Genomic DNA, 72,089 nt, shown 5'->3' with positions numbered 1-72,089 from the left:
CTTGAGAATAATCCTAGCTCTGCCCCTGGAAGTGCTTAGTTAAATGTTATTCAGAAAACTGCAGATATAAGAAAATGAAGATATGTGCAGAAGCAAATGACAAACTCCTCGAGGGCAAAAAAAAAGATTGCATGGATAAAAAAATATTTTTGGCCAAAAATTTTGCGACCACTTTTTTTTTTTGCTCACCAATGCAGCAGTCAAAAGAGAATTAAATCATTTAATTGTTCAAGAGGCCACAATATCAATGCTCTTTTTTATTGTTCTATGTAAGCCTTGAAATTTTTGATGCAACTATTTAGTAAGTAACAAGAAAATCCATATCCAGCAGGGCAAAATCCACCCGCTATGTAGGTGAGGGATCATTGCATTTAACTTTATTTCAACTACCAGATATGCTTACTATACCTGTAGATTGCAAAACTATAGTAAGATAATTTACATATGATGGCTATGGTGCATATTTGCAATTTGCATAATGGTGAGGGTGATATGATGCTTACCTTTTGAACCACGCCAACTGCTGCTTGCAGTGGTGTTAGGTATTCATATGGAATCTGAGACAGCAATAAATAAGCATGCATCATCAACTTGATTGAAAAGGCTTTTCTAAAATTTATTTTAAAAAAACTTAATTGAAATGGTACTCTTGTTATAAGGACTATGAAATAATGCCATAAGCTGATATTACCTTTCCTGTGAGCAGCTCCCAAAGCACAATTCCGAAGCTAAAAACATCAGCCTTGTGATCATAGGGCTTATGTTCTATGACCTACAATGCAAAAACTATCCTTCTTAGAAACTTTCTTGGAAGGAGAGCCTAGTATTAAAGGATATTGGGTGGAGGATATCCAATAGCAAATTGCTAAAGAAATTCCAAAACACAAATAAGTCAAATTACATGAGCACCTATGAGGCTATGGCGTTTAATCATACCCATCTCAGCACAAGTTTATTATGATCTTCTATACTTCCAGAAGTAGGAATTAAGTAGCATTTATAGTAGAAGCATAATTCCTAGAAAAAGTCTGTCAGGAGCTTGAATCGTGAAATGTTCTTCAGGGTCTCCATTCAAAGAGAACATCTTGATTGTTTCGTATGTGCTTAATCAATAGAGCAAAATTTTGTTATAAGATACCAACAAAGCTCCTAGTCCTTGGTCCTAGCTTAGACTCCAGTTAACATTGCCACCATCTTAATTTATAGCCAGAGTACGCACAGTTGCTGACAGCCACTATTGCCTTCCCCATGCTTATCCTCCAAAACATTGCAAACTCTCAAACTAGTGGCAATTGCAGTCACAAAATCAACAGAGGAATTGTTTTTAATTTCCAAACATACTGTCCATCTCACCACCAACAATCTCATTATATGTAGTCAATTTTGACATTACTCTCATAGTCACCGCCTCAAAATCTACCGCCAGACCTATTCAACCCATAGGATTGTGATTTGGAAACCCTCATACCAAACTGAAACCCTAACCCTAATATATCGTTCATTTCTTTAATTAGCAAACAACTGAAATGTTATGGTGCTGGGCCGCTCCCTCTTCTCTTGACCCAGGTCATTGAGGTTAGCCAAATTGTAAATCAAGCCCTTGACCACTTAAGGCAGTCCCATGTGGGCTCCAAGTGGTCCATCACATGGACCTTTCTATAACAGGCCAACGGACTTGAATAATATGCAGCCGCAGTTGATAGCTCAATATCAGGTGATCTTCCAAGTGAAATCATCCTTCCAGTTGGGTATTTAGGACAATTGATCTGTATCACGAGAACTTCAGTTGCCTCAACAATTCCCTAAAGCAATGGCATCTGGCAAGTGCCTTCCACTGGACATCATCCAAATTCCTCTCATCCAATGGGCTTCCACACAACCTGGCAAAGTAAAGGTAAATTTCAACAGGGCAGTCAAGGCACATAGTGCTGATGCTGGGTTTTGTCATTTGGAACATGAAAGGCACACTGCTTGGTGCAGGGTCTATTCACCACCAGACCACCTTTACCTCTCTGCCATAACCTGGGAAGGTGCGAACTTTGCAATGAACCAACTGAGAACAACCAATATACGGGTACATAGAGACTTGCGGTGGTAACTTGGACATAGTGAGGTCTCCCCAATCAACGATACTTGTCCGATCTCAGCAGAGTGAGGTCATGCCCAAACTTCAGAGCCTCTAAAGTATTTAGAGGAAGGAAATCAGGTAGCCAATGTCATGGCCGACATCGCCAGTAAATCCAAGCAACCAGGAATCCAGATGGCCAACTATCCTGCTGGTGTATGGTCCCCCAGCTGATACGAATTATAAAAAATAAAAAAAAAACACACACACACAAGGGTCCAATGAGGCCTTTTCCTGAACCAATTTTGTTAACAAAGCCTAGGTTGATCTTTGTTGAGGCTGCACAAGCACCAAGTGGTTACAAACATTCAAACTAATGACGACATAACTTGCACTAACAAATCATAAATCAAATGACTCAGAGTGATGGCGGCATCAGATTGGCAGTTCCTATGATAACCATGACTAATGTGCCAAAAGAAATCAAAAATTGAAGACAGGAAGCACTATTTCTTCAAATCAGAGTGAAAGTGAATAGTATCAAACAACTAGCAAAGAAGATAATCATCTTCCTGGACAGCAAAGAGCCAATTAACATTGTCTATGTATTGATAACACTATCAAGTATCAAGTGAGTCACAGAGCAGGATCATGATAATGACCATGGACCAATGACTGGCATCAGTACTCCAAAGATAACATTAAGTGTCCAAAAGTTTATTGTGAAGCCCAGTGCAGATCTTTTCCAATTAAATAATAAATGCAGGAAAACATGAGAGGAACAATATTGTTTAAAAACCACATGAATTAAGTCAAGGCTGTCATGAATAATGCAGTAGCAAATCATGAAGAAAATTCATGGTTTCATGTTACTATCATTGGTGGAGATGCCCTACAAGTCCTCTCCTATATGCTAGTTTAATAATTGTGTATGCTAATTTTCATTTTTTTTTATGTCCAAGGACTGCCAAACCGATACCGAGACCCATACCAGTCGCGGTCGGTGCGGTTCGGTACCAAACCGGAACCGGTACGGCTAGTGCGGCACTGTGGCATTATTAGTGTGGCACTGTTGCAATAATGTCACAGTGCCCACGGTCAACTCGGTTCGAAAGCAGGTTGACTTGGTGCGAACTGGGTTTGCACCAAGCTGGCATCAAACCGGCCAGTTCCGGCGGGCCAGAGCCGAATTGAAACGGCGAACCACTACGGGCTGGAACCGAATTGAAATGGCGAACCGACCCAGTTTCGCACTGGGTCGGCTCGGTACTACTTGAACCGGGTAGTTCAACCCAGCTCAGCATACCTTGCTTATGTCGTTAGCCAACATCAGCCCTTCCAATCAATTCCTTAGGTCAGACCATGGTATAAATTACTGCTATAACTACTTGTGATCCAATTAATGCTAGACTTCAGACATATGAAGCATGTAGATACAGTAGAATTCAGATCTCAAAATCTAGCTGAACTCCTAGTTTTGGCATGAGCTGATTTCCTTGAAAACATTACAGCTACTAGGTTCTCTAGCCTCTTTCTACCCCAATTTCAGTGCTTTTTCTCGACTTATGCAAGCCTCCTGTTGGTCATCAGCCATTAAAGTCTAAGTGTATGACATTATGCGCTCTACCTTGTCCACGTATGCAATTGACATACTGCAATGGATAACCAGCTACTTAAAAGACTAACTCAAATGTTTTGCATGTACTTCATAGCCATAATTTTCAGCATAAGGCTTGGTTTTCAGGATAACATAAAGATAGAGCAAACATGCATGTGTGAGGCATCTGGGCATACACATTAATAAATCATTCTTTTGCAAAATATATTATAAAATACCAGAATTAATATATGTGTCCCAAATTTTGGAGACCACCAAGTTGCATTTTTGGATTTTGTGTCATATTGGTATGTTTGTTGTTTTGCCACTTCATTCAAAATTACTTCAATAACTTCAGATATACCATGAGTATATTTTTTTTATCAACTAGGTATCTGAAAGATGTTACAACTGAACATTACAAAGTAAAGACTAATGTCTAGTGAAAAAACATACCTCAGGTGCCATCCAACGATATGTTCCTGTTTCAGCAGTCATAACTCCAGATTGAGATTTAACACGAGCAACGCCAAAATCTGCAACCTTGACAACCTGCGCAATGATGACTTAAAGTGTAAAAAACAAATGAATCAACATAAGTCAAATGGACACAAGAAAAAGAACAGCTAGAATCTGAAGGGAAAAAAAATAATAGTGCAACAGTGAGGTTTCAAAATAGAATTATCTGAAGAACAAGGTAAACAAAGTAAAGTTGGTTTGTCCCCATTAATAAAGTCAATTATATGTCTATTTCAAAATCTTATTACGCCTTTTTCACATCCTATTATTGCATAAAAGTCTTAAGGCATCTCCATTAGTAGGCATCTTCATTCAACCACCCTAACATAATACTATTCGAGACATTCTTTTTTTCATTATATTGCATTAAAAGAACTGAGGTATTGAAAACTGTTCGCCTGGGATCAGAACATATTCTGCCTACAGTTGCGCTTGATGTTGTCATTTTTAATCCTCAACTCTAGCCATAACCTGTCGATCAATCTTATAGCACTTCTGTAACTAGCACTACCTTGAACTCCTTGCTGCATATCCATTCTTAATGGCATCAGCAGTAAACCTACAAAGGGCAATCTCAGGATCCTTCTATCTCATTTGAATCAAGGGCTAAGTTCTAGTTCGAAGAAAACATCATCAAAATGCATCAGCTCCAACATCTTAGACCTTAATGCTCCCCTTTTCTGCCCTTTCTACCCATACGTGTTGTTCAGCTTTGTTTTATATGGACCCCTTCTTAGACCTTCATCAAAATAATCCCCAGATTTTATCTGTATAGACACAGTCACCCACAAAATCTACTTTAAAGAACTTCCTCTACTATAGGTTCAACTCCTGGCCTTCCTTTAACTTCTTATTTACTCCATATGTGCATCTAGAATATTGTTTTGAACATTTGAAAACAAAAATGTCTTCTTGATATAAATGAAAAAGGTATCCATCCTGTTATATTTTCACCTTATAGCAAGGGTATTTTATCTTTTATGGACTGAAATTGCTATAGTTCTGGGTCATCATCGGGATCAACGATTGCCGAACTGTGCCAAATTGTGTACCAAGTGCCAAGTGTGGAAGTCCACTTAAGACTAGATACAACAATACCAAATTGTGTGGTATCAAGTTTGGTCATCAACCTGCATGAGCCAAGTTTGGACGCACTTGGTATATATTTTTTTTATGGTGGCAACAAGAAAACAATAAATAGTACCCGAAACACCCTTAAAGACCAATGGAAAACAATAAATAAATCAATACAACAAGAATCTTATTACCCATTAAATAAAATCATTGAAAAATTTAATTTCCTAGTAAAACTATCTAAAAAAAAATCAAACATCCACAAACAGACAAGTAACATTTCATCAAGCATCCACAAAATGACCTAATTAAGAAAATATTTTTCTATAGGTTTCCAAGAAAAACCGAATATCATGTGATGAGTTGACATACTACGAAGTACAAACAAATAACAGGTTTCACAAATGACAAATAGAGTCCAACCAAAATACCCTACAAGCACTTAGAGTGAAAAAATGGTCAATCCAAGATAAGTAATACTTAACACAGCTGAAAGAAGAAAAACCTGGAAGATTGGTCCTCAAATCATCTCAAAATTTTCTACTAAACAACCAATTGAATTTTAACTTAAACAGTCAACAAGTGCTTCCAAAAGATGAGCAGAAGTTACGAGCAAAATTTCCAGGTTATTTGAAGACTATGCACCTGTATTTAACAATATTGAACCTAGTCCGGTCAAATTTTCTTTTTTTAATTAGTCAGCGAGGACAAGCTTCTGTATTATGGAAAATTAATTGTTCAAAATATCAGATTTGATTAAAGAGCATATTAGGAATTAGAATACAAAAGTCAGATAAAGAGTATAACAAATTCAAAGTTAGTTCTTGAATTATAAACTAAAACAGGTTTTCATTTTCCATCAATATGATCCATTATAATCAAGGGAAAAAGAAAGGATAACTAAAATCCTATGAACAACTTAAAATTCTTAAAGAACTATATTATTTTGCATGGTGTCCTCTTGGCTACTGCAATTTTAAGCAAAAGAATTACATTCTTAAACAACAATGCCCTACTCTTTTAAAGATAGACTGCATTTCCAACAACTGGTCCAATGATGGGTGCAAAGGCCCAGTAACTTTTGACGGTGGAAAAAAAAGAATAAATTTGAGACTGTTTCAGCAACACCACACGGGATGCAAAAAACATATTTAATGTGTAAGTAATACAACACAGTCGAACATGAACCATGTAAACGAGAGAGTTACTAGTAGGAGTCGGGGTCCATAAGCACTTATGAGTAATAGAAGTATGAATTAGGTTTAAAGGTGTAATAAGTTGCACAAACAGGTAAGACAAGAATTAAAAGACATGCTTCGCACAAAAATGAGCTAGCAGCAACAAGGCATTCCTCTGTGCACTAAAGACTAGGCATTGCCCTAATGAATAGGTTTCAAATAACAAATTAAAGCAATTTATGAACCCCTCTCAGAGTCTGCATAATCAGTTCTAAGCCCCAAGACCACAGTTAAATAACTAAATTAAGAGAGAGAGAGATGGACAAGAAGAAAGGATAACTAACATGATCACAAAGTAGTAATGCTAAACAGGTTGTGACTTATTTACTGTATTCCATAAATAGCACTTGAAACAACACTCTCAAGAAGGGATCTCTTATAAATAGCATCAAGTCTGTCACTTTAATTTCCTAGCCAGAACTCCTACTGGAGCAGTTAAACAGGAAAATGATACACAAGATATCCAGATCAAGATGTAAAAAAAACTACTAAAGCCATGTAGCACAGGGATCTACTAAGAGCAAAGTTGATGAATACAATGGATAATAACAACTGTTACAATAGACATCTGACATATACACACACACACACATACATGCATACAGAATGTATTGTCAAATATTCAATATGATTCCACAAGATTTATTTTCGTTCAAATAAGGGATTCTAGCCAATTGAAAGGATCATCTGAACTTGAAACAACACTCTCAAGAAGTGATCTCTTATAAATAGCATCAAGTCTGTCGCTTTAATTTCCTACCCAGAACTCCTATTAGAGCACTTAAACAGGAAAATGATACACCAGATATCTAGATCAAGATGTAAAAGAAAAATACTAAAGCTATGTAGCACAGGGATCTACTAAGAGCAAAGTTGGGGAATACAACAGATAATAATAACTGTTACAATAGACATCTGACATACACACACACACACACATACATACATATGGAATTTATTGTCGAATATTCAATATGATTCCACAAGATCTATTTTCATTCAAATAAGGGATTCTAGCCAATGGAAAGGATCTTCTTATATATATATATATATATATATATATATATATAAAGAATAACCTTATGATGTTCTCCTGAATCTTGGTATGTAGAGGATATCTATAAATATCATGGTAACCCTGAATGAGGAACCAACTCAAAATGACAGCAGGATTGATATCACTAGACAACACATTATCTAAGAAATATATATGCAAAAGGAGCTAATTTAAATAAAAACATTAAAACATTTTAATCAAGTGGAATATGCATTTATAAACATGTGACAATGAAAATAATAGCTGCAGATAACTACTGACCACATTTGATGATATATTGATTTGCTCAAAGTAACTACAAAGTTTTTCAATATAAAATATTCAAAAGCACAGGTCTTTCTGACAAATTCAAACATAGCTAGCAGTTATTTATTAAATTAGGAAGATAGCTGAAAAATGCTTTAAAGAAGAACTTATAATACATTCAACCTCAATTAACCACAGTGCAACAATGATTAACTAGGAAGTGGACTCTATATGTGAGGATCTATGCAGGTGTGTCTTTAGTCCCACAATGGCTAGGCATCAACTAGATCTTATGTATTTATACAGAACTAAAGGAATCCAAATAATACCTTCTAGCTAGCCTTTTTGAGTGAGATCTTGAGTTATTACAAATGGTATTAGAGCGGACCTAATCAATGTCCCATGTGGACTAAAGGATACTGCAGCATGGGCCCATTTAGGCTAACCACGAGCCGATCTTGATATTTATAATTGGATTTGTAATATTTGTGAATGAATTTGAATGAATTTGGACCCTTAGCCTAGCGAGGATACCAAGGCTTAAACGGGAGGAGCATCTAAGAATCCGTTTGGGTATGTGTTTTGTTCTACATCGGCTATGCATAGGGTAGATCTTGAGTACTTATATTAGGTTAAAGAGTCCAAATAATACCTTCCGGCTCGCGTTTTGGGGTAAGGTCCTAGTTTGTTACAATATATAAGTGCATCTTGGTACTAAGTTCACAAATAGCATATATCTACTAACAACAGTAGGTATCAGAATAACTTGCCTCATTTTCATCCATCAGAAGATTGGCAGCCTTTAGGTCCCTGTGGATAATATTATTTTGATGCAAGTAGTTCATTCCCTTGGATATATCAATTGCTACTCTGAGCAATGCCGGAAGCTTAAAAACACCTTTCTGTTTATGAAGAAAGTCATACACACTTCCACCTGACATAAACTCTGAGAACAGTACACAAACCGAGGCAAATATCCTCAGCACCAGCAACCCACATTGTATTTCATGCATGGCAAACTATAGAGAACCAATTTTACCATCCATACCCAAAGTTCCTAAGATATTTGTACCTGTAACAATACATACGCTAGGAGGTCTGGTACATGCACCAATAAACTGCACGACATTCTTGTGGCGAACTTTTCTGCAAAAACGAGAGCAGAATGGAGGAAAAAATCAAAGAAGATCAAGAAGAAATTAGAATAATGGAAAGCATTTTTCAGAAAAGGAAAAAAAAAAAAGAAGACTGCAATGACCTAAATCCCCCAGCTAAATGCTACAAAGCAGATGCAACTTATATGCTAGCACATGACACGATATCCTATTCCCTCATGGTTCCGTGGCATCTGTTCTTTCATTATGTCCACTTATGGACATTTACTTAAACATATATTTTTTTTAAAATCATTCCATACTTATAGCATCCAGATTTTTTAAGATTTATTGAAAAACAAGAGTTTACTCGGTAAGAAGTCAGCAATAAGAGCCTTGTTTTTGACTAAATAACAAAATGTACAAGCAGGCACAAGGACAAATTCATAAGGAATTGGCAATAATAGTGTGTAAACTAATGCATAATCTCTGTGAGCTTCTTGTTTCCCAATACTTTAGAAGTCTCATTGATGCTCTTGAACATAAAGTGGCATCAAATATTGGCGCATACTTCCACATGATCTGCATGAGAGCTGCTTTAAGAGTAGAGGAGACATCACTACATAATGGAAAGAACAAATATACAAGTGAAGATATCAAGTACCTTACATGTCATGGTAGTTGTCATTGATGATGATCAGGAGTTAAAATCTCATACTGTGGTAGCTGTAATTACCAAGGAATTTGCTACCAAAACATGACCAATTATGGAAGGTAAATTTAAATTATAGCAGCGCAAAGCACAAGATATGTGAATAATTTGTTTATTTCGTATGCAGAACATGACGAAAGCACCATAATATAAATCAAGATCGAGCCAATAGCAACAGCTACTCATTCTATTATCCAAAAAAGTGGTGAGGTGGCAAATGATCCAAACTACAGCTGAACGAAAGTAGTTTTCTTCGGACAAACCTCATTATATAGACTTCCTGTGCAAATTCTCTCAGCATATCTGCATTTGTGCGCTCAGGCTTAAGTACTTTAATAGCAACATCCTGACTACAGTATGTTCCCCGGTAACTGGAAGAAGACAAGGAATTAGGAGAGGAACCATATAGAAGAGTCTACTATGTTAGTCCATTGGTATACTTACAGATCACCATATGATCCAGATGCCACTTTATTTCCAAACTTCAGCAGCCTGAAATCAATTTCCCATACATCAGTCCCATCCGTAGGTATTTGGACATGGTCAGGTAGAGACACCTCCAAAGTTTGTGCATTTTCCAGTATAGGAGACCATGACTGAGTCTTTGACCATGCTTGCTTCTGTATAAAATTTCATACATTATACTGATATTCAAGCATACCTAATGTCCCAAGAAATGAAAACCAAAGGATCAAACAAACAAAATTTCAAGGACTTGGAGTACATCAAGTGACACAAATAAGAATAAAACGAGTTCTCATTTTATTGCACAATGTTGATACGTAGAAAAGCAACTTTACTTCTTAAGCTTCCTTTTCTAGAACTTGAGATGACCATCTCAAGATTTAATAGCTCATCACTACAAAAGTTGAAAGCTACAGCATGCTGTCAAACCAAATAAAGTCAATGAAGCCATTTCCATACTATTATGACTTATGCAAACAAAAAACAATGTATATGTTACTATATAGCAGAAGATAGAGTCTTATGAACACCTCCTTTTCAATCATTGGTCTATTTACTTCCATTATAACCATTTGGCATAAAAAATCCAATCCTAGGATTTACAATCACCTATCCATTTTTAATTAACTTGATGAACTAATATCAGCTGGGAACACAGAATAAACACAAAAGCGCAGCTTCTCATCATTATAGAGAGACCAAAATAGCATAACACTAGGGCTACTTCTTGTGCCAAAAACTTGTTAGCTATAACTCAGAGCAAAATCATAAATTTGCCATCCACTCCTCAAATCACACCAAGTTGTTTTAACACATCCTCATTCCAGATGCTGATCAATTTCTACACAGGATTGCCACTAAGTGTAGACATCAACACCTTTCTTTCAGCTGGAAGGACAATATTATTAATTTCTTATAATTTATTTTTTTTCTGCTTTCTTTATTCAAAATTACATACGTAGATATGCAGGCATAGTAAAGACAAGATGAATAACTGCTTAATAAAAGACATAAAAATCAAGACCTCTAGATGAGTTTAAGTTACTATTTTTGATGATAATAAAGAAAAATAAACAAAACTACATTTTTAAATGCATTGTGTAGGATTCCCTGAAAAAAAATTATGAAAATAATTTCAAAGTATCATGACCTCATGTGCATGTATAAGTTAATTTAATGGGAACTTTCTTCAATACAGTAAAGATAATAGTTCCCAAAAGAAACATGCAATTAATATTGTGACTTGTGAGAATATCATTAGAGAATTCTGGATAAACATGGCTCAAAATTTCAGCTCATACTTTTTCACTGAAAAATAATCAGTTGATCTAATACATGACAAGAAGTTCGAGAAGTATCAGAAAAATCTTGGTTCAAAACTTAAGCTGAAATCAATGCAAATTCTGCTCACAAAGAGTTGCTCATAGATTTAAAATAAGTTGGAACTTTCCATTTGAGCCGTTTCAACTTGTTAACATTCTTCCTTCATATATGTATAAGGGCCATATTCAATCATTCACTATCACAGTGTTGCTGCAATGCACTCTACCTCATTGTTTTGATTTATCTTAGATTTCTCTCATCTTTGCTGAGCTTTCATAAATCTGAGCCTCTTCCCTTATTTATGAAACTCTTCGAGTTTCCAGTGCACGTGGCCTTGTCTTCATCAATTTTCTACCACTTCACCTTCTAATGATGCAACTCGTATGCTCCCTTCGACATACTCATTACACATCAAATCCACCATTTTTCTCTAAACTATATAGTATATCAACTCAATAATAATAATAATAATAATAATAATAATAATAATACAATACAAGACTAAAAATGTGAGAATTATTTTTCAAATCATGATCACCATTGAACTAATTCAGCAATAACGTCCCTTAGGTAGGTTCAAAGTTTACATATTGATGTGACTTACTATACTTAATTTTCATGAATTTAATTACCTAAAAATATTAAGGCCAAAAAAATGACATTTTAAGATCAAATGTACATGTTTATGCAATCCTTACAGGTGTTATAATTTTTACCTCATTCAATATGTTATATATGATGACCAATATTTTTCTCACTAACAACAGCAGTTTTTTAAAACAAAAGCTGCAGCAAAAGTAAGGAGATGAATATTAAAATGTATAATTTTTTATCTGACTCCATTACTTTGATAAATTGATGGGTACAAAAAGAAACAACAGTTGATCAGCAAGGCATTCGGTTGGCCGAAAAGGTAAAAAGGAGAAAATTACCTCAATCTTATGAATTTCCTTCTGCAATGCATCCCTAAGCTGCTCTATTTCCTAAATATTTCCAATGAACAAGTAAGAATTCTTTCAGGCTGGAATTTGATAAAATATAAGAACTGTCCCATGATGACGAATATATGAAAATATTAGCATAACAGGTCATAATGATAAACAGATCATCCACTTGCAGCCATTCTAGTACACACTCTCAAAGAAATACTCAAAAAAAATAAATAAAACCTTCAACAGCTTGCATAGCTAAAATACCGTAAAAAAGAACTTCAACACTTAGCCTATAAAAAGATGACATTACAATGGATTAATTACTAAAGACTGTGTCATTATAAAGTTTGAACTTGGAAGAGATTAAAGAATAAAGGCTGAGACGGTGTATATGTGCATGCACATGTTATTTTCATCAAGGGAATATTGGGGATGATTCCTAAAATGAGGCAATCTCAGAATGTCTTATATGGATAGCCTTCACAGGCACACCTTAGCACCATCTACACATAACTCTCAATATACAAATATTTTATATATATATATAGATATAGATATATAGTTATAATGCATGTGCAGATGCACATGGCTGCTAGATAATTTAATTAAAAAATTGATTTTAAAAAGACCTAAAAAAATAATTTCTAATATTTTTATTTTTTATTAAATTGGAATTTTCTCTTAAAGTCTATCAATGTTAGTAAACCATTTTCCATAGAAATCTATTACATCTCAAATACTTTAAGAAATCTAATTAGAGTTCTTGCAAGAAAATTTTAAAATTTTAAGAGTAATTTGATTAGGGTCAGTTTTGGAATTGAAGAATTCGGAGATTAAGCCATTTTTATACAAATTAAGGATATATAAATAAAAAATATTTTTATTTTAAAAATGTGTTGCCTTGGCTGGCCAGGTGCCCCCTTAGATAGTGCCACTAAACTGCCACCTAGATGCCTGCCTATTTTGCATCAAGTTTGCATATGGGGGCAAATCAATTTATGAATTAGTATTGCATGTTGATATGTTGATACTTTCAATTGACTTTCAACATCTTTTTTAAAATGTGGTCATATTTCGCATTCATACTATTTTTTCTTTAACATGTATCCATATATTATTAATTTTTAAATTTGTTTCTTCTGGGCCACCTTGACCTATTGGTGACCACCAACACACCTGCCAAGTGCTTAGGCACTATGCAGCCCCATGGCCTCCCATTTGCTGCCACGGTCTTTAAAACAACGATATGGGAGAAGAGAAGAATACGTTGCTTCAGCACATGAGTTAACAGGTAATGCCTAAAATTTACTGCAACCAGTATAAACACATACTCAGAGTCTTGACTCTTGGCCTGGTTGGATATGTTAGTCCCTTGCCCCAACAGTCAACATCATTAACAGTACTACAAGCCTTCCGTAATTTCAAAGAAAAAAACACAAATTTCAGGTAGCAAGACCAATAATTTGGACGAAAGTACGCGTTAATAACCACTGAACCTTATGTTCCATCTTACACAAGTGGACCCACACATGTTCCCATGGACAATGAACAGTCCTTCTGAACCAGCATATATATGCAAGTTTCATAGTATAACATTCATGCAGTCATGTGCAAAAACATCAAACATTTAAGCATGATGCACCTAGACCCAGGAAAGGGAATAACAATGTTCGCACCCAATAATTGACAGAATCTAGTAAATGCTGGAAAATTCATGGACTCCAGATTTGGTTGATGATAAAAGCTATGTCTGAAATCGTGGATAACAATTTTCTTACATTTGTCAATCTAGAACAATGGTTTAGAAATTTCAACAATTGCAAATTCCTACATACTTCTAACTTTACAAACAAAATAGTAGATTTGTCGTAAATTGAGTTGTTTTTGGATTAGAAACATGCTTAGCTTGCATGAAAAATCTTACGCAAAAATGAAGTACACCATAATAGCCTCACCATTGACTCTTAAAAACAATTATTTTGTTTCTTCTTTCACCAATTTCACTACTCAACTCTGATATTCTTCCTTAGGGTTATAGAATGACGATCAGGAAAGGCGTTATTTGATCAAATAAATGTCAAGTTCTCATTGTATTGAATTTATTTATCTGGGGGAAAACATGCAATGCCTAAATATTCATTCAAGAAAGTTCAAATAAGTTCCAGCAACCTAAGTGCAAGGAGCTGATATACATTACCTCCAACAAGTACAACTTCTTCCCACTGTATCCAAGTTACGCAACTGTCTTTACACGCAGAAACAGTTAACAGAATTATAGACTCTGATTCATCCATGAAAATGAATGAGGTTAAGGCAATTTTCATATCCTATACTTAGCATTAACAAAATTAATGACTAGGCCATTTTATTTATCTCCAAAGAGCATTTTTATCATCATCATCCGACAGAAAATAGTTGCTCCTTCTTGATCTTCTTCTTCAAACATAAAGCAACTTTTAACACTTGATGTTCTTGCCACTTTTGATAATCAAGTGAATCACAAGCATCAGATTCAATGCATAGCTAGCTGAGAGTCTGAGACAGCTTATGCTATTCTCTAATGCAGAAATTGAATAGGTCAAAATTATATACCACAAAATTATGGAATATTGGATTGTTAACAAAGTGCATTCATATAATGGATTTTAAGCAACAATAATAGTGCATGTTAGTTTTATCATTGACACAAGTATGAGAATATATTAGCAGCTTACACAATACAGATTGCCACGTCAAGATCTGAAATTTAGCATTAGGGTTTTAAGTAATACCTCATAATGCCAGCCATCAACAACAAAGACATCTAACGAGTAGCCATCATTTGTTGAAAATGCATGTGCTTCTTGGATGTTAAGGCCAACCTCAGCAAGCAATGCAGTCAACTGGAAACATAAGAATACTGGAACTTTCATTAACCAAGTTTATAAAGTAAACCAATATTAACAAAAGCTGCAACTCTTCCTTCTAGAACTCACTAATATTATTTCTTGCATAAGCACCTACTAGCCAATGGAAAATTCTGTTTCCACCAAAAAAAGAAACTTCCAGTGACATGCATTCAGAGTTTTATACAATTTTATGACAAAAACAGACAATAATTTGTACAAAATTGTATCTCATAATTTCAAAATATAAGAAATGAGAATCTAAAATGATTTTAATCGGTATACAAAAATGCATCACTAAAAACTAAAACTTTTGTATTCAAGTCAGTTGTTCATCGTTTTTGTAACAACACTTTTATAAAATCTTATAAAAGCAAAGTTTTATCCATTTTCTAGATACTGAATAATTATTTAATGCAGATTGTTCTTCAGTAGGCAATTTTAGTTCACAGATTGGAACATGTTGATGGAATTCATACAAATGGTCAAAAAATCTGTTCTCATGTCCTGCATAACTTTCACACTTCATGTTGTCAAATTACCCATGCTTGATCAATATTTGCTAATCTTATAGATTAAAATTGATGAATAGAAACTATAATCTGCTTAACAAAAAATTAGCACAAGTATGACTTTGAACAACAACAACCCACAATAATATATATCTCACACAAGCAAGCATGACCCCACATTATTCTCTTTAAAACAAATCAAAAAAATCCAAGAATTCAATTAATGTCAGCTTATCATAAACTTAGTACAGCCACCCTCCTGACATAACTAAATTCCCAGTGGACCGAGCAAATTTTTAATTTCCAAATGTATTTAGAAAAAATGATGGGGAATGGACCCTAATATGGTAAGAAATTGGTCTACCTGACTGAGAAGCTTTGGCTTGTCATCAGTTGAAAAGGTAACTTCATGCATGGGCCTGTTAAATTATCAGAAAGTGAACAAACAAAATCAGTATTTCACAGGACAAATAGATAAGATGCTCCAGGGTAAAAAACAGCTGCTTTGAAGGGGGGGAATTACTTACCCAAATGAATAGATTTGATAATCATATACAAACATACTAAAGCAGACAAAATCACACAGCCATGTAGAGCATAAATTGTAACTCTCACGTTTTTTTTTTTTGTGGGTGGAGGGGGGCGGACTGATAATATAACAAATATGCATAGTAACAACAATTTTTGAAGGATTAAAATCAGTAAACACCAGAACCATGTATATAACTCATACATGATGAAGGAACAAGCAATAAATCCATCTAATAATGACAAGGAAGACTAATATAAAATTTTTAATGGAGACAAAAGAATCATAAACAGGGTTTAGCAGAAGTGCGAGCTGCAAAACACTAACACCTCCAGAAGTTCATGGAACAAACTGCAAAGAAAAGCAAAGCTGATAAAGGATGACAAGAAGTTCATTGATATGCATGAAAGCTCAATGGAGTTGTGGTAAAACAACTAAAATAGCAAAGACAAGGAACATTATTAGTGGTATAAGAATCAAAATGATCAACATATTTATCCTATCAAGTTGGAACTGGCAATATATTCTTGTATCCTTTTCATATTAAGGGAATAATTAATTATTTGTGCAATACTATTTGAAACATGGTTCGCCGAACCAGCCGGTTTATAGCATGCCGAAATGGACCGGTCAGGGACAGGCACGATTCAACCGATTAAATCGAGACGATGTCGGATCCATTATTAAACCCCGCTCGCAATGGTTCTTCGCTCGAAACTCTCTCAAAATCCACTCCCCCTACTCAAGATGCTCGCAAACACTACTCCCTCCCAGCCGCTCGCGATGTCCCCCTCCCCCCGGTAAGTCCCTCTCTCCGGCACCACCCCGCCCCCCTTCCTCCCTCCCTCTCTCTCTCTCCCCCTCTCTCGCTCCACCCCCCCATGATGACCAAAGAGGGCTTTCGAGCCTTCTCTCGCCCGGCGTCTATCCCCCCCCCCTCTCTCTCTTTTCCTCTCTCTGGTTCTCTCTCTTTCCTTCCCTCTCTGACTCTCCCTGTGTCAATACATCCTGGAATGGTACATCCCGAAATGGCATGGTACAAACACGTACCATACCGAACCAGTCATTGTCTAGTACCCCCTCCAGTACTCGTTTGGCGAACCTTGATTACTTTCCTACAAAATCTAGCCAAGTTATTTTGGTTCTTAATGCCTCTATCCTGATCCATCAACAAAATGTAAGCAGTCCCTTGATCAGATTTCTTGAAGTTTAGTTGCATGTTGACACCATCTCAATTGGTTCTGGCCACTTTATTCTCAAATTCTGCAGGATTTCAGTTCCTCTTCAGCACACATTTCTACCGTACTCTATTAGCTTTTACAATTCAACAGTTCAACAGCTATCACCATTAATTTCTGGCAAACATTTATGTACTATGCTTCAAATAAACTTCCAGAGGATACATATACTCCACTACTTATTTCAATCAGCCAGAAATGATCTTGGTTAACCCTGGCCAGCCATCAACAGATCACCTTACAGAGTACAGCAGTAAAAATTTTAATTAGATCAACGATTCCTAGTGCACAATTAGCTGCCTGGTCAAAGACATTATGGCAATATGGCATTATGGATCAAGTCAAAGATCAAATACTTTCAAGAAAAGTGGAAAACTGAAAATTAACTTATTTTATGTTCATACTATTATCTCTTCCCTAGCACAGCAAGGTCAGCTGTGGAGCCACATAAAATGAAGCCACTGACATAGGAGGCAGCCTACGAATAACCTATAGTCCTCTGAAGTAAAAAGTTATATAACCTTTATAACATATATTGGATAGATGAAAGATACAACAGAGAATTTGATAGCAGGTTCATTTTATCCTGTTGCATACAAAAGGGCAATCTAGATCTAACAGTTGCATCATTACTTCTACAGGAAGATTCGCATTTTTGTCATACATGCAGAGGTGAAAATGAAGCACAATTTGAAAAGTGCAGTGAATATCAGAATTAAAAAACCACTGCTTTAATTAAAGCAATGGTTCTAATTACAGTCCTATGCTGATACTCTTCCATCTGCAAAACCAAGTTGACCAACCAAAAGAGTGAAGGTTCAAACAATTATCTTTCTTTAATGAGAGAAATGTGATCAAGCAATAGAAAAGAAACTTCGATGGAACTAGGCCAACCCCTGAAAACCGCTGGAGCTCTGAGCACCATATAACTAGACTGCTCCTAAATAAAGGGAGGTCTTAATCATATAAAATAAGCTAAATATTTACTAGCTGCTTGTTCAAATTGTGAATTCGAAAAAAGAAAGCTAAAAAATTTGAGCAAAGATGACAAGATATTAAGACAAGATGATTAATAGTATTTTTACCATAGTTTATGCAGGAACTGGCTAGCCTTACGAAGAATTTAAGATGATACATCGGCATCCACATGAAAGATGATTTTAGCATTATAACAAATAATAATGCAAGTTTTAAAAGTTACAGTTATTCCCAAACTACTGCTGAGTTTTCCGACATCAAAAGGATTCAAGATGTGGAAATCAAGGAAAATATGTATAAGTCACTAGCATGAAGAGGACTAGCGGGCAAGATTTACCTGGTAAAGCATGCAAAGGTGTTTGTAGCACTATCTGCATCTTGAACATATTGCTTGCTGGCTTCAAGGGCAAGTGCCTCTAGATTCGGTGATGAGCCGAAGGCTGGAGGGGGGTGGCTGCTGGGGATTGTATAATATATATGTACAAGAAATTCATTGCCGATAAATGCATCCATTAGAAGGCAAAAAAAGATGCACATAAAGGTATCTTTTTGAGAACAGAAAAATATGGAATGGTAAAACAAGTGGTAACTATACCTTTGCCTACTTAAGTAATTTGAAGTAGGTTGAGCATCTTCCTCCCCTGGTTTGTTGGAATCAAAAGAATCAGCTTGCTTACCATCAAGGACTGGAGACACCTAAATAGGAAAAAAATATGCCATCATGCAACCAACCACACATGCAAGTTAAGGAGCTCCAACATATCATGGTAACCCAAACATGATAACTAGAGCAGCAAAAACCAAATGCCAAACAAAAGCAAGGCAGTCATATCGCTATAATCATCAAATAGAAGAAATAATACTTATCTCGAAATGCTTCAAGACAATATCATCAAACAACAGTTCAAGACATTTCAAAATTGGAAGACTTTGAAGTGATCGATATAAGAACAGAGACCGCAGTTTGGAACCTGGTATTCTATTCTTGGTACAGGAGATTAAATATTTTCTATTATTCAAACAAAAAAATATTGTATTGTTATGTTCTTTTATCACTTGAGGCAATACCAGTAACAATTCCATTACTGGATCCATCAAATTGTATAGCCAGGATGCCGAGATAATAGCTTTGCAACATTTAATGATAGAAACAGAAGTTAAATTTTTGAAAAGAAAAACTTTTCACCCAATACCATAGCATAAATACAAGAAAACAAGTGGTGATAAAGCCCAAGAAATGACCATCAAGAATTGGATTAACCCATATTGACCAATTGGAGAAAGAAGCAGATTTTGACGGTCAACAAAGGGCGAGCTGGCTGGGCCTTTACCTGAACTAATCGGACCTCAAAGGCGGGCCTATTGGCAGGATCATGTGCCAGCTCCAACAATTTCTTATGCGTGAGAACATCTTCTGCCCTCTCCACATTCACATCCATCGCATAGCTGGAGGGGACAAAAACCAACACAGTAAAAATCACAAACAATTGGTGTTCAAAAACAAAAAAAAAAAAAAAAGTCCGATTCCAAGAAAAACAAAAAAAAACAAAAAAAAAGTCCGATTCCAAGAAAAACAAAAGAAACATAAAAACCGACCACTCCAATCTAACTGAATCACTACACTGACAACAGGATGGAAATAGTTCCAGCATAGGAATTCCGAAGACCATAGACCGAAACGGTTAAATTAATGGCGGCGCTTCGATAAACAATAACACTGCATGGTTTATTTGAACAAAAAGAATTAAAAAATCAAACTCTCTGACGCCAAGTCAAGGACGAGCAAGATCTCCCGGTAATCACGCGGAAGGCGAAAACTTCCAATCCTGAGTCCCAAAGAAAACAATCAAATCGACAAAAATATAGACAAAAGACAAATCTACCGTGCGGGGAGGCGATTGAAGTGGGCCCACAGATCGTCCTCAAAGGATGGCGACAGCGCCTCCGGCAGCCCGGCCTCCCTGAGGCGGCGGAGCACCTCGTTGTAGACCTCCAGCTTGTGCCGCTGCTGCTGCTGTCGCGGCTGCGCCGCCGGGGACGCGTCGGCCGCCCGACTGCCGCAGCTCTCCGTGCTTTCCCCCATCGCCACCATCCACGAAACCAGCCAGAAAAAAAAGCAAGAAAAGGAGAAGAGAAACCCAGAGAAGAAGCAATGAAAGCGATCCCTCGGTCCCTTTTGCCCCAAAGATCCCACGTGAGCCAAAGACGAGGCTTTTTATCTCTTCAAAAGAAAAAGGAAAGAAGGAGAGGGAGGGGAAGGGAGAGAGGAAGAGGAGAACCGCAGATGTATAGAGACACGAAAGGCGGCGAGGTGGAGGTGGGATTATGGGCAAGGACGAAGCAAGGGAAGCGAGAAGTTGTTAAAGAATTCAACTCTTGGATGTAGGAACTCAGCTCTTAGGAAACCCAAAACCAGTACCAAATTTGTCCGCTGTAACGATTCCTTCCGCGTTGTAATAAAGAATTGCCAAATCCATGCAATTATGCTACAAAGTAACAGGATGGAGCCTGTAGCGTTTTACCTTGATTTATTATTAGTGGATAATATTAGAAACGGGTTTATTTGAGGAGATGGTTACGTTGGAGTCTAGATGGGCTCCACTTATGAAACCCCCGCCTTGGCGCCGCGAGGTTTTGTGATCTAGCTTTGGCAAGGAAATATTAGTGACCCAAAATAAGTAATCAAGAGCAAATCTTTATTGTTTTCAAGTTTTTGATATATTAAATAAGGCAGGTCATGCGGCAGAAGAAAATTTTGATAATGGAATCACAATTTATAGTATTTTTTTGTCAATAAAAAATTGCCAATATTAGAAGAATTAGATGTTGTTTATTGTGGATGCTGCTCAAAACATGTTTTATTGCTTGCAAGCAATCCCGGTATTTATGTTAGTCCAGTCATTAAAAATCATAGAAATTATAAAACATGTACATCTTGTTTGTAATATTTTTGAATTGATGGTATGAAAGCACTTGAGCAATTCTATATTGTATTTTGGATTGTAAATATTATAGTCTCGAGCCTGCATTTGTGATTTTTGTGGAAAATTAGTAGCAATATAATTATTGGTACTCAACATTTTTAAGAGAAATTTCAAAGTATTGAATGATGTATTTAGATGTAATGATATTATTAGGTTATTCTTATTTTGATCAGGTAATATATTTGTTAATTAAAGTTATTTATTGTCTTCAAGCCATGTTGGTTTTTCTCTGTGAAGTGATGTGGTGGTTTTTTCCTTTTTCATTTCCCCCTAATGTCATGTGAAGCATTGGCCCTACATATGCAGATGATCATCTACGTGTTAGGCTAAAATCATTGGGCCCTATAATACATGGCTTGTTTTAATCACATAAAGAGGGGTGATAAAATTGATAAATTTACATTGTCATTCCTTGAAATTATGCATCATGATTGACTTGAATAGTTAAACCAACAAAAAACCATCCTCATCTTATCGTACAAAATTATAAGAGCTTCTATGGCATGTTTGTAGAGCATATGAACTCACTATAGTCGGGTTCGCATATCATCGATCATTAAAAAAAAAAAAAAAAGAAAAGAAAGAAAAGCCATCAAATTATTACATAACACCAAAAGTTTATTTTATATATACAACACCATCCTATGTCCATGGATCTTGTTTTGTATTTGGCATACAAAGAGCTAATATTATGAGGGTAACATACAAATTATAATCCCTTACCTAGTCTATTCAATCTATATCTGTTGGTTTTATCTACATAGGATAAATTAATTATAGAAACTGAATTTAAAAGTTTTTTCTTTACAACATACAAAATTTAAAGTCATATTCTTCTTCATTCACCAATCCAATTCTTTTGGTGAATTTTCCACGTAACAACTTCCACACGTACAAATATTTTTTTGTATAAAAGATCTCAAATTCAACCAATTTTCATCCTTACCAAACCCAAGTCCTTAGAAGACATTTTCATAAAAAAAAATGATAAATCCATGATCTCAATATGGTCGGTCAAGTGTCATTAACCTCGGCATCATGCTACTTTTTTTATGAAGATAAAGATTATTCTTTTAAACCATTGATTGATCATCCTATGTCACATGCTTTATTGCTTTACGGCTAATTAGAGCCACCGATCCAATTTTATCTCAAGATTGCCGACATATACTATTTGGTTGCATAATGCCCTAGCTTCAAAATTTTGCCAGGGTAATTAGTCTTTTTTTTCAAAAAAAGAAAAAAAAAACTTCTCGACGCACCAACGAACATATAGCAATGAATCTTATCTGATGCCAATTTAGATGGAAAAGAGTCATCCTAATTAAGCAGGTTTGATGCAAGGGATCTGCGAGAACACACACACACACACACACACAAAAAAAGATGTGACATGGACATTGTCTTGATGGCATTCATACTTGGTGGCACCTAACATGTGGGGATGTATAGGAATCGAAAGGTGGAGAGCCTATCATTAAAATTTCCCATAAGATAATTTAAAAAACGGAAAAGAAATCAAAAGGTGGTAAAATAATCAGTTTGTCCTCCCACTGACCTCCATGTCCAACCATGCACATCATGCAAAGAAGGTGAAGCCCGAACCACGTATTCCCCCAAAGACTGCAGCGGGCGAAAGTACTTGTCACAATCTTCTAGGTTTTTCTACCTCGACCTTATCCAATCTTCTGTAAAAGTTAAGATTCTTCTCTCTGTCACAAGAAAAAAAAAAAGCTGAAAACATTGTACTTTACACACGCCAGCGTGCACTCTCTCTCTCTCGCTCTCTCTAAATGTACTAAAGTGTACTTTTTCTCTCCTCTTTTTTTTTTTTTCTCTCTCGACCTTACTTTCTCTTCATGATTAATTATGTATATATAATAAGACTTAAAGCAGGATTAAAATATTAATTAACTTGAGTTTATTTGTTACTGGCTGAGCTCACGGCAAATCAAAATGCCACTCATCATCTAGTCATTGAACAGTGGAGGAGACCTCTTGCGTCAAATGTTTTTGTATCATGCTATGGCACGCCACCCTTCTCTCTCCATGTATGGTGTGTTAATTTGTGTTTGCTGCGTTACTTACAAAACCAGCCATGAATTGCACCAGCATTTGATTTATGCCAATCAAAATTTTGTTTAATAGATTATAGTCAAATTAGATCACAATCATATTTGCTTAGGGGTATGATGAAGATGCCAATTTATTGAACCAGTAAAATTTTTGACAATTAGATTAAGAGACTTAAGATCTAGAACCATACGGAACTTTAGAATGTTAGAGATATTTAGGAGAGAACTACCTCCCATGGTGTAGGCGTGTAACTCTTTGCTTATGTATGCTTCTATCAAGAAAATTCGAAATAATTAATATCCAGTTATTTGTTTGACCATGATTTGATGTATAAAATCTGCTGACCCAAACTTTGATTCCTTAGCTATTTAATTTTTGGCCTCTGGAAGTGCATTGCAACTTTGGATGCAGTTATGAATAATCGTGTATAATCAAATATAAATATGCATGTGCAAGAATAATATTATTGTGTGTGGGGACAACTAGCTATTAAAGACCAAAAGATCAGATCTAAAATGGCAACCAATAAATAGATTGGGTGTTAGGTTCTCCAAAAAAAAAAATTATGAGTTGCAACTAAAATTGGTGCTTGGATCACCGTCCTATAGTGAATTGCACGAGCTCTATAGATCATGCCAATCTTTTTATAGGTTCTCCAAGTCTATTATTTGTGCTAACATGTGACATGGCTGCATATTTCATAAAATATAATTCTAGAAACATGCAACGTGTATCATATGTCGATCCAGATGATAGATTATGAGGAAAATTTATTTTGAGTAGGTGCCAAATCATCCTACCGTGAGTTGTACTAGCTCTATAGATCATGCCAATCTTTTTGTGGGTTCTCCAAGTCCATTATTTGTGCTGACATGTGACATGGCTGCATATTTCATAAAATATAACTTTAGGAACATGCAAGGTGAATCACATGTTGTTCCAGATGATAGATTATGAGGAAAATTTATTTTGAGTAGGTGCCAAATCAGGTGATGGATTTGGGCGATGACATAAGTGGAGGTAAACGGGCTAAAGAAAACTGTACGATATCCATGCGGTGAAGCGAAGTACGTGGGATGTGGAGCTAGTCAATGGGCGGACCGCATCGTCCGCGAGTTTGGCACGACGCCATGAGACGAATATGCCGAGGAGCAAGCGAAGAACAATGGACGCAGACACGAGGCATCATTGCATTATTGCTCGTTGCTCTCGTGGTGGTCCTCCCAGTGCTGATGGAGATATGCTTGGATTTGGTCTTGCTTCCCCATATAAACTAATCCTAAGCTGACATAAAATGGAACCAACTAGTCTTTTTCAAGAGATATATGATGAGCAAAATTATGTGGAAGGTGGTCAATTTCATGTCACTTATTGCCTAAGATGGCATTCCATGCCCACTGGGGCGCAAGCAATTGGTATCCTTGCATGTTCCAAATTATTCAAGATCAATTCTTGAAACTTTGGATAGTTAAAATGCGCAATAAAGAACAGGATATGATTGAAGTCAAGGAAGAATTCTTTTTTAACAAAGGATTTGAACCCAGATCTCTTCTTCAAACTATCAAAGACTATCAACGTGGTTGACTAGAACCTCCAACTCAAGGAGCAAGTTGCTAATGTCTCCTAACTTATATGGAATTTTCTTAGCAATTAGCGTCGGTACAAGGATAGTTCATGATTGGATACACGTGGAACATATCGTTTAACAATATGAATTATAAAAGATGGTTAAATTGATTGATCAATTCCATCCCTTCAAAGATGTTATGGAAACTCATACCAAGACTTGCACCTCCAAAGTTCACATTGATACAATGACAGAATGTCATGCTTTCATTTCTTTCTTGAAGGATTCGGTAGGAAAGCACTAAGGAACTAAAAGTTGACACCAAAGAGATGAACCCATCAGTGATGATCCGTGCCGACATTGTAAAACAATGCTTGAGCCGAAAATGCATGCATATATGCGTCAAAAAATAACTTCAATGGGAAACATATGCACTAAAAATGCATAAAATATGATGATGTGCCCCATTTAAGTCAATTTATAAGACAGAGCCTTCTCAGCTACCCCCTGCCAATCGGTAGTGGTGATCTAGAAATAACCTTGCACTAATTTTTTTATGCCAAATTAACATATTCAGATTGCATCCCTATTTTTAATTTTATATTATGAGTTATGTGATATAAATATTACAACATGAAAATCAGTATCAAATATATATTATATAGTATTACAATCAAAAGAATTATTATTCTTTCATTACTTTAATAAAATATTATAGTATCACTATACTATATTATGAATATATAATGACTTAATTTATTGATATACCATAATAATAATAATATAAAATATAATAATTTTATTATAATATTACAATATAATAAATATTGCTATATCATTATACTTATTAGAACAAATAAGAGAAAATAAATTATTATGATAATGTCTACATTTATAATCTACAGATATAGTATTCTGTTTTGACAATACTTTATTTAGAATAATAGCATTTTATTTATTATTAAATATATACTATACCACTCATGAAGATATTTCTAATATGTCGGTCATTTTCTCTATAAATTAAAGACAATATATGGACATATAAGATCACATAATGGGATATATTACTACAATTTATCACTATGTAAGGTATTTTTCAAGAAAAAATTGATGGTTTATTTTTAAAAAAATACTGAATATATTTTTTTTAGTATAAATATCTGGGGTAGCTATGTCATTGGGGTATAATTTTCCTTATTTCTGTTTTTCTTGTTCTCCCATCATGCAAAGCACCATCCAGCGGATTGCTCTCACCAAATTGACTATTTGAAGCCGCCACTTGGTTCAAATGGCGGTGGATCTCAGGCTGACGTGGAAAGAATGGCCCTTGGAGACCCGCAAGGGTCGCCGAACTACCAACTAAATAATATCTCTTTTTTTTTTTTTATTCCTCAAATCTTATCTCCAAAATTCAAACCACAAAGATACTTGTGTAAGTATGTCCTCACATCCTAGAAGCCCCCACTCTATGGTCATCTAAAGATGAATTTTAATGATAGTTTGCCGCTGGTGAAGATTATACTGGTGTTGCCTTTATAATTAGAGACCATGAGTCCAGGTTGGTAACGGCGGAAGGGCGGGGCACATTATCTTGGAGGATAACTCAGTAGAGCTGATTGATCGGAGGTGTCCGGTCACCCGCTTCTAGATGACCTCCGGAAGTTGCTGAGGGAGTACGATGCCTAGCAGATTGTGCATGTATTTCGAATGACGAATCGAGATTAAGTCGCCTCCTTTGCTGCTCACCATTTTGGAGAAATTTTGTGGATCTGTTTTGTATCTGTTCTTCCATATTTGTAGAATATTTTATTTCTTAACTCTGATGGCAGTGCTCATGCTAGACTAGTGCGAGCTGTCGATGTACCAAAAAAAAAAAACTGAGTTCTAGTCCGGTGGAATAAAGAACATGATGAAGAAAGGGTTGAAGGGAAATTCTAGTGGACATGAGGTGGATGGTATGCTAGATCCATCTTCAAATGGCATGACATTGTCTCTAGTGGGAGCTGTGTCTGAGACGACAATAACCAAGAGGAAAAGCTGAAACCGCCTCCTACCACCACCAGCCCAAACACGGCAAGATCTGAGCCAGAAAGCTATTTGGATCCAAGAGTTTATCCACAAATCTTTTTCGGAGTGGTTCTTGTGGATTAGCTTCCCAAGTGGGGTGCCTGGTTGCTTGTCAATGTGCACCAATTGTGGATCCTCGATTGACAATTATTATAATTTAACATCTTAGCCACTTTATGTTGTTCAAATATATTTGGTTGTTTGGTTATTAGAGGAGTTGTTAATCCCACATGCGGGCTCCCTTTGTATATGGATAAATGTATTAATTTCTTTTGTTTTTTCAAAAAATTGATTAGCCAGAACCTAATCACTTTTATTCAGTAAAAAAAGCTACTTTCTTTTGGTCGTTAAATTTCACATTTTCATTTTGAGGAATATTACCATAGTTCTGGCAATGAAAACGAGACCCGTTGCTAGAGCCGGAGAAAGAGAAGGGAAAGGAAGAGAGAACGAGCGGAGGAGGAAGGAAGAGTGAGAGGTGACTGACGTCAGCAGAGGGCCGGAGGGGGGCGGTAACCACGGCAGACGAGGCGGTAGCTGGTTCTCTTGTTTTGAATGAAACAAGGGTCCAACTTCGGTTAAAAAGTTTTGAAATTTTTAAGTGAAGTCGTCGCCAAACCCTGGCCTCCGTCGCCCCTCCCCCCGCGACCCACCACCAACATCCGCCAGCCTCATTCCCTCTCTCCTTCTTCTCTCTCCTACGGTACCGATAATTTCTTTCGATACAGGCTCGATACGGCCCGTCGGAAAACTGATACAGTGGCTGGTACTAATTCCTCCAACCTAATTTGTACTAATACAAAAGTTCATAATATATTCCACAGTTTCTTATAGCACAATAAAAAAAAGTTCTTCTTGTTATTTTTTCCAGAAGCTTTGTACTAATTGTAGCCCTACTAACGAATTAATATCTTATGGTATGATCACGACTGACAGCAAAACTGTAGTAAGTCCAAGAAATTAATTTTTGGGGAATCAACTGGGCTAGGTTACGACCCGGCTAGCGACAGCCCAACCAACCAAATGACAACTACCCTAGACCCCGGAGAGCCCAAATTAGGCCTACTCGTGCCAAGGGTACATATTTTGGAGTGCAAAGGCTCTATTTAGTGACAAACATCCAATATATTGCTATTATTAGTAGAAAACACATCACATATATTATAGACCACCAGTTGTTCAAATCTTTTCCCTAGATCCTAGAGAGCAAGTTTGGGAAATCAGAACCCATGCATCTCGGGTTGGTAACAACTTGTCAAGGGGATAGTAGAATCTAGGGCAACACATGATTTTGGTGCATCAAGTTACATTTCACACCTTTTCTTTGAATTGCACTGAAAATTCATCGCATCAAAATGACTCCAATGTTGACCCAAAAATAATGCAGCTCTAATGCATGTGGTGGTGCTCACAGGAAGTAGAATGATGTTGATACCATGATTGTATGAGAAAAACATATTCTTGTGTATGATTTGTTATATGTTGTATTTCAACATGGGATTAGTTTCTTTGTGGTTAAAGTGATTAGCCATTGATTAATATTGCTATCTTAATTAGATTAATCATCTTTAATAGTGCAAAGTACCAAAAATTATGATATCTATACTTCTAAGACTTTGCGTAGTTGCATAAGGTTGTCAAGGAGATTAACCATACCATTATTAATCAATGGGACAGGCTGAGGACTTGAGCACGACAGCTATTTTGGTGCATCAACTTATCTAGAACTCTTTTTGTTATAAATTTTCATGTTTCACAATCAAACATGCAACTGTTGTCATGTTTGAACCAGAGTACCAGTTATGAAACTAGAATTATCAATTATCAAATTATACTTCATTATTGATTATTATTTATTGACTAGAATTGAGCATTAGGCCAACCACACTCAAATGTATGTGAGATGCGAGAGAAATTCTATCATGTCTTTCAAATATAAATTTTGTATAAAAAACCTAATTTATATCTCATATGTCATATCTTCAATTATGACTTTGTTTCTTATTCTATTTTATAGTTTAAGTTCCATTATATTTTGTCTTATTTCTTAAAGATTCATATCTCTAATTTCTCCACAACATTACTTGAATTAATGTTGTGATGGCCTTGCGTAGTCACTAATCTACATGTCGTCCAATGCTCTGTTTCTCTTCCTCAGATTTTACAATAAGAGCAAGTGTTGAATACTGCCACATAGGAACCATAGAGCTTAATTACTCTAGGTCCATTCATCATCAACTCAAGCTTTTGGATGACAAAATATGAAATAAAAAAAAGTAATTCAAAAAAATACAAAAGTATAAGAAAAATGAAATAAAAAAGAAGAAATTTAAGAAAAAAAACTGGCATTAAAAGAGAGAAAATTTAGAAGAAAGAAATTGGCATTGACGTTGCTTCTATATGGTGTTCTGTTGATATACAAGCTAAATGATGTAATTGTTTTTTGACTCTATTTTTGCTTAAAGTTGATTAAATAATGTTTATAAAGAAATTTAATATACAAAATTAAACATTTTAGAATCTCTCTTACAATTTATTGGTATTTTTGGATTATATATTAAATTAACGCATCTTGCTTTTAATTTGTTTCCTCCAAAATCTCAAAAAACCAGCAATGATGATAGCTAATTATGATAATTTACATAAAAAAAGGCTAGCGGTCAATAAATAAATAAAATGATAGTGCTCAATTTGCTAGGACTAAATAAATACTAGTTATCTGTTATTTTTTATGATTTTGTATTGAAGAGGATAAATTAATTTAAATAGAGTCTTACTTGAGCAATAGGATTTTAATGTCATTCACACAATGTAATGTCACAGAGCATGAAGTTGGCACCCAAAAGACATGGGTGAGCTTGATGATTGTAAACATGCACATTTTACCTCTCACAAATATATATATATATATATATATATATATATATATATATATATATATATATATATATATATATATATATATATATATATCACTCTAACACGGCATTCATAGCATTTTACATTTTCCTTTAAAGTTAATTTATAATGTCATTTCTTCTCAGTTTTCTTTTGAGGAGAGAGTTTTGAGACATTAAGTATAGCTCCTTATATAAAAGCATCATAACTTCAAAACTCTGATATGATTTAAGAAATTAAGTGTTGATGAGAAGCCATTGGATGCAAATGATCTCAGTTAGGGCAAGGGCTATACTCAGCCCCTAGGCCCCAACCCAATGGAACAACCTTGCTGGGCTCTAGCCCAAGCCATCGGCCCAACTCTGGCACTTGGGAAAATGGGATGAGCGGCACGTGGGACGAGCAGCCAAACATGTGACAAGAACCCTCGATAGCATGTTGCGAGGGTTCTGCATGCATGAATGCCTTTCCAAGCTAGAAGGCAACCATTGCATCAACACTTGAGAGGCGACGATGACAACATTGGACACCAACCTTTATGAGTTCTTTGCCTGGTTTTGGCACGGATCCAACGTTGCGATAATCTATTAGTTGTCACTTGGCATGGCATGCATTTCGTGCAGTGATATTGTTGCGGTTACCACCTTGCATGATATGCATTCTATGTAAAACCAATGATGATGATATTTTCATCGTCCAAACCTTCACCATTTAGCTAAGCAGCTCTTAGTTAATCATTTAACTAAAATTTGTTCCGCACAAGCCATAGATAAAATTACAAGTACAACTCCTCTGAAAACATTTTAACCTGCAATTTTCTTAAAGCAAGAATATTGTCTTATTGTCTCAGTAATTTTTTAAAGAAAAAACGGAGGATAAATGCCCCAAGGATTAATGAAAGACATAAATAGATATAGAGCGACTTATGCAATAAAAAAAAAAAAGGAAACCTCCCAGAGCAGAGAAATAAATCAGATGAGTGAAAAATACAGAGAAAGCTTAGCAAGAGTCAGAAGAATGGCAAAGTAAACGTAGCCATGTACTAACTATGATAACAATCTTAGAGACAGGAAATAAGAGTACGTATCACACACACATAAGCTTTCAAACTAAAGCTCAGTACTTTCCATACTCGTGCCAACAGAGGAGCATCACTGCGCATCGCCACACAATGTAGAGCCTCGACCGCTGCTCCTTCGCTGCAGCGAAGCATCCCGTCCTCTCCGACGCCGCCGCCTCCCCCTTCCTCCCCCGTGGCCGCCTATGAGGCTGCGCGTACTGGCCCATCTCTATAACTCGGTATCTCTCAACGCTATCAGGCTTATATATCTCTGCTAAGAGACCCTTCTTGTAATTCTCCTAGAGCTATAGAGAGGCAGAGGACAGGAGAAAGAGGGGGTCTTCTCCTCTGCTGCTCTTCAGCTTCTGTTAATGGCCAAACTGCCTTCCTAGACTTTTCCTCTCGTCCTAGCTTGGCTCTGTTTTTATCCTGCCCTTCTCGTTATTACCGACCGGCTTTCATCCGGGACGAGGAGGGAGCGGAGAGTAGTGAGCAAGATTTGTTTCACGAGGGTGGATGCATCCATCCAAATCCAAGAAGACCCAATTTGTGATGCTACTGGTTCAAGTCAAGCTATGCCCGATGTATACATACCTAGCTGCTAGCTAGGAGAATTCGGATCCCCTATGGCTTTTCCGTGAGATATCCATGGAACTAGGACCACTTTCAAAATTTCACCAATATTGATGCAAACAAATTTTCAAATCCATGATACCCCTGTTATAATAGAGCGACTTTAAAATTTTACTAAATATTAACATACTCGGAGATTCTTTTGTATTTTTCTGGATCATTTGGTCCCCATCTTACACGAGCCAATCATTATGACGATGGAGGCAGCATGAGAGTGTGGACCCATGTTCAGAACATGTCAAATTAGGCTTCAACCACATAGAGATCAAGTTGAAGGTGCCATGGACTCATACTTGTTCTAAACCCAAAATCCAATTTAGGGATATATTTTGTGCATTGTGTGACTTACATGCTGCTTGAGAGAAGCAGTATATGACTCATCTATGACCAAACATGATTAATTTTTTTAAGTATTTATATAGTTTCATGAGCACACCTTAATTTTATTGCTTCTCCCCTTCAAAATGAAAAAAATTAAACAAAGTAAATACACTTATTGGAGAGTAGTTGAATGGTAGGAGACGTGGAGGCAAAAATCGAGATTTTGGCTTAATATTAGAACAACTATGGATTTGTTTGCAGTTACGACAACTATGTGCCATGCTTGATTAATGGTAGCCATCCAGATGGAACTTGATTTGGCAGTTATAACTCTATAGATTTTGAGTTTTTAGTTCCCTTGCTGATTTAGGTCAAGTTACGTTTAAGGCATGGACATATGAATTAAAGGTTTGTCGTTCTCATTTTTCCATGCCAAGAGATGACAAAAAAAAAACAAAGAAACAAAAGAGAAGATAGCTCTTTTGTCATTGTTATTATTTATAAGCACCAGAGTTGCCAACTAGCAGACCCAAGCCATTGGCAAATAAAGAACTGTTTGATTGCAATTGGGAGGATTGGAGCCGAATTGGAGGTCCAATCACAAGGTAGAAATGGCTTCAAAAAAGCTGGACCAACCAATTTGACTGCGTTGGCTACCATGAAGTGGCAGTACAATTTTGATGTGTGTTTTTCATGAGTTTAGGCTGTGCCCCCTTTCCTGCAGCTGGGACTTTTTCCAGCATTGGAAAAAGAGGGGTGGTGTTTGGTTGTGCCCTGTGAGTCGGTGGGTACAAGCTTTTGTCTAGGACAGGGACGGTACAAGGTAAACTTGCATGCAAATTCTAACCCTTCCATTTATGAAGCTCCATCTCTTCTCTGTCATTGAGAACTTGGATGGCAGCAATGTTCAATTACTCCATGATGTAAGCCAGTCACCCTCTCTCTCTCTCTCTCTCTCTCTCTGAAACATCGACAGGAGTCATATAAAACCTTTAAGTCAAGAGGGAGTATGATATGAGGTGATTGAGGTCCAGCTCGGGGTTTTATCAAGGAAAATGTTTCAAGTCCGCAATCAGAAACGTGGCACATCTGATCATGATCTTGGAAAAGAAAGGAAGTTGATCTTGAAAAGACTCTCCGGTGGTGGTGGGTGAATTGTAACCCTTAAGTCATGAAGGTCCAGCTTGAGTTTTATTAAGGAAATGTTTCGAGTTACATATTTGATCATCCTCTAGGAAAAAAAAAAGGAAGATGATATCATGTAGAGGAGGTAGGTTGAATTGATGAATTTGGATTTTTTGCAGCGCATGTTTTGCACCGTGGAGAGCACGGATGGCCATCACCATAATTGGATGATGTGATGAGCGTCAAGGGGTGTGCAACTCTATACGGTGCAAATCATGTACTACAGAGGATCCATACTCTCAATTGATACCATGAAGTCTTGAGTTAATAGGTTATTACCACACTCATTAGTGATGTTTTTATGGAGCATGGCTTGGAGTATAATGGATAGCAAGATTAACGCCATGTTCTTGCCTTGGATGCATGATAAATTGGCTGTTCAAGCATGAATTTTACCTCAAATATTGCCAGTTGAAGTGCATGAAACACATGCCATGCATCAAAGTTGTCAGTGACGCATGTGATGCTTATTGACCTACGAGTACCATGATGTTGCTGCTTGTGGACCAGGAAAACCTATTCCCATTTATGATTCCAGGAACTTCCTGTAGTTGTCTATAATAAATCTTTCGTGCAGGTAGTACGAAACCGATGGCACTGGGCCAACTGAGGCCCACTACCTTGGCCCTGTAGGCCTATCAGGCTAGAAAACTTTTTGGGCTGGTCCAATATAATGTGCAGGCAAAGTAGACAATGGGCCCTCCAGGTTGTTTCTAGCTCAAGCATTCTTATAGAGGTAGTCTCGCATCCAGGTTGTTTCATGTACTAGTGTCAGCTTACATTTATTTTAACCCCATATTTCTTGGGGCTTGTCTCATGGATTTATAAATTATGCCTCAATAACAGGTTTGAGCTTGGCTTGCTTTCGGTGGAGCAAGTCCGGATGAGCAAATATTTTCCTCTTTTTTTTTTGACAATCTCTTGGAGGACCATACTAGAAATCCTTTGGAGAATGATAACATGATCATGTGTATTAAGTCACAGAAATGTTGAAGGGAGAATTCAAATAGTAGAGTATATAACATAGAATTGAAGAGGGAGAATTCACTCTAGCAAAATATGGTAAATCAACGAGTCATTTATAATCCAAACTCTACTTTTGACCACTATAAATGCATCAAGAAAAAAGCAGCAGCCTTGAAAATGGCCATTGAAATTTCAGGTCACCCACAATAGCAGGTCAAAACGGATCTAATCATCTGAACAATGGAGTGTGAACCACGTGAGCTCCCATGCTTGATTCCAGGTTTCAATTCCTCAGCTTTCGCCTTGATGTTGACAATCAAATCAGAAAGAGTACGTATGTTGCCTGCCAATGCCGGATCTATGATAAGGTTACCTACCCTTCCAATGATATCTGCAGGGAGCAATAAGAGGCAGTGGTTACTTCATAAAAAAATTGGTATTTACTCGGTCCTCTTAAAAAATTCTAATCCTGTCATATTGGAAATACCTATCAGATCACCACTCGAACTCGATGTACCAAACCGATGTCACAATCAAGGACCGTTACAGTACGCTGCATAGCAAAGAAACTTTTGGGCTGATACTACTTCCTGGCTCACGATAAAGTTTGCTTGGGGCTCTAATGCATACCAAAAGCTAATTGGAGGACAAGCGCATCATCCATCATCCTGATCAGAAAGACTCTGAATTTTAATCGTTGAGAAGCTGACTCTTCCATCCTCCGCTCCAAGTCCACTAACTTTTAAGTGATCATAGTACATGCCTACACAGACAGTCACAATGTCAAAGTTGCATCAGTATTATAACTGTGGTTTGTCTCCCTAAGTTAGAATGCCCTGCATCCTCAAAGCAAATCATCCATTTTAGTATGAGCAGCGTGCTTCGCAATCTGATATCATATATCTGTACATACTTCCGTTTCAAATGAATTCAAGCATCTAATCTGTTGCATGGCCAGGCCACCTGCAGCATTGCCGTTGTCACTTCCCCATTACTTGGGCCTATACATTTTGATATGGGTAGCATGCATAGATGCCAGCATCATTTTGAATATCCCTGCTCCCATAAGAGTCACCTGCAATGTCAGGAGTGAATTGCTTATGGGGAAAGACTCAAGGTTATCCGAACAGAATAAAGAGAGCATAACTCCTCTGGAACGGTCATTTAGATTTCTTGCCATGGCTGACCCAGAGCATTGACTGCTCCACCCACATGCAGACACCACTCCTGAACCACTACAAAATTCAGAAATACCTTCCCCATCTCCTCTCATATGCAACTTTTCTGAGAATTATTCACATTCTTAGTCGCTCAAGTCAATTTAGCCAAGCCGAAGCCTTTTTGCAGCGTGGAAACTGGATAGAGATTGCTTCTGACAACAGCAATGCTATTCTCTTCACAGCACTATATCTAGAAACTGGGTAAGAGTACCTTTGTGCTGATTCTGTTTTTGTCAAAAGCAAATCCCACTAATAGAGACCTTGCTTTATTCTGTCCCACTGTATAAATATGTTCATATTCAGAAGGAAATAAGAGTGCAAATTGTACCTGTTTCCAACTTCCATACATCTGCTACACCAGTCTACCTTCACCTCACACCTCATCTCCATGGCCGGAGGAAGCCTCATCCAGGCTGCACTTGGTGCCCCAGGGGTCAAGGGGAAGAAGGTATCAAGCCTCAAAAGAGCGTCAAAGGAAGGTGTAACCAGCTTCATTCAGTCCATCATCACCAAGAAGCATGAGGTGAAAGACCCCTTTTATATCTTGGACCTTGGTGTGGTCGTAGATCTCTTCAAGAAATGGAGCCATCATCTGGAGAAGGTCCAACCCTTCTATGCAGTCAAGTGCAACCCGGAGCCTGCCTTCCTTGGAGCAATGGCGGCCCTCGGCTCTGGCTTTGACTGTGCTAGCCGTGGGGAGATCGAGTCGGTCCTAGCCCTTGGTGTCTCTCCAGACCGCATCATCTATGCTAACCCATGCAAGGCTGAGTCTCCCATCAAGTATGCTGCCAATGTTGGTGTCAACCTGACAACCTTTGATGCCAGGGAAGAAATCGACAAACTTCGCAGGTGGCATCCAAAATGCGAGCTCTTAATCAGGCCCAAGGCTCCAGATGATGGTGAGGCCCGATGTCCCTTGGGACCCCAAGTATGGTGCACTTCCGGAGGAGGTTTTTCCTTTGCTTCAGGCTGCAAATGATGCACAGCTTGCAGTTGTTGGTGTCTCATTCCATGTAGGGAGTGCGGTGATGCGATCACAGGTTTTCAGTGGAGCGATTGCAGCAGCTAAAGCCGTGTTCAACGCAGCAGAGCAGCTCGGGATGCCCCATTTGCAGATCCTTAACATTGGTGGTGGGTTCACAGCTGGTGCACAGTTTGATGAAGCTTCAGGCGTCGTCAACTCAACGCTCCTTCAATACTTTGCCAATGAGCCCAGCCTGAAGGTAATAGCCGAACCAGGAAGGTTCTTTGCTGAGACTGCATTCACACTTGCCACCAACATCATAGGGAAGAGGGTGCGTGAGGAGCTGAGGGAGTACTGGATCAATGATGGGATATATGGTTCCATGAATTGCATCGTGTACGACCATGCAAGTGTGATGGCACTGCCATTGGCTTGCTCCTCAGACAGTGATAACCCAACATGCCAAGGGAAGCAAAGGTACCCGTCTACAGTGTTTGGCCCCACGTGTGACGCACTTGACACAGTCCTCACCGGGCACCAGCTTCCAGAACTACACGTCAATGACTGGCTTGTGTTTCCCAACATGGGGGCATACACAGCATCTGCTGGGTCCAACTTCAACGGGTTCACCACCTCTGCCATATTCACCCACCTAGCTTACACCAACCCATTCCAACATGAATGAAGAGATCCTTTTTGTGAAACCATCTGTTTGCAACCCAAGCTTGAGCGGATGAAGTGAACCTTTCGTAACCCTCTTCTCATCTTTCCTTCACTCGCAACGGAACAGCTGCAAAGGTAACTTTGAGTTGGTTTATATTTGCAAGAAAATTCCTACTAAATGGACTTGACCATTCTCTTTCAATAACATGCACAATGATAATGCTAGTTTCCAGTAAAGTTTTACAATGGAAGCACCTAATTTTACATAGGACCCTATTTTTAAACATAAAGATATGAAAAGTGATTTCTGAGACTCAAAACATATAGATATCAGAACTTTCTAGACATTTTCCCAAGTGCATTTAGGATAACCATTCTGCTCAAGACAATCAAGGTTTGGTTTCTTTTGTGTAAGGTGGCAAATGATATCCGTGGCTTAGGGTATGCGTTAGTACATCAACACATGAGAAGGACTAAAACAACAATAATTCGATTCTGTGCGCATGCATAATCACTGTTGCTGTCATATGTATCACAAACATATAGTAGAATACAAGAATAATCAAATATGGAAAAATTCATACCTCCTAGTTTATGTTTGTCATTTTCCTTCTGCCTGCTGTAAGGAAAAGAAACACAGAAAAAAAAAAACCATTCTCTAAGAAAGGCCAAAGGAAAAATAAAGACTAAACAAAAGAAAAATTGTGCACATAACTTTTTCCAATCTTGGCAGCCATATCCTTAGACAAGACCAGATGATGTACCTGACTGTCATATGGAGTGGTTTCAAAGTTCATCATCATTTGAGCCTTTCTTCCATGAAATTGAGTTAGATATAAAGCAGAAAGTTGAGAAGATTTTGTGGAAGGACTCAATGCTTTCAATCAACAGACTACTCAGAATTTTTTGGCCAGCATTTCAGTACGAAGAGCACAAGAGAGATACAGACAGAGAGAGAGGACTCGATGCTTTCAATCAATAGTCTAAGAATTCTTTGGCCAGCATTTGAGTATAAAGCAAGGGCACACGAGCGAGCAAGCGAGAGAGAGAGAGAGAGAGAGAGAGAGAGAGAGAGAGGGGAAGGGGGGGATCTTATAGATTTGTAAATCATTCCATCATGAAGTGTTCTAAAAGATTTCCACAGAAAACATTCTTATTTAATATTTTCTCCATAAAATAATTATTTTCTGCATAAAAATGCAGACAAAATGAAACTTCGGAAGTGTCCTCAACTTTATTACAGTAACAAGGGTGAGAATTACGAAGGGCAGAAGACCATGTTGCCCTTAATAAGTTATTGACCACTTGTTTTATATTTTTACATGGTTATGTTAAATGAAAAAAAGATCAGAGAAGCCTAATAATCTGTTACAACCTGCGAACTACATTAGGTAGACGGAAAATAGATCAAACTTGAAATCATTAACACCATGACAGAGATAGATAGAAATAAGAGAGAAATATATGAGATGGTAGATGATAAGAAATAATATCAAGTACTTCAGCCATGGCACTCTTATTCTCTTTATCTATGCAGTTGATTTATAAGGGCAAAAAGATACGCATATAAACCTGCCATGATGCATTTTGTTAATCGATACAATTGGTCCACCGTGGTCACTACGTTTTTCTGTTGCTTGTTGCCCCTTTGTTAGTAAGAATGCTGTGACCTCGTCCTCCTATGCCTTAGAGAGGGTCCCCAAAGAAGTTTGGATCCAAAAAAGTATGCTTAGGCAGTTCCTTCGCTGAGCACAACAGAATGAAGAGGAATTTGTTTCATTTCAAATACTTCTTCTTATTGAAGAGAAGGAACGAGAAAAACCGAAATCTTCCTACTCGAACAATAAGTCCTTTTGTTTACAAGTCTTCTTTATATAGTAATTCGACCTATTGCTCCGGATCCCCGTTTACTAGGAAGATAAGAATCAAAAGGATCGAACTACCTACTCATTATTCGGAGGTGAATCATAGAACACCAAAAGCTTTGGTATATTATGGACCTAACATCGGTCACATCCCTCACGACATAAGATTGAAAGATCCAAACCTTCCGCTTCGAAGGGGTAATTAGTTATCTCGGCATCGCGAAAAGCCCCAAAAAGCCATTGACCGCGCTTCGGTCCGAAAGAATTGGTATTCTTGAGAAACCTCATCGTACCTACCAGTACGGTATGGATAAAGTCCACTGAGAGAAAAACAAAAAAGAAAGATATGTCACAATAATCACACTCACTGCCTATAGGACAACTCCAAATTCCCTAATGCTGTTCTATTATCTTGTTGTATAACGTGCTTAAAGAGAAAATGACTTACATTCAGATTTGAGACATAAAAGAAGACAATCGGATGCATATTTACCTATAATGATATATCAATTTCCCAAGAAAATGTAATCATACCGGACAGCATAAGATGTGGAAGTGTTTTCTGAATCCATATATATACACTGGCCATCAACAGTGCAGTACAACTTTCACTGTACACAGCATTCTACAGTTTGGGTGAGACTAATCATATCTTACTTGACTCCAAGATATGCTAGTCAAGTTGAAAATATCTGTTTATGGAAAAAATGCTTATTGTTAGGTTGCAACGCAATTTCAGATGTCCCAGTTAAATTTGAACAACTCTTTAATAAATTATATAACAAAGGCAATAAATTTGTAACAAATTTTGCACATTGCCTGCAGGCTAATGGCAAGCATATATCTTGGATCTTAGACTTCATGCAATGATCTGAATAAACAACAAGATATTGCAGTTTTCTGTGATTCTTTTGCCGCACTCTTTTCAACCTAATATTTTCTAGTGCTACAGATGCACTGTCTTGGTTTGCAGAATGCATATGGACTTGCTAACGACTGGGATTCCAACTAATTTGACTTCGAGCAATGTGAGAACACACAGTTATGTTAATGTAGTAATATGACTTGATGAAGTACACGTAGATGATCTATAGTAATCTTGTCCTATAATAATTATGTCATTCTTGTATGAAGAAATTATAGGCCCAATAGGCCCAAATCCATGTCAGATGGAAGCACAAGGATCATCGTCATACTAATGCATCGTTGCAATGTTGGAAGAGAGTAATATGCAATAGACACAGGGTTAGATTCAACTTAAAGTAATAGCATAATTGGCAGGAAGCAGTGCATAAAAGGACCTAGAGAAAGACATTGGACCAATCAATTATTATATTGAGGAAAATAGAGATTTAAACAGGATAAAAATCTAGTTGAGGCCCTTCTCTACAGAGAAAATTAGATTGGGGAACACTTTATGGTGGCAGGTTTCTCGAGTAGTTTTCATCTTTCTTTCCAATAATCTACTACTAAAATTTGTTTTAGGGTAAGATCCAGTTGATCAGCTACTTGGATATAAATTCAATATAGGATTCATTCTCTTGAGCAGTCATATTCTGAATAAGATTTAATTTCTTCAAGATTCTGTCTGTTCTTCCTCCATTTAATCTTATTTGTTCCATTTCCTTCTTTATATGCTTCTTTTTGTCTTTCTTTACATGCATCATGACATAATGCAGCCTGCTTTGACAGGTCAGAAAGTATGTCAGGTTTGACTAATTGAGGAACATTTTTCTTGGCTGGAATTCTATTGGATGCAAGGATTTAGGTGCTGGCCTTGCCGGAACATGCTAGATGGTATGTGTCATACGCCCATACCAACAAGGAACCAGCAGCTAACACACCCAGCACCGGTCCAGGTAGAACCACTCCAAATCTAGTGGTATTGAATGGTATCTACAAGCAAGAACGGCACCTGCTGGTACTGCTTGATACTGAGCTTAAACAGCCATAAACCCTTTTTATTGTCTCTTGCCATTTCAACATTTCAGCCGAGGGGAGCCTGAAGCAAATCAGATCTACATGAGTCAAGCCAAGAACACGTATGCAAAAATAACGTAATTTTGAAGATCATAGGAAGGGATTACTAGTTGGCTAAATCTTTTGTTGCACATATACTGAATGCATGCCCTAAAACATCAGTCTTTCTAAGGTCAAATTAGACGATCAAAAATCCTTACCTAAGGCACATTAAACCTGAAACTAACTGATGTAATAATGTTCCTTCAGATTAATTTTAGGATATATTGTCAACAAGGCCAATCAGGCACTATTTAGAGTTTTAGAGCTAGGCAAGAAAGAAACTCTACATAGATCAGTCAGGCTAGTTGAAGAAAATAGTAAAACTAAAGGGAAGATCCCGGTTGATCCTTAGAGACTGCATACAGCAAACACTGCCAGACTCTGGTGCCTTCAGATTGTGACTTGCTCGCATCATCCAGAGACAACAATAAGAATGACCATGATAGTAGCTCCAGTGATGTGACTACTAATGGCCATGGTGGTGTGGACACAGGGCGAGCACAAGTGGAACTAAGCTTATTTACATACAAGGCCGATTTTAGTCACTACATCCTAGATTTGATCATAATCCTAGAGACAGTCATCTTCCTCCCTTCAGGCGATAATAGAGAAGCAAGGATATGGAGAAGAGAATCTACAAATTTCCATAAGGGGCACTATTAGGTCCATATGAAAAAAGCTTAAGAGCCACCAAGAAGGGAGTCAGATTGATAAGGTGGTTGGGTGTCATCAATCTTTACTACCAATGGGATGAACCATCCGAACTCTCTTCCATCATATTAGCATGGATTCCATGACACCTCCAACTCAAGGTTAACATCTGAATTATCGTCTTCTATTATCTGAATTGTGTTTAGGTCCATATACGACTCTTATGGTCCGTTCAGGGCATTTTTACTTAAGGTTCAGGGTATACAATAATTGAGATGCCTTCTTTGCATATAATCAGATTGGACCATACTAGCCCACAGCCGTTGGTGTTCCAGTGCTAATGCATATACAGATGGTTTAAGTTATCTATAGCATGATCCAAGGCAATTTTTGGAGTACATGGGGCAGTATCATGAGTGGCACCATAACTACATGCCACTCCAGCAGTACCTACCAGGGCTCTCTATCAGATACACAATGTGAAAGTGGTAACTGAGAATGATTTTTATAAGCCCACCAGGCACTTGATGTGATAATAAGGTAAGGACCATGGTTTCAGAAACTGGATTAAAGTACTTGGATTATTTATAAGAGTTCCTTCTTGTTGGTGAGTTACCACATAAACGAAAAGATGGGAAAATGAGGAAGAAAGAAGCAAAAGGGGAAGTAGGTGAGAAAGAAGAGAAAGAAAAGAGGTGGATTGAAGGATGTTAGTATGAGTTTTAGTTGTGCTGCTCCTTGTTATCCTACAGAGTACAAAAGATTTAGAATCAGAGACAAACCATATAATTAACACTACTCCATAAGCTAGTGGTGCATATAGAGATCAAGCATATCCAACTTGGCCTCCAAGGGATGATCATGAGCGTGTCCAGTTTCCTTGGCAATAATATCTGCCACTTGATTATAATGAATAATGAAGGAGATAACGAGTTTAATGATGACAAATTTACTTCAACCAGAGAGGTATCTTAAGGGTGTTATGTCACCATGAAAAGTCTTGGAAATACAAGGTAAGACTTTGTAAAATAGTGGTAAAGAACATACCTTGCAATGCTGTTTAGTTCAAAATGTTGAAAAGATTCCATGAAAATAAGATGATCAAACAGAAACAATAATGTTAGGATGGATTTATTGGTAAAACACAAAACTAGAGAGTGACAAATGAGTACATCAAAGTAAGTATATGCACAACATTAGTTAAGAATGATGTGGTGGAGAAACAACTGAGCTGGTATGGACTTCTGTAAAGAAGATTTGAGAAGACCTCGGTTCCGAGAGGTGCTTGAAAATGCATTGGAGTACCAAAAATAAGAGGAGACCTAAGTTAACATGGATAAAAATTTTAAGAAAGGATTTACACAAGTTTAGAATAACACTAAGTGTTACCTTTAACAGAAACTATTAATGGATAAAGTAGCAATAAGAAGACCCTAAAGAGTTTTAGACAAGGTTTGGCAGCTATGGTTAAGACGCAATCATCATCGAGATGCTTAGTTTGTTTGTGAAAGATTGTTCTAGAAGTTGCACATATGGTTGCATGGTTCTAATTATAAGGCAAAAGAATCTTTACTATCTAAATTGCTATACTCCAAGCAATGAATGGTTCGAAGGACCACTCCTATACTTTGAATTTAATAACTCATTATTATAGTTGGATCGTACAAAAATGAGCATTTAATTACATCAATCGGTCCAAGGAGGCCATGGACAGAAGCATAGTTGATCTCTTCAACACTTAAATTCGATTTGTCGCATATGCATCAGGCATGCCAATCCTTTGCTGCAAGAATTGGGAAACACAAGGTCATGAGCTTGAAGCACCTCAGAAAAATTTAAGCAGCATACATGACTTACCTTTTCTTTTTGCTTTTGAGAACCGGCATATATGAGTTTGCTTGTGCATGGATACACATTATATGAGTGTTTCTTGTAGTTGCCCAGACTTTGTCAGTCTTTTTGTATTCGTGTGTGAGGCTAGCCTCTGCCCGGGAGTCTTCGAAGTCAGGTTCATGTTATTCTGTATATCCTGTCAGTGCCTTACCTTGTCCTTGACTTGCCTTTCTTCCTTAGGGTCAATAGCAAGGTTTCAACACAATGTAGAAAAAAAAAAGGCAGACAATTGTCTACAAGAAAAACATATCTAGCTGTCTACAAACATCAAATGTCATCAGATGAAGGTGTGATACAACAAAGCCTAGCAAAGATTAGTAAAATATGAAAAACAATGATACTCTGTTACTTACAAGACATGAAGCATTGTCGACATTGTTAAAGAAAATGATGAATTTAGAATGTGGATTTTGAATCAGTATAACAAGTGGCAACAATCTTTTCTTCTTGATGGGATGAAACCCAGCCTAAATCACTGAGGGGCAGGACCAAAACCATGTCACTGGTAACAAATTTTTTCTCTACTTACATATTGTACAGAATCTATATTAGAAACCACAAAAAGTAATTTCTAACTTCAAATCTGATTTGGAAATCGCGAATTAACCAGAAAAAGTTTTTCTTGGGATTCAAGACAACGGATCATTAAAAATGAACAAACAAGTTGAAACTGCAACAGAATCCTCATCAAGTTCTTGAACCATGCTAAGCATTGAACAGACAACCCCAAAACTTTTACAAGTCCGGTAGACCAACTTAGATCTTCTTTCACACATTTATTCGTCAGTGTGTTCTCGTGAAGACATCTATCCCCAATTTCAATTCCTAACTAAAATCTAAATGATATCTCGTATACCGCGAGAGACAAGAATGAAGGGGGAAAAGCAACGGGACCTGAGACGAAGAGAACGGCCGGGAGGAATTGGTCATCGTCATCGGCACCGCAGCCATCACCGACGGTCCCTTGATCGCCATCACCGAGGGAAGCCTTGCAGGGGGAGGAAGAGATCTCCGGCGGTGAGATCCATCGAATCGTGGGACGAAGAGAGGGATCGAGTTCAGGAATTTCGCAGCGAAAGAAGAACCGGGCGTCGGCGGTCGGAGAAGAAGAGGAGGAGGGAGAGGACGGGCGGAAGAGCCATAATGGGGGCGGATTCGAAGCATAATCGAAGCGAAAAGAAATAAAGAAAGGGGAATGAGGAGGAGAATAAGAGGGAACGAGGATTTAAAGGCGGCGTCACCTCTTGCTTCTCGATGACGACTTATTAATGCGCACGAGGGCTTCTTGGTTGGTCCGGGAAGTGCTTCAACTTTCCGGCGAGGCGCCGACGGCGGTGGATAGCCCGTTCGGTAGCGCCGATATCTACCTACTAACGGCCGTTTTTTCTGGAATGGCCGTCCGTTTATTTTCCAAATCTTTGGAATATTTTTATTTTTTAATTATTTATAAATCTTTGGAACATTTGGTATTATTATATTTTTTTTTCCAAATCTAATAAGAAAAAGTTAATCTTCATATGGTATTTTACTAATTGATAGAGAAATTAAAACAAAAAAATAGTGATAACACCAAATAATGATAAGCAAAATCAATGCATCTCATGGAATGAGGGCAGCAGATACTTTACAACTCAATTTCACATTTATTAAAATCATTGCACAACCAATTAGAAATTTGTACATTACATAGGATCAGATTTCCACCGCCAAATGGAGGCTTTATTTATCAACACCTGCTGCTATAAACTTGATAGCAAGATGGCAAAAAAAAAGAGGAGATCATGACTGCCAATAATCACATAGGAGAAAAGTTGCACAAAGCTTTGTATTAAAATTTAGCACATTTTAGTCTTTGTTGGAAAATTTTTGCTGATATTTGGAAATAATTTGAAAATTAATTCTAAAATTTGAAAACTATGAAATCAGGATTAAAAAATGTTGTGTCTAGAACTGAGGTGTTTAGAGTATATTGCTCTAAGAACAATTTTTGCTTCCTCATACATATATTCAGCAATATTGTGTCCAAGTTACAACCAACTCGATTTAGCCTAAAGCCTTCTATCAAGAATATGATCACGTAAAAGTGTGACTCAAAACTTTCCTTATGTCATCCAAAAGAGAGAAAAGTAGAGAGAGCAGAAATTCACTTGTGACATGTAGACTTGATCTAAATAGCCCACCGAGAAATTCATAAAGGCCTCAATGGCTAGCCTCTAAAGCTTAATGCCTAATGCTTAATGGAAGAGCACCTTATTAGAACCTCTAAACCCTAATGCCCGAGTAAAGCAAGAATAAAGTCTGAGTTAAAATGAGACTTTAAAGTTTGAATATAAATCAGAGCAACATCTAAGTAATGCACGAATAAAAGAAGAATAATATTTTTCGCAATATAGAGCCACATCAAGGCCTTAGTAGTTAGCCTCCAAAAGGCCTTGAAGATCTCCACTAGAAAGTAATGGAAGAGCACACAGTCAAGCCCTCTAATGCCTACCTCAAAGTACAATAATAAAATCCAAGTTCAAATGAGATTTGAGAGTTCTAATATAAATTTGAATAATGCCTCGGTAATGAGAGGACATAACTAAATTAGAGTGTTAATAGGATTTAAAATTTTAGATTTTAACCAAGTATGTGCAAAAAGGTTAACTACGTGCTCCTGCAGTCTCCAACCAAAGATCCACAAATCTAACTAGGCCTTGAACTACTAGACTTCAATAAATGTAAATTTTCTTGCATTAAGTTATCCAATATTGGATTACTAAAAAATATAAAAGCTTTGAACCTTTTTCCAAGAATTATAAATAATTATAAAAAACTTAAAATATTCCAACAGATTCTATTGTGCATATAGCCTTACTATCTGTCTATAACCCCTAAATAATTTTTTGCTGATGTATCAATATTTTTTTTTCCTTCTGTTCATGATAAACATGGGCGCAATAGCAAACACTAATTGATAAGACCATTTTGCATGGTCAATACAATCATCAAATTTAGATTCCATGTAGCAAAATTTATACAACCTACAAAAACTGTCAAACTTAGCCTTGATTGAATATGGAGCTGAAGGATAAATTGACTGAAGCATGCTTGTGTTCCATCATATTTGGATATCGCCAATCCTCAAAGGCAGATTTAGGTTTGGAGAATGAATAGAATAGGGTTATGGCGTACACATAATCTACCTTGCATGATAGCTAGCCTGTCCTGAAACCAAGAAAAGACAGGCATTAATTGCCTTCTTGAAAGATGGTGCATCGGTCACTAGTCATTAGGGATGGTTAAAATGGATTTAAAGTCTTTCCGGCAGAAAAGTGTCTGAATTTTGCATTGCAGATAGGCTTGTATGTGCTCATGAGTTCTGGCTGATCTGCTCTCATGGTGGCTTTTGCAACCATCTACATGCACTGCAAGCTCCGAGGTTCAGTGCACGTTACGCTCCTTTGATCCATAATGAGTATTTGCTATCCGAGTTCAAGACACAAAGACCATTAACTTTAAACTTTCCTTTATTCTACCTTTGATCCTTTTGCAGTAAAGGTGTTTGATTGGTTCATGGACCATGCGCACCAAGTGGAAGAACAATTTCGTGAACTCAACTGATGGCCTTGCCATGGTCATTTAATTTAGCACACACAAGTTAGCCTTATCAGTTTGACGTTCAAGCAATTGGCACTGGTTTTTCTTGTTGGCTTCATGCCCATGTCGGTCTTAATCTTGAGAAGATTTAAGTGATGCATGTCGATTAATTTAAATTTATACATCTTTAAGATTTCCTTTCTCAACTTCAAAGCCAACGATCTCTCTCTCTCTCTCTCTCTCTCTAGAGAGAGAGACAGACTCCATAGCAAAAGGCCCAACAATTGTCTGCACTCAGCCCAGTCCATGTCCATCTCATGAACCTTCTCACCCTCATATCGCATCACAAATGCCCAGTGCTACACTGAGAACAGCGCGAAAATTCCTGATCCTCAATAGTTGAGGACTGCGCACTGAGAACAGCTTGAAACTTCCTGATCCTCAATAGTTGAGGACTGCATAGGAAAGTTTGAAATATACCGCAAGTATTTTGAAGACTTCTCATATTATAGTGCTTAAGAGTTAAAAGAGTGATTCTTTGATAGTTGTTAGATGGCTAGCTGATTTACCATCTTCAGAGACTAATCCTTATCCTCTGAGACAAGATTGTTGGACAATGTCGACTAATCTACTAGCTTTTTAGATGGCACGTGTCTGTAGCTCTGCAAACCGGATATAGCACCGTATATCTAATCATACGGAGACTACGGTATAAACTGCTTCATCAGATATTCCTTTTGATTTGTCAAATATCTTATTTTCAGATTCCCACGGTTATATTTATAATAGATTAGTATAATAAATCCATCTTTATACCCAAAAAAAAAATCCTCCAAACCTCAACGATAATATTCAGTCATGACATCAACAATGCCAACCCCATCAATTAAGCTGAAATGAGCCTTTCAAGCAATTCGACACTTGTGATGAAATACTAGAGAGCTTCACCATTGTTCTGCACATAAAATCTTCTAAGAAATTATCTTGGTAGAGTTACATAGAGCTCAAGTACACCCTCTATAAAATGACTGCCTGATCCTTTTTTTTTTTTTTTTCTTTTTTCTTTTTTTTTTGGTGAAAAATAGGAGGGGGGAGGGACGAATCCATCCGTGTAGCAAGAGCCTTTCTTCCACCAGAAAATGTTCGATACCAGTCGCAAATTTTCGTGTGCCCTTTTCGACCCGTGAGTTGCTCCACGTGTGAGTATGTCATTCTAGCGCCACTTCGTGCGGTACCTACGAACCATATGACGACTCCATCGGATAAATCAGATAGAGAACATCCGACCTTTATATTTAATTGATGTTTATGTATTTCAAATCTAGATCATTTCGATAAAATTTTAGCTCGTTCCAACCGTGCTACCACCTCCCAGCACTATTCGATCCTTTCACTCTTTCCTGACAAGCGTGGCATTCAATTACCTCTCAACATTAGGATACTGTTGCAAGTACCTGCTGGTCACCTTAGCTGGCCGGTCCGTGCACCTACCACCCGCACTCAGGGCGTGAACTTTGAAGCAAAGCAGCCCCTTAGGGGGCAGGGATTCGCTGTTCAATCTTAACAGCGAATTCACTGTGCACCCTAGTAATGGCTCTAGATTCAGTGGTGTCAGTTGCGTCCACCATTCCTGCCACAGCTGACCCATCAAGTGGACCGGCAGCTATCATTGTGTTCGACAGTGTCCTCGCTGCTCATGAAACAAAACAGCAACTCACTCTCTCCTAGAAGTCCACCAAATCATTCAGTGCCCAGCCTTGGACCCATCCCGTTCGTCAGCCACTTTTAAGAATTTAGAGGGTGGGCTTTAGACTAAATATTTAGGTTGATTGCTCCTCCTTTGTTTCTATTATGAATTCAAAGGTATAACGATTGATCCTTTACTCTCCAACTTCTTTGCTCTATAAATATGTTTGCTTTATTCAAAAAAAAAAAAAAACCGTAACTTTAATTTATCATTCTTAAAGAGCAGATTAGGTGGATATCTGACCTTTGTGTAGGTAATAGTATTAGTTTATAGGCTTCTTTTCCTGATGTTTGTATCTTGTTAGAGCGCACGGGGTAGACGAATATATAATGCAGAGGGAATCAATGATGTCAGGTCCATCATTATGATAATGGAGAGACGGATTGGTGCTAAAAATAACAGCAAGTGTTGAGAGCCAAGTCATTTCATGAGTTCTTTCGGCTTAAACTATGAGATTGGCCTAGATCTTTGCTCTCTGGAGCAAAATATGGATTTGGACATGGTCCCCTCCCTTAGGAGGTCATCACCAAGGCCAAAGCATAAGACGACAGTAACAAAATTCTTCTGCTGATTTGAATCTCTTCTCCATTGCTTAATTAGAAGACTGACGCAAGAAAGAAGATGGGAAGCTACATTTTTGCAGTACTATATTATTACTCTGGCAAGTCTCAAACAATTCCCCCATCCATGTTTGGTAGGATAGTCTCCCATAAACATGTCAATAATAGTAGGAATTAGGACGCCAGTGGATAGCAAGAACTACAAACATAGTAGTTGGGAGCCATTTTTTTAATAATTTACAGAGAATTAGAACACCATGTTGATTGAAATTTAGTGGTTGGAAGCTGAGGAGAAACACTCAAAAGAGTATACATTCTGGTCAGTTATGCTCAATTTTTCACAAGAATTCTGAACACACAACCCCACATTATAAAAACATATCAATCGGATTTTTTTTTTCTTTTTCTGCAGCGTGTGAAGGAGAGAAACACCCTCACATTGATGGTCACCTCTAAACTAGTAGTAAGCAATAATAAACCAAGTAGTACAAGTCACATATGCTGGGGAAGCTGCAAGCGACCAGATCGGTTATTCACCTCTGAGCTTCTCACTGAGACAGAAATGTGCAAAAGCCCTGAAACCTGCTTCCCCCATTGTATTTTCTCTTCTACAAACACCTTCCTCCATATCCTGCATTCCTGAACAATGCCTGCTTTATCTCATCAGAGCTCATTACAACCCTCTGCTCCACATCCTATCACACAGCCAGAAGCACACAAAGATCTTAGTTTAGAAACCCAGACACAGAACTACGAACATAAGGTTCAAGTAATGAGACCGCAGAACCGTGTTCCATGCTAACCATCTTACCTCGGAGCAAGAAGCTTGCATTCCAAAGTCATTGAAGCAGCTAACAACACACTGCTGGATCTCCAGCCCCAGAGCCTCCAGAGTGTTCACGGTCGACAGCAGCAAACCTGGCTTCGCTGTGCAGCAAATCTCTATTCGGGTGTCGGAGTCTCTCCTCTCGACATCAAACTACAACATAATTCGCAAATCAGACACACTGCCGAGCAATGGACTTAAACCAGAACCGAGCACTAGATTAGCCATTACCTTGGGAGAGTTCCTCACCAATATCTCATTGGGATTCAACTCCTTGAAGATGCCCAAGAGATTCGGCTGCTCCGAGCCCACTTCGATCTCGTCCTGCAGTTGCTTGATCCTTTCCAGCAGCTCTTTCATGTAATCTATGGTATCACCAAGAATAGAAGTCCTATCCATCTGCGGATATTAAGTCTTCATCAACTCAAGTTACTCGACCATGGCAGTATCATAAATCCAAAGCAACAGAACTTCAAATACAAAGTACGTCAGAGTCCAAAAAAAAATCTGATCTGAGCTTTTAACATTATTACCTTGCTGATCTTTGGAACAACGGACCGAAGCATCGACAGCCGATCGTTAAGCCGCTTCCTCCGCCGCCTTTCGGCCATCAGATTCTTTGACGGCAGCCCCTCAGCCCTCTTCTTCTTCCTCCTCTCCATGCAGCCGCCCATCCCACACACCGCAGGCGCCTCCGCCGACTGCCCCAACTCCACCTTGCACAGAGCCTGCCCATCTCCCGCTACACCATGCCGATCACCATGAACCAAACCAACTTTGGCATCCTCCAACGCCGGCCGCACCGACGTCGGCGACTGGATCTCCGGTGCCGCTGCAATCAACCCAGCACCAAACGGGCAGTAGACCTCACTCAAACAATCAAAATTCGGCTCCGCCGGCGGGGCGAGGCCTTCAAATGCCGAGAAGCTGGGAGCTACCAAGCCTTGGCTCTCTTGGAAGCAGTCCAAGCTCCCTTCGCTGGAGAAGAACTCACTCATCCCAGTGGGTAGAGGGTCCCATGTCTCCCTCCTGAGAGCCAGAAGCTCCTCCAGGAAGCCATGCTCGTCTAGCTCCATCTTTCCCTCTCCGAAGCCTCAATAACCAGCAAGCCTGCAGCAAAAGGGCGAGAGTAGTGCAAGGCTGCACCAACCTGAGGAATTATATATAAAAACTTAAGAGGAACAATTATTCCTTCTAATTAACTAATGCAATATAGTATATATCTATTGAGGTATGTTGGATGGATTAGAACCTATAGGTAGCCTCAGATTGGAATGGAATCTCTCTCTCTCTCTCTCTCTCTCTCTCTTGTTTTTATGATTTCTTTTGTTTTCCCTATCACTGTGATTAATCTGCAGTCTTTTTCACGGAAATCTGCGATCTTGAGGTGGTGATAATTAAATGACATGGGCCAGAGACGTTTGACCCACAGTGCTGTCTGAAACGAAAAGGATGGGGAGGGTGGCAGAGAGTCAGAGGTTGTGTCAGGTTCTTTGTACATTTAACATTCGCGTATAACATCACAAACAAATTGCAGGGGGTTCACGGCAAGCTACTGTGTGGGGCCTTGTGTTCTTGGACCACTCGTACCAAAGGGGAGGGAGAGCCCAGTTTAGGTCTGGGACTTGGGTTAGGCCAAGGATGCGATTGGGTGCGGTGAATGATGCCCCCCTCCTTTGGGCTCCTCGTAGAACAGTTTTGTCTACATCCGTCTCTGAGTGCGTGCAGCTTAGATTAGACCCATATCTATCTAAGTTGTTGGGCACTGGTGGAACGTCCGGTCGCTTATCTGTATCCCTGACTTCACCGGCAAAGCATTCATTAGGATGGTAGTTAAGTACAGTGCTTTTTAGTCAATAACCAAAAAAACAAACAAACAAAAAAGAGAAAAAGGAACAACATTTATCAAATTATTGGCATGAGTACACGCGTCCCATAGCCATGTTCATGCCAATTGGACACATTTTATCCCTAACATGTCTAGTGTCTGGTGGCCAATTGAAATTTTCTTGAGAGAAAAGAGAAAGAGAAGAAGATAAAAAAAAACAATTTAAGCTCGCATATGTACGGGCACAGGAAATGCCAACCGGATAGTTTATATCTACAGATCTTTGTAATAGAGCTCTCAAACTTTTCATCTCCATCAATAGTGTTATCGATCGATTGTGCATATTTCAAACGCCAAACAATGAGTTTCACCACAAAATAATCCGATCAAGGCGAATGGATGAGCATTTGGCCATGCTTAGGCAACAAGAATTCCCCAACAGTGGCTGCATTTGTTGTATTATAATTTATAATGGGAGAGAGCTAGCTCTTGGTCCAAACTTCTTTAACCTCTATTCCTTTGTTTAAATTATTATTTGTGGCTCATCCTCTCTTTTGATTAATTAATACGGTGACCACCTACCAAACATGTAACGCTTCTCTAGAACACCAAAGTTGCCCATGCCGTGGGCTTTATTATAACAAAACCTGATAATGATGGTTCTCCGCCATAAAATTCTTTGCCTTCATGGGTCGAGCAACAAGTACGAGCCGATCAAAGGAAAGAAGCATTGTTTTCGGAGTGGTCTTCATGCATTAAAACTAGATTTGTTGTCATTCTATCGCTCTCATCGCCATCTTATCGTTCTCATTGCAACTTTGCCAGGTACCGTAGGAGCAACAACCAGGTGCGTGCTCGGGCCATTTGTTTAGGCGCACCGACGCAACCCGGAGATGGGCGCATTAAAAGGACAGCCGTTGCTCTGAGGGCACAGGGTTGGAATCCTTGGATGGGGCCCAAGCCATCTCACTAAGAGAGCAAGCAAGTCTATAGGGCGATTGGCTTTGGCATGAGAGACCCTATGGCTCTGGAGAAGTGGACGAAGTACGTAGATTGCCGTGGCTAAATGTTATCTAACTCATTATTTGGAGTTTTAATATTTACAACAACATTGAGAGGTGTGGTAAGAATCCCCGAGTGCGATTGGGAATAGCGAAGATGGGAGAACCATTGTACAATGTGTACTACTTCACTGTGCTGGATTCTGTTTGTAGCTAGGATTGCTTTGGTTTTCCCCAAAAATAAAGAACCAGGGTTAAGCCAAGACTAGAGAGAAATGTTTGAGGAGTTGGGTTCTTCTTTTTGCTGAAAGAATAAAAAAAAGGAAGTCGAAGATCTCGCAAAGAGGAGGATTCTAGAAATAGAGACTCCATGCATGCACTAGATGCATGGGAAGAAACATGGCAACCTGTAAGATCCCCATGCGTTGCAAAGTAATTAGTTAAATACACACACACACACACTCTCACACTCTCAAAAGAGTTGCAATATTAAGCAACAATACAGCATTCTATTATTTAGGCAATATCCAATGCATCCTTTAGAAGATGAATGAATAGTTATTAAGTTAAAAATGTGTTATAAGTTCATAGCTTTGCACTGCATATAATAGCAAATAATATATGACTTCTCATTTTTGTTAAGTTCATATCTTAGAAGTTGTGCTAATACAATCTCCCAAGTATAGAATTACTGTCTCGAGATGGTTTTATTTGGATGAAACCAGTTCTCTTGTTCATGTTAAATCAGACACATACTTCCATCCACCCCTTTTGGGAGAATGCAAGCAATCATCTCCAGCTTCTTGTTTTATATATCATTATAGTCCAAAAAGCTTTTTGTCTGAATCTCTGATGCATGGTGATTATATGGCCGTCTTCTCTTCTTTCAGCGTAGCTCTGCACCAACCTCCTTCCTCTTGCCCTTAACACGATCGTGGATTTCCAACTCTTTTACAAAAGAGTGCGACCACACGCTACTTGATCTCTCTCTCTCTTACATAAATTAAATGTTCCTTGAATCCGTAATCTATCTTTCTAGTGCCAGGTTGTATCGTCAAAGTTTTTACTACAAGGGTGAAAGTTTAGGTTTTCCCCGGTATGATCATTCTTTGAAGCAATTGAGTCTCCCATTTTGTTAAATGAAGCCTTACCCAACAACAAGAGCCGCAAATCTTACATTGGCAATTAGAAGTGGGACCCATGCAATATCCAGCTTAAATCTTTAGCTGTCACATTTTTGGCATGAAGTAACTCATGGAATTTGATCAAGACCGCCCCTCCTTCCTCCCATCAAATCATCATTCTGATATTTATGAATCGAGACAAGCATTTATCTACCTAACAGAACATGCGTCGCACGAAAGAAAGATTCCTTTTTCTCCTCACAAATCGCTGTTGAATCATGCAACGATAGTGTCGAAATCTGTACATATGGATAAACGATACGATTCGGAGTATTTTGAGATCTATACAAAGTACGATCTAATTATCCGCATCGCAAAATAAAATTAATCATTTTTTCGTACGAAAAATATGATTTTAGAGGACAATTATCGTTAAGTACCTACCACTATGCGGTGGGCAACGTAATCACCACGTTAGCCAACAGTCACCACGGTCATTATCAAAACCATGTTATGGACTTCTCATCACTAAGCACCTAGAATCATCTGTGATAGCCATTGTAACCACGTTAGACAACAGTAATTAAGCATGGTCATCATCCAAACAAATGCTAATATAGACTTTAGATGCAGTACATCCAAAATAACATCAATTCCCCACACTAGTAATTCTGGCCTGCAGGAGGATCAACACCGAATTCCCGATCCAAAACAGGGACAAGCAAGATACAAGGTAAGATCTAGCGGATTGCGCCGTGGTCGGGTCGAGTGACAAGACCAGGAGCACGAGGACAACCAAATCAGTCCCTCTCCTTGGTGGGTTCACCCAACACCACAAGCCTAACTCCAACCCATCCGAGCCGACAACTCGCGCTGGCCACACGCCACAGAAGAAAACCATCCCAAAACCGCGGCTCGAGACGGTGGTTTCCTCGCCAGCCCACAATATTTCTCCCCACTACCCACCCAAAACCAGTAAACCACCACCCCCCCTTCTCTCCGTTTTTGTCCCGTCTCGCTCTCAAGCACTTCTCTCTCATTTTTGGCCCGCGGATGAGGACACGGACGGAGGAGGCCAGGCTTTTCCCTGCTTCCTTGGTTTCTGTGTATATAGTAAAAAGGTTGGGGTGGGGGGGGTGGGAGAGGCCGCATGAGGGTAGCCTATATACGCTATTATGCTGCTAACTTTTTCTTTCTATCTGCTATCTTTCTTTTGCGGTGCGTTCAAACAGAGGAAAAGACCAGGGTCTTCCGCAAAGGGCGCCTATCTTCACGTTTGGCCTTTTCTAGCTCTCCAATTTTTTTTTTTATTGGAGTCCGTGGAGCGAAAAGAAAAATGAGAAGAATTAGGAGGGGTGCAAAAGTCTTTTTATGTGTGCTTTCTTTCTTTTGAGCCTTCTTATGGAATCATGGCAGAGGCAGAGAAGAGAACCTGGGGACGGGGTAAAAGACAAGGAGAACTCGCCACCACCGTCAACCGCCAAGCGACCCTCGCGCGCCCGCGCGCGCGTAACGCGGGCACGTGAACATGTGGTGAGATGCCGGTGGGCTGTAAAAAAAACAAAAAAGAAAAAAAGGCTGAAGGGGAAAGTACGTAGTTACGTAAGTTACGTACTACTGGCTAGTGTTTGATGGTATTTAGAGGGGCTGAAAGGCTGCCCCTTGCGAATGGGATTGGATTAATGACAGAGAAGCTAAAAGATTAGTAGTTATCGATTGCTTGCTTGCTTGCGTTTGCTTAGTTATTTGAGTTGCATGGAAACAGACAAGATTTGCAATTAACTGGCCGCCGACTATAAGATTTGATGGTTACCAAGATTTGCAGAGCTTTTTGATGGCAAGGATAGTGAAAATTAACTAAAACTAAGTTCTTTTGGTACCCGACAATTCGACCTGTTTCGCATTACTTTGGAATTTTGATCTTAGAAGCCAAAAAAAAAAAGAAAAACAGTAGCTAATCCACTGAAGTCTGAACATGAACTACACCCAAAGCGCTGCGGTTCACATGTTCACATTACTTTCCGGTCTTTGACGGCAGGAATAGCGAGTGATTGACTGCGCATTCCTCAGCTTTGAACTCTTGTACCGGAAACACAAAGCAAATACATTAATAGGCTGAGGTTTGCCACTTGTCTGATACATCGGTGTCAGGGACGGAGTTGAGAGCGGCTTGATTTGACTTGTGTTATTTTCGACGTGCCTTGCAGGAGAGAGACGTTCTCTTGGAGAGTGATTCGACGACAGTTATTAGATGAATCCTGCAGATTTCAAAAGGAGTTGGTGACTACCACCTACTTTTGAGAGATATTCGGACCATGGTTCATGACGGATTGGTGCTTCAAGCGAAGCATGTGTTTAGAGAGACCGACGGAGCAGCGAATTGAATAGCATCTTTTGTTGCCAACTATTCGGAATACCACCTATAGGAAAAAGAGATGGAGTTGCCTAGTGCTTTCCATAATGTTCTACTTTTTGATATTTTTGATTGTATTCGTATACGTTATGTATGATAATTTTATTTTAGAAAAAAAAATACATTATCAAGCAAGCATTGCACTAGAGCCCGAAGCAGATGCTATATAGATCCCAATCTGTTGTTGCACGAGGAGAATGGTGGAATTTGAGCGTGGTTGGTGGGAATGGTTAAAACAACAAGGTCATTCACGGGGCGCCGCGTCAAGCACGAGGTCAGATTATGTGTTAATGGGATGTCGAGCCACTTTCTAGCATGGCTTCTTTTGTTATTACGAAGCTATATATCCAAGTGTCTTACAGGGCCGGAGGTTTGGAAGCAAAACACTACAGTAAAATTTATTGGATCGACGAGTAAACTGAAAGCCAACAATCTAGTGCATGATAATTGTATGGTTTATATCTCTTCTTGAGCGGTTTAGCCACTGTTATCACGCTCGAATACAGAGAGAGGTGCTGTCAAAGTTTGGACTATTAGGATTCCTAGGCTGAATCCACTTTCAAAACTGATCACTTGGTGGTAATTATGCGGTTGCTCAAAGAAAGCGGTAAAGAGGTGACTTCTTGGTTGTCATCCATGTCCTAGGAAAACTTTCTTTTAGTTTAGGAAATTGAAATTCAAACTTTTCTCGAGCAAGTGCTGGAAAGCAAAACATTGTTTCCACGGCGTTTCTGTAAGCAAAAAAGCTTTTGTCATGCTAGTATCAATCAAGGCCAGGTTTAGTGCCTCTAGGTGGGCTATAATTGATGTTGAGTTGGGGTAAAGTCAAGCTTAGTCGGCGTTACTGTTGCAACTCTAGTTAAGTCAGTCTTTAGGGTGGTTTTCTATAACAAAAAACAAATTAGATGGAATTGAAAGCAGCCTACAAGGATTCCTTTCCCCTCTTTCAGGAACCTTGACCTCACCTCTTGTGAAATTGAAGTTAAAACAGCGAACGTGGAATAGATGAGACTTGGCTTTCAAATTTTTTATCAGCTATAATAATGACACATCCCACAAGTCATGATTGCCCTTGATTTCCAGATGCCAACCCTATCGAGTATTCAAAAACTTGAAACCAAACGTAGAATTAATCATTATGTAGGTGAGCATAATGGATGAAACATTGTGAACTTGAAAAAGTCGTCAAGTTTAATTATATCGTTGCAACCTCAATGGATCTCCACCTTTTGAGAGAAGAATCCTTATGATTCATCTTTCCCAACTTTAGTTTTTATCTTTTTTTGCGTTTTGCAAGGGAAAGTATGTGAAGCATTCTAGAATTCGTCCAATATTTTGTCTGGTTATTTTACACAAACTTTTTGTCCCAAGGTCAAATTCGCCATCATGATATTGAGAAGACTTGGTGCTAGGGTAACAGAGAAATGTCGTGGAAAAGCTACACGGCCGGTAAATCTCCTATCTTTCAACTGAGTAATCCTCGCACCAGACTCCCCCGCGTCTCCCCTGCCCTTCTCTGCACCGTACGTGTCTTTCCAAGCCTCCGCTCTCGGCCGAGAGAAAAAAAGGGGAAAACCTCCCGCCCACCATACGTCCGAAAGCCACCCTCTGGAATATCGGTGTCATGAACCACGCCCGCCGCTTCCGATACTCGCCGAAGGAGAGAAAGTTGGAGGAAAAAAAGGGGCTCCCGTTCTCGCCCACCGCCTCTCCGCTCCCAAGCCTCGCCCTTTGAATCACGGACTCCATGAACCGAGCCCTCCAAATGCTTCCAGCGTTCCAGAGAAGTTTTGGCGGGCCAGCGACAGGAGCGCCCCTTGTAGTTTTGATTGTCCAGAAACAAATTGAGGGCACGTGGAATAACAAGAGGATATTTCCTCTTTTTTTTTTTTGGGAGGCTAGCGGCGCGAGAGGGGGCGGGGTGGGTAAAGCCGTTAGAGTGAACCGTGAGGTGCCAGATAATGAAAAAAAAAAAAAATTAAAACTTTTTTATAAATATCTTTCTAAATATCAAATTTTGTATAAATATATTTTTTAAAAAAATAGATGTGCAAATAAAAAAAATATGATTTTTTATAAATAGATGCACAAATAAATCATTTATTAAACGGTCAAATCAAACAAAATAATTTTTCAATTTTATTTTTTTTAATTAAAATAAATATGATTTTATTAATAGTATTAAAAATCGGTATATTAAAAATATTTATAAAAATAATATTTTATGAAGATACTGAAATAAATATAAATTTTAAAAAATATTCCCGTAAATTTAAATTTTTAAAAAAAATACTCATAACAAAAAAAACTTTTTTTTAAAAAATTCTCTCCGAGGAGACTCGGAACCGTATGCCAAACAGCCAAAGCGGCGTGATTTTTGTGTCAACTTTCCAGTGTTACCTCAGCATTAGTCTTTTCAAAACAAGCACCAGGCAGACCGCCAGACTGAGCGAGAGCAAGGCCTTTCTCTGCGCGCTCCTTTTTGTGCATGGCTTGAGCGAAAGCTTCTCTGTTGAGATCTGAATAGCACTCAGAAGGCATTTCCAGAACACTGTTGCATGACCTGCAATTCAGCACCTGGGAGATAGCAGCAGAACAGAGATGTGTCGGAAAGGAGCTGATATTTTGTCTCCCGAACACATCATCCTATCAACTTTATATTCTTGTTTGTGTATGGGCATGCAATCATTCTACACCATAAAGTGCAAGATTGATGTGCTGGTGCCTGCCACAAACAATAGCTTGGTAGCCAATGGAAGCAACAATCATTCAAAAGGCAAACTGATCGTCTCTCAACAACTTTTTCACGTTCTTCACAAAGTTAACCTATTTTTAAATCCATCAAACAGTCTAGCATTTGAAACAAAGGTAAAGGAAAACCACACATAGCCAGAACAGTACAATAAACCTAAGGGTAGCATGACGTCTGAAAGTCTAAAACTACATTCAATCCGGTTTAATTAAGGAAAACAAACTGGAAGGACCCAATCATCATCTCCACGTCATTCACTCGACATCCGGATCTAAAGAACCCAAGGACCTAAATTACCTGGCGTACCCATTTGCACGTCGCCCAAAGCCTCTATCAGGGCTTCCATATGGAGAGTAAGGTAGGGACCTCGATCGTTCTCTTCTTGACCTACCACCATAAGGTGATCTCCGAGGGGGAGGGGAATAGTCACGACCACCTCGATAAGGCGAGCGTCTTGGAGATCTACGATAGCCACCACCATAGTCATCACGATCATAGCCTCCACGATATCTTCCACGGTCATGTCGATAGCCTGCCACAAGGACACGAGCAAAGATGAGTGAAATGGAGACTAGCACCACTGCAGAAATTTAATTACGGATTCAGGGGGGAGAGCAATTAGGTGATAACAAGGATCATATTTTGTTCAGTTGGGGGGCAAAACTCACTGTTGTCACGAGAACTTTTCATACCAAGGTAATGTCCAGGTGTAGGTGTTCGTGGACGTCCCCTCCTTGACTGAAAAGAAAACAAGAAATAGCTCAACTCTTTACAGCTTTCCCCGAGCCCAAGCTGACCATATAATTAGGACATAATGATGAAGATGGTGTGCCACATGAAACAAAAGATCTTGTTGAAAAGCATATAGCAGAAGTAGTAGTCTTATTTCAAGGCCTTGTATTTAAAAAACAGAAAAGACTACCAAAATACTAAAAACAAGACATGACTGGCAGAGTTGCTAGATGAATGCTATGTGCGAGATACCATATATGCCCGATTAGAGAGATGATAAAGTCCACTGATTAGTTGTTGTAAGAGTTGAAGGTGAATTGCTGAAGTTGTTTAGTTGGAAATTTTGCTAGGTTAAGTTGGTGTGATGCATGGAAAACCGTTAGGCTGGCCATTCATCAAGCTGTATGACTAAAGTTGAAATGGATGAACTGATCATCTTGATTGCTGCCAACATATCTGACGCAATGTCTTCTGAATATAGCCAAAAACCTCCAAGTCAACGAAAGGATAAAACAAAAGGTCCTGCATGCTATAATCGATGCAGCCATGGTGCAAAAAATTACCTTCTCCACAGTTATGTATCGCCCTTCCAGAACTGACTGATTGAGATATTTCACACACCGCTCTGCATCTTCAGTTGTGTCCATGGTCACGAATGCAAAACCTCGAGAGATGCGTGTACGGGGTTCAACAACTAAACGGCATCCAACCACCTAAGAAAATACAAGACATTAACACCACCAAGCCAGCACAATCAGAAAAAAACATGAAATTTTCACAAAACCAACCTTTCCCTCTCTGGAGAAGTGGTCCTCAAGATCCCTATCTGTAACCCTAGAAGAAAGGCCTGTTACATAAAGAGTATTTCCAGGATTTCTTGCATCACTCCTGCGACCGCATGCAATAGATTTCTTGTTGGAGAATATATTTAACATAACAGATTTATATTTTAAACATCTTATGTGAATTGATGATACAGAAAAAAAAAAATCTGAATACTTGACAGACCTCCCACGGCTTCCAGACGGTGATCGCGTCCGAGACCTCGGAATGGGAGACAAGGACCTGGACTGGGAGCGACCCCTAGATCGGGATCTTGACCTAGAGTGATGCTTGTACGGAGATGGGGACCGTGAAGACCTACAAACACTCAAAAAAATATGAAGTAAACCATCCAGAAACTAAAAAGTTAAACATACACAAAGATGTTAAAGATAACTTTTCATTTGATAACTAATTCATTCATTTACTACAAACTAGCAAGCGCCTGTTATATGGCAGTAGACCGGCAGTTTAATGTAATCAAGCTTGAACAGAAGGCACTGGTGTCAACTGACCTCTTAAAGAATATTAAGAAAGATCAAGAAACATATCAGCTTAGGAAGAACCATGAGAACGAATAATTCTGCTAAAATTGTAAAAAGTTTAAGAAATTCAATATTTACCAAGTTACCATGTAAACTCTGCAAGCAACGTCGAAACTGACCCATAATTTTTATTTAATATGTTAACCAAGGTTAACACTATTGATAGAAAACAAGCCATCCAATACCTCATATAGAGTATATTATCAACTATCAACCTAGCATAAAGTCATTTGCTCCACTCCCAATCATGTCAGCCAAGAAGCTAAATTCATAGTAATACACAATGAAACATATCATATCAATTGAGACACTAGTCTCTTCCACTTAACTTTCTATATGCTATTCTCATAACATTCAGACATGTCTTAAAAGTTCGAAACATGTCTAGTCATCACTGCTAGCCTATATAAAGTAATATAAATCAGAAAAGCCTCTGTGGATTATGGTTCCTGCAAAGCATCAACTGAAAAGTTTATGAATCTATTCATTGCTCAGTAGTCCATCTCTGTGATAAAGTGTAGTCATTTCTAGCTAAGCCCCACTGATTTCAGTTTACTACCAAAAATGCTGAAGGCATAATTAAAGTGTCAAGATCAGCCTTTGCTGTAGGAAGCTGTATGTGTTGACTTGAGCATCGTGCTAGGGAATCCAATCATAGACCTACAGTCACCTTGGCAAGATGTTTATAGTTTACATGGGTAGCATATAACGCAAAACCTGGGTGCACAATTTCCCTATTAAAAATTGAACTGTAAATTGATGTATGAATTGGGCAATCCTGAGCCCTTCAGGTTATAATGGCCCAAACTTAACAAGTTACAGTGCTGGCTCTTGGTTAAAAGGCCCTCAATATCAGGTTTCGCTGAAGGGTTGGTAAGCTAAAAGCTAGTAGAGCCATAAAGGTCCATTGCATGATTCTAAATGACACGTCAATAGTTTGCAAATTTTCCATCAAGTTTCACACATCTAGTAGAGATGTGCGCCATTTGCATTGGACAGAGAGAACAGAGACGTGTCTCACTAACCATTGTATAGTCCATCAGATTAAGCTTCTCTAGTTCTCCCCAAGTGGAGACCATATTTTCCATGTTGGCATCATCAATGATGAGGCTGGAAACATTACAGTTGCACATTAATCATTTACAACGGGTCACTGCAGCTAGCCTACATCACAAACACTGCTTGTCCAGTCCCATATGTGGAGTAGGGAAAAGAAATCAACTATACTTAAATCATTGTCATCATTCTAATTCTTTAGCCAAATCAATGACATTTGTAACACGCTCATAAGTTAGGACCAAAATAGTTAACACAAGATGAATTTTTGTTAGACAGGGGAACTGATACAGTTTATTTCAAAGTGATTTTAAAGATAACAAAAACAATTCCTTGTTTTGATGTTTAAAGGTATCTCAATTGTTTACCCTAAAAAGTTAAAGAAGAGAATGTTTTTATGTTAGTAAAAAACAAAATTGATGCTAACTTTGAAAACATAACAAGAAATCCCAAAGGATACTAACTAACAGAAAACTTTGCTACTTGATTGCTAGGGATAAGATTTCTATTGGATGTTATGATATCCCCAGTATTTTGCTTGTTAGTCTGTTTCTGCAAGTATGGGGTGACAAAAACATTTATTTCTTTGGTATACCAATAATATTAATGGGAAAAAATTGAGCAATCAATTTTTGGAAAGACACTTCCAAAAACAATACAACTACGATTACATTAATTAATGCCTTGTGTCTATATAAACATGAGGCACGGACATCCAGGATTAGTATATTTTCTTTCCATAAGACAGGCTACACAACATATTCACTTTTTTATTGGGTGTACCCTTGTTGGCTCTAAAAAAAGGAAATGACAAGGCGATTCTTATAAAAATGAGTGTGCATGCGCATTTATCAATGCAACTAGAGAAGTTGGGCAAAGAAGCGACGGTAATTCAGAAACCAAAACATACAGCCCCACCACTGGAGTGATAATAGAAGACAAAAAGGAAGATATCAGAATATCATACTCTTCTAAGACATCTGAAGAACCACCAGATACATAACTACAAAAAAAATATAAGAATAGAACGAAAAGAAAGAAAGAGATCACAATATCACAAAATCCGAAGACATACTAAAAGATGATTGATATGTAATTATGCATAAGAACAGGAAAATTACCGACAAATCACATTTTATCTATTTAAGGTCACAACATCGTGAATCCTCTTTAGGTATTAAGAAACAACACTATGTAAGCAAGTTGTTTTATCAAGATCATCAATTTAGCACCTAAACTTTATCAAAAAGGATACCAAGAAACCATAAGTTAGAAAGAGACCTTGAAAGTAACATCTCATAGCCCTAAAAACCATGAGTTCAAAAGAAAAGAAAAGAAAAGAAAAGAAAGAAAGCAAGGTTCGCCATCTCGATAGTGGACCTGTACCAATACAATTCTATTACAATGTAGGTACGCCCGGTATGGTACCTAGTTCGGCGTACCAAATGTTAGTACGTTCGTACCGCATATTGAGTCTATACCGATATGGTATGGTACGATAAGTATGCACCGGTACCAACCAGTATGGCAAACCTTGAAAGAAACTACTACACTTAGGAATGACACATCAACAAGATCCTAGCCGCATGATTCGGTGTTGGGCTTACATCATGGTTAAGATTTGTTTTTCGAGGGAGAGAGGGTTTAGTTACTTCTTTCTTTTTTTTATTCTTTTTTTTGTTGGGAGGTGGTAATTTTAAGAAGGGAGAAAAAAGAGGAGAGCATTTACGTCCTACCACTAGTCACCAAGGTCACTCATTGTTGCCTTATTTACTGGTCTAACTTGAAAAAAATCCAAAGTCTTATTGATCTAAATTTGGAATTTACCTCTCGATGAAGTGCTCTTTATGTTCCTTTAATAAATACAGAGTTGTGATAGCCGCAAGTTCGGTTGCACTGATCCGACCAACACGATATTGTTAGGCATGAAACAATTTGACCCAAACAAACCCAATTGACCGTATTTTCAAACAAAAATGAACGTTTGCTAGTATATTGTCTAATTGAAGGTTTGCTGAATTGTGCCGAACCGGCCAATTTGGGGCATACCAAATTAGACCGGTTGGGGACCGGCATGTTTCAGCCTATTAAAACGGTATGAGGATCAGTTCACTTAAATTCTCCCTCTCCAGGCTATTAAATCGCAATCGACCTCTCCCCCGGCTTTTAAACCATGTTCGTCTCGGCTATAAGTCGCATTTGGCCCCTTCCGTGGCTTTTAAAACACGTTAAGCACCTCTCCTGGTGCGCAAAAAAAGCTCCTTCAAGAGAGCACCCCTCCCCCCTTGCGAACACAACCCGCTCTTGCCCCCCTCCTTTGCCCGCTCGTGATGGTCCACCTCTCGACCACCTACGATCTGGTAAGTCTCTCTCTCTCTCTCTCTCTCTCTCTCTCTCTCTCTCTCTCCCTCTCCCTCTCCCTCTCCCCGAGTCGGGTTAGAGTTTCCCTCTTCAGCTCTCCCTATGTCAATACACCCCAGAAAGGGCAAGGTAGGTACCCCTTCCAATAGCGGTTCGGCAAACCTTGGTCTAAACATGCCAATTTGCATCCCTATTACCATCCAACAAGCATAGATTAAAAAATCAAAATTGTATAAGCATGTAATAAGAAAAGTATAGTAAAATGATACTAAAGTTTTTCAAATCACATAACAAAATATCATGACATGTGACACCACAATAAGTTCATCCATCACCATGAAATTAAAAGTCTAAAGAAAAGAGATTAAGTGATCATGTATTCACAAGCATATTTCTGCTAATCTTGGAGGATAGCTTCATACAAAACATTTCATCCGTATCAATGACATAAAATAGAATGTCTTGAATGCCAAATTCAAGTGCATCAAACTATCAGTTGAACTTAATATATTTAGAAAACAAACAATAATAAAAAAAATAAGAAATTCAATGAAGATTAGGGAAAACAGCATGTCCGTGTATAAAACCTATAACATGGGCTTTTTTCATACTGATCTACAAAAAGGGATCCAGAAAATTTCATATATTCAGAAATATTATGTAAGAGAACCAAGAAAAAACCATTAAACTTGCGGGAAAAGGAAAAATAATTGCCAGACAATTTAAAACCACTAAGATGTTTCTAAGCTATATCTAGAGAAGGGACTTTATTGATCTTGAGCCATAATAGTATGAGCCAATGACATCTGAGAATTTCTCCTATTCTTAACTTATCAAAACCACAATCTAATTCCATCCTGCTTCAGATGTTTGATCAGTAGCAACTATAACCATTATGGGTACAGATAGATCATATCATATCAGTAGCTTATACTCGATTCCATGTTTGAAGACTCTTGCCAACCAAAAGATAATTTAAATAAATTACCTCGGGAAAACCTCTTCTGATCTTTTACTTCAAAATCTCAGCAATATTTTTCAGGTGAATAATATGAACATAGAAACAACAATCACACAATCTACATGATGTTGAAGACTTGAAGCTCTAACTACTAATATTTAAATAAAGTTTAACAAGCACATGATCCGCATAAGCCACATGTATGTGTTTGTAAAGAGCTTAAACCTTATGTGTAGGTACAAGACCAATAAACAAACCATATAATACACATTTTGTGCTGACAAGGACCAAAGAATCAAAGAATGCATTCAGAAAGTGAACCAAATTAATATTTTTATGATGTATATGCTCAACTAAAGTTTCTGACACCAATCCCCCACCTCCTTCCTGCTCTCCCTGCATGCTTCTTGAACTCAATGCTGATCATCCATAAAGAACATATAAGAGGAAAACTAAAGATTGCCCATGAGTTATACAAAATCAGCCAACAAGGGAGGGATGGTGTAGGAGATAGTATAATGACTGGATAAAAGGAATAGAAGTGCTAAATCTAAAGGGTGGCTACAGAAAGTGAACTCAAATACATAAGCACGAGTCATGAGATTCAGAAATTTAGGATAACAAACAAAAGTCACTAAAGACTAATGCCGGTTATAACAAGCATTATATAGAACTGTATGTATAAGCACTTAATGAAATAATAAAAAAGCCAATAAAACCAAGGAGAGTCCCATTTCTAAAGATCAGCAAATATGTCACTTCCCTTGCTGAAACAGCCATGTGCATCCGGACTACATGATCAACTTTTACGTAGCATTTAAGCCAAACAAGAAACGGAAATTACATCGCATCCAGATTAATTTTGAAGGAAGAAGCTAGTTCAAATAGAGGCAATGTCTGATACGTAATCTGACAATAAAGAATACACTGGACAGATGCACAACTGCCCATTGCCCAACATAATTGCATGACTGCCTTGTTATTATAGGCAATTCAACCCCCCCCCCCCCCCCCCCAAAAAAAAAAAAAACAGAGGAAAAAAAAGGAAAGAAAAGGAAAGTGTAAAAAGCATCCAGTCCAAAACCAGCATGGGAAAATACAAATGTCATCTAACCAGTGATTATTTTGTCCAAAACCAGAATGGAGACAGCATGAATTTCCTCTAGGCAGTGCAGTTTTACAGACATGAGGAGGGTAATCACCGCCTATCAGTTAAAGAACCTCAAAATCCTCTTTCCTTGACCTGGATAGGCCAATTGAGAATTTGGAATTTTACCCTTGTAACGAAGTGATGATATTAATTCCTTTCACCATCCTTTGATATCTACATCCGTAAAATTACCATAGAAAAATAGTTCAAAAGTTATCTTGTTCCAGAACGTAAACATACACACATTTTCTCATGATAATATGCATCAAAATTACTTCATATATAGGGGGCTACAGTGCAATGGCACAATTCAAGTCCTGGGAAGCCACTTTGTGTTTAAACAAATGCCAAAGGTTAGGCCTGTCACGCCTGATGATGAAGAATGAGCGGATGAGTTGTGGTTAGGGGTGTCGAGAATATAACGGGCACTGACCCCTTTTTTCTAAAAAAATTACTTCATAGATCATTAATAGATGATATGAATGACAATAACAGTCAAGAAAAGCTAATTCTTGCATAGCCAAACATCATTCCAGATGAAATAGAACCGTCAATACACCAGAAAATGCAGACAAAAAGCAGCCCAAACCCTAAAAAAAAAATCAAAAAATTGGAACCAAAAGCAGCGAGAGTAACGGGGACAAATCCCAAAACCCTAGCAATCCGAACCATAAAAACATAGAATAAAACATAAAAAAAAAAACTCAGCGTAGAAAGGAAGATGAATTAGGGTCTTACCTTCTGCGAGGAGAATCCGCCTGCGAGGAAACGAAAGAACAAGAAAACCCGAAGCATTAAGAGACGAGACGAGGAGATAAAGTCGAGGACAGGAAGGAAAAGGAGGGGATCGAGGGAGAAGACGAGTACCATTTGGGGATGGAAGTGGTGAAACCCTAGAAGGCGGAAATCTGGATGCTAGGGTTTTTCGTCCTCTTCCCGAAAGAGGTTCGAGCCCTTTAGGCAGGATGGGGCTTATATATACGCCAGCCGTAACAGATACCCGTGGGCCGTGGGAACAATTCTCTCAGGACGCGTCCATAGAAATTTCTATACGGCCTAAAAAAAAAGATGCCGCTCTACCCTCTATCTTCGCTAATAACTTATTAAATCAAACTTTAACATCCGAATTACTTACCGTTAATCAGAAAACTGCAAACAAATCCATGAACTACTTAATGTTAATATTGTTTACTGGTAAAAGAAATACTCATATACAAAGAAAATACATCTCATAGACGAATAGAGAAGTTATTGACCCATATAAGCCAACTCAAACAATTTAGAGCCCTCTTCTTGAGTAAGAAAATTCATATATAAATTCATGAACCTAACTCTATGAGACCAATTGATGCAAAATCAAATAATCTATATAGTTAGGATATGATATGTTTATGGGCTCCCCTAGAGTTGTCACAGAGATTCGCGGCACGGATAACTTCTGTGATCTCGATTAATTTTCTCATAGTTAATCAATTTGTAAATGTTGGAATTTGGATTTCAGTTTCCTCAGACCTTCACTAAGTAAGAGGCAATGCAGGATAATCATAACCAAATTTGGTCTAGTATGAATACACATCATGTCTCCAACTTTATAAAACAACTTGCCGAAAACTATATTTTGTCTAAGTGCAATTGTATCCCAACAACTATGTCTATTTTAATATCACCTGCAAATTCTTTCTTATATTATACCAAAATGATAACTCATATTTCGTTATAGCTATAATTTTCACTGTTGTATAAAATATACTTAAAAGGGATAAACACAAGAAACTATAATGATAAATCTCTAATATCATAAAATGAAAGCTTTCATCCGATGTTTTGTTACTATGAGGGAAATCAAATGTATTGATTTTTCAAGCCCTTGTTGACCATTGTTGAGATTCTTTAGGGCACTCATTCTTCTTCTTTTTTAACCTATTTCCATGACAACTTATCTCACCACATTTTTGAATGCATTGTTTATATAAAACCTTCCTCTGTGATGCTTTTTCAAGCTAGACTTGGATTTTGGGAGGCCATATTAGCAACATGCCATTTGATTGGAATGCCTGCAAGAAACTTGTTGACCTAGCTTGAGAGACCATGAGGACCGTGCTTACAATAATATGTCCACTTCCTCTTTGAATCCCACTCAAAAAAGGGGGGGAAAGTAGGTAATGTTTCTTTTCTCCAGTTTGAACTAGTCCCGGCATTCCAATCGCCGGAGCTTTTATATAAATCTACTTGACATAGCACTCAGGTTTGAAATAGTCAAAAAGAAATAGACTTGGCGTTCCAAACGCCCTTGATAGAAGAATCTTTTGTGAAAATCTAATTTCTATAGGCATTTTTGGGTAATCTTTTTCTCATCAAGTTTGAACTAGTCTCGTCACCCGCGTGCCGAGACTAGTTCAAATTTACATGGATGGTTTTGCGGTATGATCCTCTTAGGTATTTTACTTCACGTCTGAGTCCCTTAGTTATTTATACTTCACGTCTAATCCTCTTGCGTGCCGGGACTAGTTCAAATTTGCATGGATGGTTTTGCGATATGATCCTTTTGGGCATTTTATTTTACGTCTGAGTCCCTTAGTTATTTATACTTCACGTCTGATCCCCTTGCGTGCCGAGACTAGTTCAAATTTGCATGGATTGTTTTGCGATATGATCCTCTTGGGTATTTTACCTCACGTCTGAGTCCCTTGGTTATTTATACCACCCCAACAGTCACTTGCCTCCAACAGCATGGAAGGAAGAGAAAGAAGGGAGAAGAAAGTGAGGAGACTGCTTCTCGGATTCAATGGGTTTTAGGGGTGGCAGCAGTGGCAGTGTGTTAGCTCTTCTACCACGATGAACGAGTGCAGAAGCGTTGGCAAATGAGAAACTATAACTATGTTCTCTACCTCCCTGTCTTTTTAGTTCTAATTTAGTATCTTCTTAATTACAAAATGAGATATTGTAAACATAAATACTTTTAAGGTATGTTTGGTTGGAGAGAGTTGGACACTGAAATAGAAATAGAAATAAAAATGAATAACTTCTATTCTAGCCTTTTAGTTGAGAGGAGTCTCATTCTCTATCCAATGCCAAAAGAAAATGGGATGTCTCAATCCCCAAAATCCAATCTTCACTCTTTTTTATTATTCAAATTCGATTCCGATTCTAAATTCAATCGTGAATCAAACACATCGGAGAATATGATAATTCCGATTTTTATTCCAATTCATTCCGATTCCGGTCACGAACCAAATGCATCTTTAATCTCTTCATTCTTAGTCTAACATGTAATTAGGAATTAATTCAGATACTCTGACTAATAGCCAACGCGTTTATCTCCGGTTGGGACCGATGCTTCTTTCATGTACCTTGACATTAGATCAGAAATGGCATTGATCCTCTTTCTCCTTCTTTTTTTCCTTTCTTTAATGATAGCAAAGTTTCCATTATATGAAGCCTTTGTCAATAGTTTGATATTGCTTGTGATAATGGAGGGTTCATGCCGGTAGGGAGCTCGTCATAAAAGTTCTCTAAATTTGGTAGATACTTATTTTAGTGTTTTATATGTATAAAATGGTTTTAGTCTCGGCACTAGAACTCTAGTCACCAGAACTAGTTCCGGCTTGACATGGCAGATCTTTTATGTAAATCTAATTTTGAAGGGGCTCATTTGTAATATCTTCTTTTATGTTAGTTCCTTTAGAACTTTAAAATTTATTTCGTCATTGTCATATATAGACCATGGAGGAATTATTTGATTTAAGTCCCTTTAGAGCTTTGATGCCTCCACTCTAACGAAGAAGGTAATAAATAAAGTCATTTTGTGGGGAATAGATTGGTTAGATCGCTCCACTCTAGCTTGCTATGGGCAAAGATAAAAAAATGATGGAATCAAATGAACCACCACTGGGCCAATTAACCGTATTAAAATCATATGATTGATTGATTGATTATGCTAAATTTAGTCGGCCTTACTAAACTTTACCTTGATTGATTTGTGATTGATTGTGCCAAACTTAGCTGGCCTTACCAAATTTCGTCAGCCTCCTAGTCTATATAAAGGTTGCTCATGTATATTGTAAAGACATGCAGAAATATAAAATGCTGTTAAATTTAAAAAAAACCTCCACTTTGCTTGAAGATCTATAACAAGAACTAGAGATTACAGGATCAAAGGTCCTCATAAGCTTCGGTAGCATCCCCAAAGAAATCAAAGGATCAAAAACTCCAAAAGCCGAATAAAGCATAAATACCTAAAATCAATGTAATTGGCAAGCCATGGGTTTATATTTAGGGGTGCAAATAGGTTGTATTGGACTGGCTCTTGAGTGACCCCGACCCGACCAATTTCTTATTTAGGTCCTAATGTTGGACCTAAACTCAACCTAATAGAAAATCGGGTCAGATCTATTATAAATTTTTTGACCGAACAAGTTATCTAGGTCGAGTAATGTCGATGTATAAACCGGTTCCAACCCCAAAAAATCAATTTCGAATTCAATCTGAGTCACACATGGAGGTTTAAAGTGAAAGAGTTAAATTTGGACAAAATAAAATACCAACTTCATCATAGGACATGAATCTATCTTCGGACATATTCAGCATGATAATTTCTTCCAATAAAGCCCAAGAAACAATTGAAAAGACTTTTAAAAGTTGAGCATTCCCTATGCATTATACAAATTATTATGTTTAAAGAAATCTAATAGTCTCAAATGGAGTATAGATAGAATGCCGAGTCAATCACGACATCAATCTACAATGTACAATCTAAAAGTCAAACTTCTATTTAAAGATATCACTCGGTTATCTAGTTTGACACAACATTCTCGGTGAATAAAATCAGATCAAGAAGTTTAGACTGGTAGGAAGATCATGCAATTCATTTCAAACCAATTAATTGAAGATGGATGCCACTATTAATTGGTTCTACAAATTTTGGGGCACAATTCTAAGTGTTTCCAAGCACCATGCTTTCATTTCTACCATATTATGCACAACTAAAATTTATAAATGTAGTTTGTAGATTTTCTACATGCTAAGACCTGTATGTAGGTTAAAACATCAATTAAAATAAACTTATGCGACCGGTTCTATGATTAGCGTTTTATAAATCATGAAGTGAAACGAGGAATAGGATCAAAAAAT

The 72,089-nt window shown here is 38.0% G+C and overlaps 4 protein-coding genes and 1 long non-coding RNA gene across 7 annotated transcripts in view; 1 reads left to right on the top strand and 4 right to left on the bottom strand.

Moving 5' to 3' along the window:
• Positions 1-20,853, bottom strand: part of LOC103701060 (serine/threonine-protein kinase STY46-like) — a 22,789-nt gene extending 1,936 nt beyond the window's left edge. Inside the window, exons 1-14 of one of the 2 annotated variants that reach the window (XM_008783008.4) lie at positions 20,348-20,853; positions 19,796-19,910; positions 19,060-19,160; positions 18,802-18,921; positions 16,084-16,138; positions 15,094-15,204; positions 12,323-12,373; positions 10,047-10,222; positions 9,866-9,973; positions 8,869-8,942; positions 8,567-8,742; positions 4,119-4,214; positions 692-772; positions 504-557 (exon numbers count right to left, since the gene is read on the bottom strand). In XM_008783008.4, the coding sequence (XP_008781230.1) occupies positions 504-557; positions 692-772; positions 4,119-4,214; positions 8,567-8,742; positions 8,869-8,942; positions 9,866-9,973; positions 10,047-10,222; positions 12,323-12,373; positions 15,094-15,204; positions 16,084-16,138; positions 18,802-18,921; positions 19,060-19,160; positions 19,796-19,910; positions 20,348-20,556 (1,527 nt within the window). In that variant the 5' untranslated portion in view covers positions 20,557-20,853. The remainder of the gene's footprint in view (positions 1-503; positions 558-691; positions 773-4,118; positions 4,215-8,566; positions 8,743-8,868; positions 8,943-9,865; positions 9,974-10,046; positions 10,223-12,322; positions 12,374-15,093; positions 15,205-16,083; positions 16,139-18,801; positions 18,922-19,059; positions 19,161-19,795; positions 19,911-20,347) is intronic. The other variant, XM_008783009.4, reaches the window with a different exon arrangement.
• A 13,845-nt stretch (positions 20,854-34,698) lies between these two features.
• On the top strand, positions 34,699-37,198 carry LOC103701059 (ornithine decarboxylase-like). Its single transcript, XM_008783006.3, is given in 2 exon segments — positions 34,699-36,366; positions 36,368-37,198. Coding segments are annotated over 2 exon segments (1,260 nt in total). The 5' UTR covers positions 34,699-35,832; the 3' UTR covers positions 37,094-37,198.
• A 2,654-nt stretch (positions 37,199-39,852) lies between these two features.
• On the bottom strand, positions 39,853-44,883 carry LOC113461552. Its single transcript, XR_005507689.1, has 2 exons — positions 43,467-44,883; positions 39,853-43,392 (listed from the first exon to the last, which is right to left on the bottom strand). It is a non-coding gene; the product is annotated as an uncharacterized LOC113461552 (long non-coding RNA).
• A 4,730-nt stretch (positions 44,884-49,613) lies between these two features.
• LOC103718924 (transcription factor bHLH93-like) lies at positions 49,614-51,435 on the bottom strand. The gene is made up of 4 exons (XM_008807937.4): positions 50,748-51,435; positions 50,446-50,613; positions 50,200-50,367; positions 49,614-50,083 (listed from the first exon to the last, which is right to left on the bottom strand). The coding sequence occupies exons 1-4, from the start codon at positions 51,288-51,290 to the stop codon at positions 49,997-49,999; spliced, it is 966 nt and encodes a 321-aa protein (XP_008806159.1). The 5' UTR covers positions 51,291-51,435; the 3' UTR covers positions 49,614-49,996.
• Positions 51,436-59,348: 7,913 nt separating this feature from the next.
• LOC103718922 (serine/arginine-rich splicing factor SR45a) lies at positions 59,349-67,942 on the bottom strand. 2 transcript variants are annotated; one of them, XM_008807936.4, is made up of 7 exons: positions 67,827-67,942; positions 67,698-67,717; positions 61,073-61,204; positions 60,853-60,952; positions 60,628-60,777; positions 60,001-60,070; positions 59,349-59,864 (listed from the first exon to the last, which is right to left on the bottom strand). In XM_008807936.4, the coding sequence occupies exons 1-7, from the start codon at positions 67,827-67,829 to the stop codon at positions 59,626-59,628; spliced, it is 714 nt and encodes a 237-aa protein (XP_008806158.1). In that variant the 5' UTR covers positions 67,830-67,942; the 3' UTR covers positions 59,349-59,625. The 2 variants fall into 2 exon arrangements, with proteins under 2 accessions (XP_008806158.1, XP_026665010.1); XM_026809209.2 differs by having other exon boundaries at positions 60,025-60,070.
• Between the last annotated feature and the right edge of the window lie 4,147 nt (positions 67,943-72,089).

This window comes from Phoenix dactylifera, unplaced genomic scaffold (genome assembly GCF_009389715.1).
Source record: "Phoenix dactylifera cultivar Barhee BC4 unplaced genomic scaffold, palm_55x_up_171113_PBpolish2nd_filt_p 000254F, whole genome shotgun sequence".
Classification (NCBI taxonomy): domain Eukaryota; kingdom Viridiplantae; phylum Streptophyta; class Magnoliopsida; order Arecales; family Arecaceae; genus Phoenix; species Phoenix dactylifera.
Note: the sequence above shows the minus strand (reverse complement) of the source record. Positions and strands in the feature narration are given on the sequence as shown.

Excerpts from the sequence above, each read along its gene's own strand:
- LOC103718924 (XM_008807937.4), bottom strand. The coding sequence starts at position 51,290 with ATGGAGCTAGACGAGCATGGCTTCCTGGAGGAGCTTCTGGCTCTCAGG. Across the intron at positions 50,368-50,445 it reads TGGTGAGGAACTCTCCCAAG|TTTGATGTCGAGAGGAGAGA; the intron begins GTAATGGCTAAT and ends ATTATGTTGTAG. Across the intron at positions 50,084-50,199 it reads TGCAAGCTTCTTGCTCCGAG|GATGTGGAGCAGAGGGTTGT; the intron begins GTAAGATGGTTA and ends GCTGTGTGATAG.
- LOC103718922 (XM_008807936.4), bottom strand. Across the intron at positions 60,778-60,852 it reads ACTTCTCCAGAGAGGGAAAG|GTGGTTGGATGCCGTTTAGT; the intron begins GTTGGTTTTGTG and ends GTATTTTCTTAG. Across the intron at positions 60,071-60,627 it reads GATACATAACTGTGGAGAAG|TCAAGGAGGGGACGTCCACG; the intron begins GTAATTTTTTGC and ends TTTTCTTTTCAG.